A 72,089-nucleotide genomic window follows, 5' to 3' on the forward strand; every position below is an offset into this window, starting at 1 on the left:
AAAGGTCATGTCTCTTAAGGGTCACGTCTTTATATGCTGAGCCTCATTCATTAACACTACATTTTGTTTATGGTAATTGCCAAATAATTATTCAATTACTTGCTGTTTAGTACGAGTTACTTTGGACAAGAGAAAAAAAGGTTTATTTATTAAGAGAAAAATTACTTATTAGAACCTCATTTTTGTGGGATCATTACAAGGTATTATTGATGGACTGCCTTGGGGAACTTCTCTTGTGCAGGCCAGATCCTTGTTCAACCTAACCCCCAACATGCCAGTTATAGTTTCCTCTTCTATTGCTAACATGTACCCCTCAACCTAGATGACTTTACTTACTCACACCTGCATGAGGCACTTGCAAGTTTTCCCTACCTGTAAGAAATCATACATACGAACCCTGATGTTAAAGGATTTTTAAAGCTCCAGCTTATACTGAACCCCATAAGGTTTCCTGAACTCGTAGCCTACACAGGCCTAAAATTTGCCTAAAATTCTCTTCTGCCTTCTGTGTGCCTTATTATTCATTAAAACTGAGCTATGACAGGGCTTCCCTGGTGGCGCAGTGGTTGAGAGTCCGCCTGCCGATGCAGGGGACACAGGTTCGTGCCTCGGTCTGGCAAGATCCCACATGCCGCGGAGCGGCTGGGCCCGTGAGCCATGGCTGCTGAGCCTGCGCGTCCGGAGCCTGTGCTCCGCAACGGGAGAGGCCACAACAGTGAGAGGCCCACATAACGCAAAAAAAAAAAAAAAAAAAAAAAAAAAAAACTGAGCTATGACATCCTCTGGAAAGCCTCCCCTGAACCCTCTTACCCTGCCCTTAAGTAACCCTACACACTGCACATACTTGAAAACTCATTTGCAATATGTTTATCCTACAGAGCTCTGATCAATTTCAGCACAGGTGTTATCTTTAATCTTTGTACTTTCAGCACAGGGCCTGGCCTAGCAGGCCCTCATTTTACTGACTTTACTATTTGTTTTAACTTGGGAGGTTACAGATGTAATAAATATTCACTACTAAAGAAGTCACTGATCAAATGTAAATGTAAACTAACAGAGTTTGTACCTCCACACTTTTTCACTCTCCATTCTGGATCAGGTCCCTTCTTATCTAGGTTGGATGACAGATCAGATTAACTGAACCTGGAGCCAGTTAGACTCTGTTTAGCCCTGCCTCTAGTGAGGTATGGTAGGGTTCTCAGTCCTTGCTGCAGCAACTTACTCCTTATTCTTTTCTATGGATTTAGAGCCCATGTGGTACCTGTGGAATGGCTTAACTACATCGTTTTGCAGCTTCACTAGCTGAGGAAGTTTCCTATCTCTAGTTTCTGGGTTCAGATTCAATACACTGATTTTACTTTTTTCCCCCCATCACAGACATGAGACCTTTCCCTCACTCCAACCTCAGGAATAATTTTTGGTACTGTCCTCTGTGCCAAATTGTTGGCCTGAATATGCACTACTGAGAGATTATCTGAGCTATTATCTGGGCAGTCTTACAAGCATCCATCCACCAGACTTCAAATGCAGGCACCAAAAATCTGATGGGAACCTGATGTCTTGTAATAGTAACTTCCAATACCAAACCTTGGACCCTGACTTGTTTCAAAGCTCTTGTCCCAATTTATTTCCTGTTGCAGGTACAGATTTGCTTCTGATTCTTGACTCATGTCTAACAAAAAGGATAACATACTCTTCACCACAAACTCCATCGTTTCAGAGAAAAGCTCTAATTTCTACCAAAGGCTTTGCCTAAAGGCTCTTCCTTTAAAATAACTGATTCATATTACTGTTGACAAAATCAAGAAAGAAAAAGACATTTTTTTATGTTTGTAAACACACAAAGTACAGAATGCCGGCAGAGTAACGGAAGAAATTACTACACTTTTAGGGGATAAAAAAGTTTGTCCTTCTAAAACTCTCCATGTTTTACTAAAGTTTTCCCATTTTCTCAGTAGAAGTCTCTATTTGTATTGCATTGATAAATCTGCACTTCTTTCAGTGTGATTCAGGATTCAATGTATTTTATCCTGGATAAATACTACAATCATCTTTACAAAAACAGGAAAAATATTTTCTTAAAAGTATTTTGCAAGACTGAAAAATCATCCAGGTAATAGTGCAAAGATCAAATACCACAACCCAACTTTTACTTAAGTTTCCAAAGGTCTGGTCCTTAAGACTTAGAAGAGGAATCAGCAAACTACTGTCCCTAGATAGCTAGTTTTATTGAAACACAGAACACATCCAATCATTTACATATTGTCTATGGTTGCTTTCATGCTATAATGGCAGATTTGACTAGCTGCAACAGATTATATGGCCTAAATATTTACCATATGCCCTTTATAGAAAGTCTGCCAACACCCAATTTTTAAAAAATCTCCCAGAAGGAAATTACAGACATCTTAATAGGTGGCATGAAGCCTCTATGCCTCTCTTTGGGCATAAAGATGGTCCCTATATGCCTTACTTCTCAGTACCCAAGTTTTATCCATTCTGCCACATGACTCACTCTACAACTCACTTCACCAAAATAATAAATGCTAAACATTGTCAGGACAGTAAGTTCAAATTTGAGGGGAAATACTAACTCCAAATAAAATACTTTTTCATCTCACCAAATTAACTTCTTATAAAGCAACTACTACTATTACAGTATCCAGACTAACCAAAGAAAAATACCAGTTAATTGCTAGTTTGCCCATTTCTCCAGTCTTTTAAGAAAACCACATTAAAGATGCATTAAGGCTGAATTTGACAACAAATTCCTTACTAAAAGGACACTCTCATATCTAAAATGTCATTACAAGGGAACCCTCCTACACTGCTGGTGGGAATGTCAATCGGTACAACCACTATGGAGGACAGTACGGAGGTTCCTTAAAAAACCAGAGTTACCATATGATCCAGGAATCCCACTCCTGGGCATATATCCAAAGAAAACTATAGTTCAAAAAGATACACATACCCCAATGTTCACTGCAGCACTATTTACAATAGTCAGGACACAGAAGCAACCGAAATGTCTATCGGCGAAGGAATGGATAAAGATGTGGTAGGGACTTCCCTGGTGGTGCAGTGAATAAGAATCCGCCTGCCAATGCAGGGAACACGGGTTCGAAACCTGGTGCGGGAAGATCCCACATGCCGCAGAGCAACTAAGCCCGTGCGCCACAACTACTGAGCCCGAGCACCACAACTACTGAAGCCCACAAGCCTAGAGCCTGTACTCCGCAACAAGAGAAGCCACTGCATGGAGAAGTCCGCGCACTGCAATGAAAAGTAGCCCCTGCTCGCCGCAACTAGAGAAAGCCCGCATGCAGCAACTAAGACCCAACACAGCCAAAAATAAATAAAAAATTAAATCTTAAAGAAAAAAAAGATGTTGTATATATATACAATGGAATTATTACTCAGCCATAAAAAGGATGAAATAATGCCATCTGCAGTGACATGGATGGACCTAGAGATTGTCATACTGAGTTAAGTAAAAGACAAATATGATACTGCTTACATGTGGAATCTAAAAAAATGGTGCAAATGAACCTATTTTCAAAACAGAAATAGAGTCACAGATGTAGAAAACAAACTTATGGTTACCAAGGAGGAAGGGGGGGTGCTGCTGGGAGGGATAAATGGGGAGATTGGGATTGACATATATACACTATATATAAAATAGATAATAAAAACCTACTGTATATGTATAGCACAGGGAACTCTACTCAATACTCTGTAATAACCTATATGGAAATAGAATCTAAAGAACAGTAGATATATGTATTAACTGATTCACTTTGCTATACAGCAGAAACACATTGTTAATCAACAATACTCCAATAAAAATTTTTTAAAATGTCATTACAGAATCACAAACCTAACACAAAAGTTGATACCTAAATCTAATTTTCTCAAGTCATCAATGTCACCCAGACCTAATGAGCTTATTCCATGATCTAGTGTGCATTTAAGAAGGGTAAACAGCTTTTTAAGTCATATTCCTCTCATCACGATCTCCAGCCCATTATCTGTTCATCTTTAGCATCCCAGAAAAAGGAAGAAACCTTGAGAGAAATGGAGTTAGCAAGTCAAACTCCAGCTTTGAATTGTTATTTCCACAAATCACATGAAATGATGTCATTGTTGGAGGCAAATCTATTTTTAAAAGTTTGAAAGCACTGAAGCCCATCTTTGTAATTAGTTCACAAGAGTATGATTTACCACTAAAGTTTGATGATTGCATTTCAGAAAACTGATTTTACTTTATCTTTAAGGTGAGGTTTACCAAATTATCAAGCTTAGTTCATAACTGAGCATAATGACAAATAAATGAAGTGGAGATGAAACAGTTCAGTTTTAGTTCACTGTGAGAACTCAACCAGACCATACACAACCATTTAGAACAGTTTCTGCCTGTTTAATCTAACATAATTTTTTAAAATATGTACTACATGCTACTGGGAGTTCCTGTTGAATAACATGGTGTTAACAGTAGTGATTAAACAGCTAAAATTTATGGAAGACCTACTATGTACTCAGGATTTACACCAAGTGTTAGTGATTCTCTTCATCCTTACAGTAACTCTACGGAATAAACATCTCAAGAAACTGACTATCTGGATTAAGATCACAGCTCACATAAAAGGCAAAACCAGAATTCAAATCCAGGTGTAACTTCCACCATACTGCATGTCAATACATTAGAATCGGGCTTCCCTGCTGGCACAGTGGCTGAGAATCCTCCTGCCAATGCAGGGGACACGGGTTCGAGCCCTGGTCCGGGAAGATCCCACATGCCGCGGAGCAACTAAGCCCGTGCGCCACAACTACTGAGCCTGTGCTCTAGAGCCCATGAGCCACGACTACTGAGCCTGCGTACTGCAACTACTGAAGCCTGTGCGCCAAGAGCCCATGCTCCGCAACGATAAGTCACAGCAATGAGAAGCCTACGCACCACAATGAAGAGTAGCCCCCTCTCTCCACAACTAGAGAAAGCCCACGCGCAGCAACGAAGACCCAACACGGCCAAAAATAAATAAATTTATAAAAAAAATACATTAGAATCACCATTTTTTTAAGCTCTCTAATGACATCAATGTGCAAATTTGGAAACTACTACAACATGGGGTCTTATGTATACCAAGAGTTAGGACATTGCTGCATTAAACATGCTACAGTAATGTCCTAACACACCTAATGATTTGACACATAAATTTCAATCACTGTTTCAGATTAGGTTTCTACAAAACAAATATTACAAATGGATAAGGTAGAGTGAAACGTACAGGATAAGTTAAATGTCAGCAAATGATTAACTGCACAAGTTATGCCTCACAAGTATACAAGAGAACTTCAATTACAAAACCTTTTAAAGTAGGTGATGACTGAATTACACATATTCTCAAGCCCTTAACTACTAACTTTTCAGGTCCATGTGTTACATAGCACCCAGAATTATATATTAAAATAATCAAAGCTCTCTTGGGAGCTCCATCATTTTTCTAAATTCTAGCATTCAGCCCTAAGGCAAGGAAATTAACATTAAATAACAAAGTAGGATCAAAACTTCTCTGCGGCACTTGGAGGTTTTAGGGATTTTACTATTGCTTGAAATGCCCTGCTCACTCGTTCCTCAACAGCGAAGTAAGGATTATAACCTCCAGAAACACGACTGTGCAAAAAAAGTCACAATATCCACCTCTCACAATTGGTGATACGCTATTATTTAAAAGCCTAACAATATATCCCTAAGTTTAAAAGCCAAAATAAAAATCTCACTTTGAAGAAAAATTTCACAAGTGCCTTTTCTAATCCAAGTATCTGAATTCTAATAAAAGCACATTTTAATAAAACATCTTTCACAAACTTTTTGAGTAAAAGATTATGGATCATCCCAGTAGAATCTGATGTCAGGTTAAGGTTAATTATATTTGGGGGGGTCAATAAGTTAAGACATTATTATTATTTAAACTTATTCCTAAATAAGTTTAAAATGTTTATATAATCATATTCTAACATCATTACATATAAACACTAGCAAAAGGAACTAAAAATGTTTAGATACCAAGCCCTTCAACATACTGAACTGTAATTAAGGTAAACCTAATATTATCAAATCGATCTGATTATTTTTAGATTAACACTTCTACATTTCAACTTTAATAAAAATATATTTATGGAAATAAGTTATTCTAACCCTTAATATAAAACAAGATATAATTTTGGAAATGCTATTTTAAACCCACTACCATAAGAATTTTGCTCATTTCATTAAAAAAAAAAGGCTGGGAAGACAGGAGAGTAATAAAAAGGAAGGATCACAAAGGAGGAAACACTAAAAAGCTCTTCAGTGTGACATATATTCACTACCCTTAATTGCAGCAATGGTTTCACAAGTCAAAGGTTATCAAATTATATGCTTTAAATATGTAGTTTATGCCAATTTATACCACAATAAAGTGGTTGTAAAAAAGAATTTGCTGCAGAGAAACTGAGTTTGAAGCAATCAAAAGTAGTAAATTTTTTTTTCAGGCCTCCATGTCCTGGGTTTGGCAATTTCACACTAGATGTACAATGTAACTAGTTCCTACTTGTGGGCTCCCTTTCAAACAATAGAGTTCAAACTCTACCAGCTGCCCTTATTTCAACAGCAACTTAAAATTATGCTAAGCTTTAACCATTCTATCAAAATACATTTGTATGGCTCCACCCACTCAGTAGCCAAACTGGTTAAGGCTATAATGTAACACATAATCACACTGTTGTATCTTGCCACACTAAACACATTCAATATGACAATGTGTGAATACACAATAAACAAGTAATAACTGCTGATAAAGAGTTAAGGCAAAAAAAAAATTATCTGAATAGAAAGCAGAAAATGCCAAAAAATCAAAAATTCCAGAATCTTTTCTGAAAGCTATTTAGAAAACACATTAAATTAGATTTCAAATGTAAACCACATTTCTCAGATCCCTTCTAGCTTGTGTTAGCAAATACAATTTGCATCTGATAGATTTTATTAACCCATAAACGAAAGTGAAATCTAAGAATCCCAAAAACATTCAATATATGATACTGACAGAGCTTTGTGAAAGCATACTTTCAGGTTCTCTTGTGGCTAATGCTACATTTTACTTTAAGTGATTGGACTGACTTGTGGCATATTATATAATAAAAGCTGATTTTAAATGATAACTTTAAGATATATTTAATACTTTGTTACCACTCTAGGCCACCCTCCATAAATTTTGTGGGGTTGAAATTGTGTTTTGTTTAAATTTCCCCAACACCACCAGTCTCAGTGTAAACCAAAAAAATCTGGCTTCTGGTGGAAGCTGGAGAACTTGGGTAGGATTACTGAAATGGAAACAGCAAAAACACTGAAGCCTTCTGAGAAAACACAATTTAAAAATCTTGAGGATTACCTCAATCAGACATAAAACCTAAAACATTTTTGCTCTAAGATTATGCTCTTTACAATCAGAATACATTTAAACATGGGAGTGGGATGGAGGAAGCTAAAGCAAATGTGAAAATCAGAAAAATCAAAAATACAAAAAAAAAAATTACTCTTCCAATGAGCAGTAAACAGAAATGATTCTAAAATTAACGTGCAAATGAAAAATAAAGTGGTTAACATTCATTTAATAAACTTGTTAAGCAGTTGATAATAAAAAAGCTGTTTTCCATAGCTTGCTTTCTCTAAACTCAAAAGGTAATCACCATCTTTAATAAAGTTTAACTTTGTTTTAATAAGTGAATAAAGCACATTATGTTTACAGACCAATACCTTTAACACTACAGAGAACGACAATATTCTGAAAATCCAGTTTATTTTTCATGTTGTGGACAGATCCAGTCAGTGTGATCAGTTTTTCTGCATGTGTAATAATTTATCAAAATAAGTTTTCCCACAAGACTCTTTTCCATCAACTCTGAAAATCCTGGTCTGACAACATACCCAAATAAAGCTCTTGAAAATCACCTCTTAAAATTTGGAAGAAAATGTGGCAAGTCTTTGCTGTAACATTTACTGAACTACAAATGGCTAAAGAGCAATTTATGTTTTAAAAGGTGACTAGTACAATAGTTGAGTTCAGGAAATTAATGTTTTAGTGCACTTTGCTCCAGTTTTAGCCAACATGCTACATTGTCCTTTTTTTGCAGGGGGGAGGGGGGAGGGGAGCCGCACAAAGTGGACTTGAGGATTTCCACTGTACGAAAAAGATATGACTCTGCAAGCAAAACAGTGTAAGCTGCCTTTTTTCTTAAGACCTGGACATTTTAAGACAGAAGCTTTGCAAAACATTACACAATTTTTTTATTATTAAATGAGAAAATCTCATTTGTTACATCGTCACATTGCTAGTCAGAGAAATGCTGCAGTGATGAAGAAAGTCAATGTTGGATCAACCAAAGTCCTCATTTCTACAACATTCATTTAACAAAGAAATAATGTTCAACACAGCCCAACACAACATTCTTGGTTTTCTTCATATTGAAGTTCCCCAAAAAAATCATCTTCTAATGGGGTATTTTACTACATAAATTATAGTTCTTCATTTTTACAATTCACCCCAAACTGTATGAGAGATGTATCACACTAAAATTTCTAAAGCTGTTAGGAAATCCTTCACACATCGTCGTCATCTGATGTGTCACTGCTACTTGTCTCTGTGTCATCATTCTCAATAGTGGGTTTGAAAGTGCTGTTTTTCCAGGGTCCAAACTTGAAGTCACAGATCAGGCCATTTTTCAAAATACCATTTTTCCTCAGACCGTTCTTCTGTAACTAAAATATCAACAAAAATAAATTGAATAAACAAACTATCCTCCAAGAGTCACTACAAATTAAGAATGCTCTAATAATCAAATGTACCCATGAATGCAATGAAGGTAATAAAACTCCATAGATTATGATATCATTTTTGAAAAACTAGTTAGATATAGGTAATTGATCCAACCAATATAACAAAGTATTTCCTATGAATAAATCACTACCTTTGGGAGAACTGCATTTATCACTTACCAAACCACTATTAAAAAATATATATATATGTGTATATATATATATATATACACACATATATATATATATGGTGTATAGTACTAGTCTAGTGAAAAGATTTTGGATCCAGACAGGGTAGGTGTGAATTCTAAGTCTGTCACTTGTTAAGGAATTAACCTTCCCAAATTTTCATTTCCTTAATGAAAACTGTAATAAATATCTTCAGGTGCTGCCTACAATATAATGAGCAACCACTAAGCTACAGCTGTTATTTTTATTATTCTGACCTAACTAGGCTATTAACATACCCCACAATCCACTGTATTCATACTCTGCAGAATAACCAGAATACAAAGTACTCCAGTAAGTAAGGAGTATTCAAATAAGGTTAGTACAAGGTAACAAAATCAAACAGAGGCCTTTGCTTAACCACAGAGATTAAGATATTGAAAAAAATAATAAGTTATTTCTGAAAATCAGAACTGAAGGGTTAGTATGGTAAGTATGGTATAAGTAAGAAAAATGTCTGAGACTCTGGAAATTTTTATCAAAATGAGAAATACAAATTTCTGTAAGACCAAATCCAGTTATATAATAAGTTAGTATTTGGAACTATCTATAGGTGTCATAGTCTAGAGGGCTTTTTTAAGTCATAAGGATTAGGATAAGATCCAAACCCAAAGGGCAACTTACATCATAGCTAATTTTGCTACAGACCTTGATAACTAGAAATAACAAGTCTTATTAGCTCTTAGTTTTCCTTTTTCCCTCCGTATTTAGCTACCTCCCTTTACTTTGAACAAATGACCTCACCACCAACTTTACTAAGAAAAACAAAAGCCATGTGGCTCAGTGTTCTCAGTCTCTGGCGTTCTCAGCCACTGTGATGGTTACAAATACGCCTCATCTCTCTTTTAAAGGTACACCTTTCTAATCCCTCAAAGTTCTATCCTTGCTTCACATGATTTATCACCCAGTGCCACCTAATCTTTCCACAGCTTAAAATCAACTGTGGACAATTATGATAAAAACCAAATCTGATCTTTATCTCTGATTTCTCTAAATGCCTGCACCCTCCCCCCACCCCGGGGGTGGGGGGTGGGGGGGCGTGGGGGGAAATACACACACACACACACACACACACACACACACACTTGTCTATTTTACATATACATGTATTTATGTAAAATGCATAGAATTACACACATACATACATGTGTGTCTATATATATACACAGTCTCCTAAAATCAGCTCCTCCTCCTCCATTCCTGTCTATAATAATGATATAATTATCAGTTCATAGGTTGAAATTTCAAAATCCTGCTGATTCTATTTCAGATCTCAGTCTCATCAAGACCACGTTTTACTGTCATTTCTCTACTTCAGGCCCTCATTTACCCCTTCCCTAATTATTACAATATATTCCCAACTAACCATCCTGTTCCCAGTCTTCACAATTACACTTCCAATATACACCTTACACTATACCTGTACTTCCACACATACAAATGGTTTCACATACCTAAAAATACCTCAAAAGGTTTCCTATAATAAAACACAATCTATACTCCTGACATGGCATACAAAAACCTTAATATGACCACAATGTGTTTTTTCAACCTTATATCACAGTTATAGGCACAGGCTATGAAGTCAGCCAGACTTGGGCTCAACTTCCAACTCCACTAATGATACACTGTACAGACCTAGAGAAAGTTACCCAACCACTATGAGCCTAATTAAGTTTTGTCATCTACACAGCAGGACTAATGATATTACCTACTTCATACAAATACTACAAAAATGCACTTAGCACAATTACCTAGAGGGCATTAAGAGCTCACATGACGTTACTCACAATTAGGGAGGCCACGTTAATTTATCATTCAAACTAGGGCACTTTTGAGAATGAGTAAACGTGCCATTAATAAATACAGTGGGATTAACATGCATAAACTGGGACTCTCCAAGGCAAACTAGGACTTAGACTCACCCTACTTATTACTGTTATCAAGATCTTTCATTAAAATCTTTCTACCCCATGCTCCAGCCACTCTGAACCCCAGCATACCCTGAACTCTTATTACTTTTGCCTTTGTTCACTCCCTACACCAGGAATGTCATTCCCTCATCTTACCTGACAAAAGCCAATTCAAACTCAACTCAATTATGCTTTTCCAGATCACTGCAACTGGTGTTGACCTCTAGATTAATTAATTAATGTAAATTCTACATGGGCAAAAATTTTTGTGTTTTCCCAGCACTCTAGAATAGGACCTCAAGAAACATTTGATGAATTTGCATGACACTCTCTCTCTCTCCTGTCCTCACCTTAAATATTCTGAAAACTGCTACCACATTCTGCTTTATATGGGAATCTACCTATCTTCATTAAACTGCAGCACTATGAAGGAGCTCATCTCCATAAACTCTAAAATCTTGGGCATAGTGAACACTTGATAAATGTTTGCAGAATTTGAAGAGAAGGAGTTTAAACTCAGATTCTCGACTGTTACCAGATACAATATGAATACTTTTATAAACAGCATCAGGCCCTAATGGTTTTTTAGGCATCTAAATGTCAAATGACATGTCATCGTTAACATAAATATACTCATGTCTTTATCTTTAGTTTTTTAAAAAATGGACATTATATTTACAGGCCATTGCTCTCCAACCCACAGTATGCACAAATTTTTTATATCAGTTAATTATTTTATTATCAATAGGGTTTTATCTACCTGCCCCAGTCATAACAGGATTTTAAAGCCAATTATCTTGGTCAGGCAATATTATGTTTTCCTTGACTACTACCTTATGGTAATGATACTAAGTGGTTTTTCTTGATGCCTTTCTTCAGATTCAAAACAAATCCTTCAAAGAGATACACAAAATGGCAAACCCACACAATGGACTACTACTCACCAAACATGGGTGAGTTTCAAAAGCATGAAAGCAACCAGATCCAGGACTATAACAATATATGGTTCAATCAGTAAAACACTGTGTAACTTGGGAGATTGGGATTGACATATACACACTACTATATATAAAATAAATAACTAATAATGACCTACTGTATAGCACAGGGAATTCTTCTCAATATTCTGTAATGACCTATATGGGAAAAGAATCTAAAAAAGAGTGGATATATGTGTATGTATAGCTGATTCACTTTGCTGTACAGCAGAAACTAACACAACATTGTAAATCAACTATACTCAAATAAAAATTAATGTAAAAAAATGGTATTCAGGAAAAAAAAATTGTGGAAAGGCAAAACTATAGGGACAGAAAGCAAATAATCAGTGTCTGCCAGGGGCAGCTGGGAGTAAAAGAACTAAATGCAAAGAGGGACAATGAGGAACTTTTGGGGATCATAGTCATACAGCTATATACATTTGTCAAAACTCACCCAACTGTACACCTAACATGAATTTTTGTTTGTAAATTGGACAATAAACAAAAAAAATCCTTCAGAAGTATTACCCATAATCAGCTTGTGAAAAATAACATGGTTCACTAACTTCCGAATTAAAAATTTACACTAACTGGGAAGGAAGAAATATGAAAGTGGAAAAGAAGTAAAATTATCTGTTTACAGACAACATGATCTTATATGTAAAAAGTCTAAAAATTCTATTTAAAAACCTGTGAGAACTAACACACGTAGCAAAGTTGCAGGACATAAAACCAATACATAAAAATCAGCTGCAGGGCTTCCCTGGTGGCGCAGTGGTTGAGAGTCTGCCTGCTAATGCAGGGGACACGGGTTCAAGCCCTGGTCTGGGAAGATCCCACATGCCACGGTGCAACTAGGCCCGTGAGCCACAACTACTGAGCCTGCGCGTCTGGAGCCTGTGCTCCACAACAAGAGAGGCCGCGATAGTGAGAGGCCCGCGCACCGCGATGAGGAGTGGCCCCCACTCGCCACAACTAGAGAAAGCCCTTGCACAGAAACGAAGACCCAACACAGCCAAGAATAAATAAATAAATAAATAAATAAATAAATAAATAAATAAATAAATAAATAAATAAATCAGCTGCATTTCTGTAACAATGAACAATCCAAAAAGTAAATTAAGAAAACAATTCTTAAAAAAAAAAACAATTCTATTTATAATAGCATTAAAAAGAAAAAATACTTATTCTTAATTATAAGGAATGAACTTAACCAAGGAGGCAAAAGACTTCTACACTGACAACAAAACACTGCTGAAAGAAATTTTTAAAAACATTAACGGGGGAGCCGGAGGAAGATGGCGGAAGAGTAAGACGCGGAGATCACCTTCCTCCCCACAGATACATCAGAAATTCATCTACACGTGGAACAACTCCAACAGAACACCTACTGAACGCTGACAGAAGACCTCAGACCCCCCAAAAGGCAAGAAACTCCCCACATACCTGGGTAGGTCAAAAGAAAAAAAGAATAAACAGAGACAATAGGATATGGACGGGACCTGCACCAGTGGGAGGGAGCCGTGAAGGAGGGAAGGTTTCTACACACTACAAGCCCCTTCGAGGGCGGAGACTGCAGGTGGCGGAGGGGGAAAGCTTCGGAGTAGCGGAGGAGAGCACAGCAACAGGGGTGTGGAGGGCAAAGCAGAGAGATTTTGGCACAGAGGATCGGTGCCCTCAGGCACACATCAGCCCGAGAGACTTGTCTGCTCGGCCGCCAGGGCGGGCGGGGCTGGGAGCTGAGGCTCGGGTATCGGCTTTCAGTCGCTCGGAGCGCAGGGAGAGGTCTGGGGCTGGCCGCAGGAAGAGACCCTGAAGGGGTTAGTGCTAGCCCGGAGGGAGTCCGGGGAAAGGGTCTGGAGCTACCGGAGAGGCAAGAGACTTTTTTCCCTTTTGTTGCCTGGTGCGCGAGGAGAGGGCATTCCCCTCCCTCCCCTCTGCCTGAGTGAGCCAGAGCCCCCGAATCAGCGGCTCCTTTAAACCCGTCCTGTCTGAGCGAAGAATGGACGCCCTCCGGCGACCTACACGCAGAGGCGGGGCCAGGTCCAAGGCTGAGACCCGGGAGCTGTGAGAGCAGAGACAGGGAAATCTCTCTGTGCAGCCTCCGAGGCAGCGGATTAAAGCTCCACGGTCCATTTGATGTGCCCTGCGTCTGTGGAGTGCATGAATGGACAGCGAATCATCCCAAATTGAGGAAGTGGACCTTGAGGACAAGATTTAAGACTTTCCCCCCTTTTTTATTCCTCTTTTTACAACGAATTATCTCAAATTAAGGAGGAGGACTTAGCAAGATTTCAGACTTTTCGCCCTTTTCCTCTTTTTACAACGAATTATCCCAAATCGAGGAGGTGGACTTGGAGAGCAAGATTTTTGATTTTTCCCCCTGCTCTCTTTTTGTGAATGTGTATGTGTAATCTTCTGTGTAAGATTCTCTCTGTATAGCTTTGCTTCCACCATATGTCCCAGGGTTCTTTCGGTCCGTGTTTTTTTTCAATAATTACTTTTTAATTTTAATAACGCTACTATATTTCATACTTTATTCTATTTTACTTTACCTGCTCTTTCTTTTTTTCCTCCCTTCCCTTCCTCCCTCCCTCCCTCCGCTCCTTTCCTTCTTTCTTTTTCTTTCCTCCATCCCTCCCTCCCTCCCACCCTTCTTCTTTCCACTTTCTTTTTCTTTCCTTCCTCCCTCCCTCCCTCCTGTCTTTCTTTCTTTCTTTCCTTCCTCCCTCCCTCCCTCTCTTCTTCCATTCACTCTTCCTTTTGCTTTCATTCCTCCCTCCCTCCCTTTCTTTCCTTTCTTTCCATCCTTCCTCCCTCCCTCCTTTCTTTCTTAGTTCCTTCCTTCCTTCCTTACTTCCCTTCTTCCTTTCTTTCAATCTCTCTTTCTTTCTTCTACTAATTATTTCTTTCTACTTTTTCTCACTGTTATTCTGAGCCGGGTGGATGAAAGGCTCTTGGTGCTGCAGCCAGGAGTTAGTGCTGTGCCTCTGAAGTGGGAGAGCCAACTTCAGGACACGGGTCCACAAGAGACCTCCCAGCTCCACATAATATCAAGCAGCGAAAATCTCCCAGGGATCTCCATCTCAACACCAGCACCCAGCTTCAGTCAACGACCAGCAAGCTACAGTGCTGGTCACCCTATGCCAAGCAACTAGCAAGGCAGGAACACAACCCCACCCATTAGCAGAGAGGATACCTAAAAACATAATAAGGCCACAGGCACCCCAAAACACACCACCAGACGTGGACCTGTCCACCAGAAAGACAAGATCGAGCTTCAACCACCAGAACACAGGCATTAGTCCCCCCCACCAGGAAGCCTACACAACCTACTGAAACAACCTTAGCCACGGGGGACAGACACCAAAAAAAACAGGAACTACGAATCTGCAGCCTGCAAAAAGGAGACCCCAAACACAGTAACATAAGCAAAATGAGAAAGCAGAAAAACACACAGCAGGTGAAGGAGCAAGATAAAAACGTACCAGACCTAACAAATGAAGAGGTAATAGGCAGTCTACCTGAAAAAGAATTCAGAATAATGATAGTAAAGCTGATCCAAGATTCTATTTCCCAGATCCAAAATCTTGGAAATAGAATAGACAATATGCAAGAAACAGTTAACAAGGACCTAGAAGAACTAAAGATGAATCAAGCATCGATTAAAAACACAATAAATGAAATGAAAAATACTCTAGATGGGATCAATAGCAGAATAACTGAGGCAGAAGAACGGATAAGTGAGGTGGAAGATAAAATAGTGGAAATAACTGATGCAGAGAAAAATAAAGAAAAAAGAATGAAAAGAACAGAGGACAGTCTCAGAGACCTCTGGGACAACATTAAACGCACCAACATTCGAATTATAGGGGTTCCAGAAGAAGAAGAGAAAAAGAAAGGGACTGAGAAAATATTTGAAGAGATTATAGTTGAAAACTTCCCTAATATGGGAAAGGAAATAGTTAATCAAGTCCAGGAGGCACAGAGAGTCCCACACAGAATAAATCCAAGAAGAAATACGCCAAGACACATATTAATCAAACTGTCAAAAATTAAACACAAAGAAATCATATTAAAAGCAGCAAGGGAAAAACAACAAATAACACACAAGGGAATCCCCATCAGGTTAACAGCTGATCTCTCAGCAGAAACTCTACAAGCCAGAAGGGAGTGGCAGGACATAATTAAAGTGATGAAGGAGAGAAACCTGCAACCAAGATTACTCTACCCAGCAAGGATCTCATTCAGATTTGATGGAGAAATTAAAACGTTTACAGACAAGCAAAAGCTGAGAGAGTTCAGCACCACCAAACCAGCTTTACAACAAATGCTAAAGGAACTTCTCTAGGCAAGAAACACAACAGAAGGACTATACCTACAATAACGAACCCAAAGCCATTAAGGAAATGGGAATAGGAACATACATATCAATAATTACCTTAAATGTAAATGGACTAAATGCTACCACCAAAAGACACAGAGTGGCTGAATGGATACAAAAACAAGACCCATATATATGCTGTCTACAAGAGACCCACTTCAGACCTAGAGACACATACAGATTGAAAGTAAGGGGATGGAAAAAGATATTCCATGCAAATGGAAATCAAAAGAAAGCTGGAGTAGCAATTCTTATATCAGACAAAATAGACTTTAAAATAAAGACTATTAGAAGAGACAAAGAAGGACACTACATAACGATAAAGGGATCGATCCAAGAAGAAGATATAACAATTGTAAATATTTATGCACCCAACATAGGAGCACCTCAATACATAAGGCAAATACTAACAGCCATAAAAGGGGAAATCAACAGTAACACAATCATAGTAGGGGACTTTAACACCCCACTTTCACCAATGGACAGATCATCCAAAATGAAAATAAATAAGGAAACACAAGCTTTAAATGATACATTAAACAAGATGGACTTAATTGATATTTATAGGACATTCCACCCAAAAACAACAGAATACACATTTTTCTCAAGTGCTCATGGAACATTCTCCAGGATAGATCATATCTTGGGTCACAAATCAAGCCTTGGTAAATTTAAGAAAATTGAAATTGTATCAAGTATCTTTTCCGACCACAATGCTATGAGACTAGACATCAATTACAGGAAAAGATCTGTAAAAAATACAAACACATGGAGGCTAAACAATACACTACTCAATAATGAAGTGATCACTGAAGAAATCAAAGAGGAAATTAAGAAATACTTAGAAACAAATGACAATGGAGACACGACGACCCAAAACCTATGGGACGCAGCAAAAGCAGTTCTAAGGGGGAAGTTTATAGCAATACAATCCCACCTTAAGAAACAGGAAACATTTCGAGTAAACAACCTGACCCTGCACCTAAAGCAATTAGAGAAAGAAGAACAAAAAACCCCAAAGTTAGCAGAAGGAAAGAAATCATAAAGATCAGATCAGAAATAAATGAAAAAGAAATGAAGGAAACGATAGCAAAGATCAACCAAACTAAAAGCTGGTTCTTTGAGAAGATAAACAAAATTGACAAACCATTAGCCAGACTCATCAAGAAAAGAAGGGAGAAGACTCAAATCAGTAGAATTAGAAATGAAAAAGGAGAAGTAACAACTGACACTGCAGAAATACAAAAGATCATGAGAGATTACTATAAGCAACTCTATGCCAATAAAATGGACAACCTGGAAGAAATGGACAAATTCTTAGAAAAGCACAACCTTCAGAGACTGAACCAGGAAGAAATAGAAAATATAAACAGACCAATCACAAGCACTGAAATTGAAACTGTGATTAAAAATCTTCCATCAAACAAAAGCCCAGGACCAGATGGCTTCACAGGCGAATTCTATCAAACATTTAGAGAAGAGCTAACACCCATCCTTCTCAAACTCTTCCAAACAATTTCAGAGGAAGGAACACTCCCAAACTCATTCTACGAGGCCACCATCACCTTGATACCAAAACCAGGCAAGGATGTCACAAAGAAAGAAAACTACAGGCCAATATCACTGATGAACATAGATGCAAAAATCCTCAACAAAATACTAGCAAACAGAACCCAACAGCACATTAAAAGGATCATACACCATGATCAAGTGGGGTTTATTCCAGGAATGCAAGGATTCTTCAATATACGCAAATCAATCAATGTGATACACCATATTAACAAGTTGAAGGAGAAAAACCATATGATCATCTCAATAGATGCAGAGAAAGCTTTCGACAAAATTCAACACCCATTTATGATAAAAACCCTGCAGAAAGTAGGCATAGAGGGAACTTTCCTCAACATAATAAAGGCCATATATGACAAACCCACAGCCAACATTGTCCTCAATGGTGAAAAACTGAAACCATTTCCACTAAGATCAGGAACAAGACAAGGCTGCCCACTCTCACCACTCTTATTCAACATAGTTTTGGAAGTTTTAGCCACAGCAATCAGAGAAGAAAAGGAAATAAAAGGAATCCAAATTGGAAAAGAAGAAGTAAAGCTGTCACTGTTTGCAGATGACATGATACTATACATAGAGAATCCTAAAGATGCTACCGAAAAACTACTAGAGCTAATCAATGAATTTGGTAAAGTAGCAGGATACAAAATTAATGCACAGAAATCTCTGGCATTCCTGTACACTAATGATGAAAAATCTGAAAATGAAATCAAGAAAACACTCCCATTTACCATTGCAACAAAAAGAATAAAATATCTAGGAATAAACCTACCTAAGGAGACAAAAGACCTGTATGCAGAAAATTATAAGACACTGATGAAAGAAATTAAAGATGATACAAATAGATGGAGAGATATACCATGCTCCTGGATTGGAAGAATCAATATTGTGAAAATGACTCTACTACCCAAAGCAATCTATCTACAGATTCAATGCAATCCCTATCAAACTACCACTGGCATCTTTCACAGAAGTAGAACAAAAAATTTCAAAATTTGTTTGGAAAAACAAAAGACCCCGAATAGCCAAAGCAATCTTAAGAACGAAAAATGGAGCTGGAGGAATCAGGCTCCCTGACTTCAGACTATACTACAAAGCTACAGTAATTAAGACAGTGTGGTACTGGCATAAAAACAGAAAGATAGATCAGTGGATCAGGATAGAAAGCCCAGAGATAAACCCACGCACATATGGCCAACTTATCTTTGATAAAGGAGGCAGGAATGTACAGTGGAGAAAGGACAGCCTCTTCAATAAGTGGTGCTGGGAAAACTGGACAGGGACATGTAAAAGTATGAGATTAGATCATTCCCTAACACCATACACAAAAATAAGCTCAAAATGGATTAAAGACCTAAATGTAAGGCCAGAAACTATCAAACTCTTAGAGGAAAACATAGGTAGAACACTCTATGACATAAATCACAGCAAGATCCTTTTGGACCCACCTCCTAGAGAAATGGAAATAAAAACAAAGATAAACAAATGGGACCTAATGAAACTTCAAAGCTTTTGCACAGCAAAGGAAACCATAAACAAGACCAAAAGACAACCCTCAGAATGGGAGAAAATATTTGCAAATCAAGCAACTGACAAAGGATTAATCTCCAAAATTTATAAACAGCTCATGCAGCTCAATAGCAAAAAAACAAACAACCCAATCCAAAAATGGGCAGAAGACTTAAATAGGCATTTCTCCAAAGAAGATATACAGACTGCCAACAAACACATGAAAGAATGCTCAACATCATTAATCATTAGAGAAATGCAAATCAAAACTACAATGAGATATCACCTCACACCAGTCAGAATGGCCATCATCAAGAAATCTAGAAACAATAAATGCTGGAGAGGGTGTGGAGAAAAGGGAACACTCTTGCACTGCTGGTGGGAATGTGAATTGGTACAGCCACTATGGAGAACAGTATGGAGGTTCCTTAAAAAACTAAAAATAGAACTACCATATGACCTAGCAATCCCACTACTAGGCATATACCCTGAGAAGACCATAATTCAAAAAGAGACATGTACCAAAATGTTCATTGCAGCTCTATTCACAATAGCCCGGAGCTGGAAACAACCTAAGTGTCCATCATCGGATGAATGGATAAAGAAGATGTGGCACATATATACAATGGAATATTACTCAGCCATAAAAAGAAACGAAACTGAGCTATTTGTAATGAGGTGGATAGACCTAGAGTCTGTCATACAGAGTGAAGTAAGTCAGAAAGAGAAAGACAAATACCGTATGCTAACACATATATATGGAATTTAAAAAAAAAAAAAAATGTCATGAAGAACCTAGGGGTAAAACGGGAATAAAGACACAGACCTACTTGAGAATGGACTTGAGGATATGGGGAAGGGGAAGGGTAAGCTGTGACAAAGGGAAAGAGAGGCATGGACATATATACACTACCAAACGTAAGGTAGATAGATAGTGGGAAGCAGCCGCAGAGCACAGGGAGATCAGCTCGGTGCTTTGTGACCGCCTGGAGGGGTGGGATAGGGAGGGTGGGAGGGAGGGAGACGCATGAGGGAGGGGATGTGGGAACAGATGTATATGTATGACTGATTCACTTTGTTATAAAGCAGAAACTAATAAAAAAAAAAAATGTAAAAAAAAAAAAAAAAACAAAAAACATTAACATCCCATACTCACGGATTAGAAGACTTAGCATTGTTAAGATGCAAATATTACCACAAACAATCTACAGATTCAATGTAATTCCTATCAAATCTCACGGGTATTTTTTGCGGGAACAGAAAAACCCATCCTAAAACTCTTATAAAAGCTCAAGGGATTCCAGAATAGCCAAAACAGTCTTTTGAAAAGAAGAGCAAAGTTGGAAGTTTCATACTTGCTGATTTCAAAACATATTATACAGAACTTCCCTGGTGGCACAGTGGTTAAGAATCCGCCTGCCAATGCAGGGGACACAGGTTCGAGCCCTGGTCTGAGAAGATCCCACATGCCGCAGAGCAACTAAGCCCGTGCGCCACAACTACTGAGCTTGCGCTCTAGAGCCAGTGAGCCACAACTACTGAGCCCACGTGCTGCAACTACTGAAGCCCGCACGCCTAGAACCCATGCTCCATAAGAGAAGCCATCGCAATGAGAAGCCCGTGCACCGCAACGAAGAGTAGCCCCGCTCACCGCAACTAGAGAAAGCCCGTGCGCAGCAACGAAGACCCAACACAGCCAAAATTAAAAATAAATAAATAAATTTATAGGAAAAAAAACTCCCACAAAAACAGAATTGAAGACCAATGAATAGCAAGCCCAGAAACAAACCCTTGCATATACAAATGATTTTTAACAAGGGTGCCAAGACCATTCAATACAGAAAGTACAGTCTTTTTCAACAAATGGTGTTGGGAGAAAAATACGAGAAATGAGAGGGAAGAGAGCACCACTGGTGGGAATGTAAAATGGTGTGGCTACTACAGAAAAACAGTAGGACAGCTTCTCAAAAAGTTAATAATAGATAACCATATGATGCAGCAATTCTACTTCTGGGTAAATACCTGAAAGAATTAAAAACAGGGACTCTACAGATATCGATAGAGTCTACAGTTATCTATAGACTATCTATCTACCTATAGATATAAATGCTGCTGTGGACATGGGTGTACAGGTATCTATCTATAGATAGATAGATATAGATACAGATAACTATACACCCATGTTCACAGCAGCATTATTTACAATAGCCAAAGGTGGAAGCAATCCAAGTGTCCATCAATGAATGAATGGATAAACAAAATGTGGTACATACACATATAATTGATTATTGTGTCTTTAAAAAAGGATATTCTGATTGACCCATGCTTCAACATGAATGAATCTCAAAGACATTCTGCTAAGTGAAATAAGCCAGTCACAAAAGGACAAATACTGCATGATTCCACTTATTATGAGGTACCCAAATTCAGAGACAGAAAGTAGAGTGGTGGTTTCCCAGGGTTGGGGGAGCAGAGAATGAAGTTATGGTTTAACGAGTACAGAGTTTCAGTTTTACAAAATGAAAAGAGCTCTGGAGGTGAGCGGTGGTAATGGCTGCATAACAATGTCAATGTACCTAATGCCACAAAACTGTACACTTAAAAACGGTTGAAATCGTAAATTTTATGTTATGTGTATTTTGCCACAAATTTTTAATTAGGACGATGAAGTCTATTTTATTATGAAGTAAACGTAACTAATTTCCTCAAAGATTTCATTCAAAACATTTAAGAAGTGTTTTGAAGATTGTAGTATAAATTATAATATCTCCATATAGAAAATCACTTCTGCATGACCAGAACTATTTTAAAAAACTATAATGGATTTGAAAAAGAAAAATCTCAACTCCCTGACACTCTACTGTACATTTTCTAAGGAATACTCTTTCAAAACGGCAACTATCAAGACATTTAAAAAAAGATGTTCTAGAATATAAAATATTCCTGTGCCAAGAAAAGGATAAAAAAATGAAGCTACATTTGGCAAAGCTACTATTGTTCTCTACTTCTTATCCCCAAGTCATTTTTTAAATACCTGAAAAGTGACAAATCAGACATATTCTTTACACTAATTCCTAAGCACTGCAGATCCATGGATTTAAAGAAGTCAGCATTGCAGACCTATTTAAAAAAAAGGCAAATCTGACCTACAGTGTGATGTTTAACAAATTCCTAAATAAAACTGTAAAACTTTCTTTCTCCCCACCCCCTAAAAATGCTTAGTTATATGTTGTTCTGATTAAGGAAGGGCAATTTTTAAAGTGAACTTATATGATTCAGCGCTTACCTGTTCACTAATAACCTGGAATTCTCTCATTTCATCCTCAGTTAAGGGAGCACATGTTTCATCATTTTCACTGTCTTCTTGCCAGCCCATCTCCTTTAACAATCTGGAAAGGGGGGAAAGAATAAATTTAATTTAGAACTTAACCCAAGTAAGATAATTCCTTTTACACTGTGAGCAAGAAAACATGATCTATTTTATTGGGTTAGCCAAAAGGTTCGTTCGTTTTTCTGTAAGATGGCTCTAGTAGCGCTTAGTTGTCTTTAACTTCTTTTGAAACAATTTTGTTAGACTGTATTGTAACAGCTGTCATATTCAGCATGCATTTTTAAAAAAGCTTATCAAAATTGGTGAATTTTTGTGTAGCCATTTTAACAGTGAAGATGGAACAAAGAACATGTTTGGCATATTATGCTGTATTATTTCAAGAAAGATAAAAACGCAACTGAAAAGCACAAAAAGATTTGTCCAGTGTATGGAGAAGGTGCTGTGACTGATCGAACGTGTCAAAAGAGGTTTGCGAAGTGTTGTGCTGGAGATTTCTCGCTGGACGATGCTCCATGGTGAGGTAGACCAGTTGAAGTCAATAGCGATCAAATCGAGACATTAATTGAGAACAATCAACGTTATGCCATGCGGGAGATAGCCAACGTACTCAAAATATCTAAATCAAGCACTGGAAATCATTTGCACCAGTGTGGTTATGTTACGCACTTTGATGTTTGGGTTCACATAAGTTAAGCAGGATAAAAAAAACCCTCTTGACCATATTTCCGCATGCGATTCTCTACTCAATTAACATAACGAAAACATTCCGTTTTTAAAACAAATTGTGACGGGTGATGAAAAGTGGATACTGTACAGCAATGTGTAATGGAAGAGATCGGACAAGCAAAATGAAACACCACCAACCACACCAAACGCCAGTCTTCATCCAAAGAAGGTGATGTGTATTTGGTGGGATTGGAAGGGCGTCCTCTATTATGAGCTCCTTCCGAAAAACCAAACGATTAATTCCAACAAGTACTGCTCCCAATTAGACCAAGTGAAAACGGCACTCGACGAAAAGCATCCAGAATAGTCAACAGAAAATGCATAATCTTCCATCAGGATAACGTAAGACCAAGTGTTTCTTTGCTGACCAGGCAAAAACTGTTACAGCTTGGCTGGGAAGTTATGATTCATCAGCCGTATTCGCCAGACATTGCAGCTTCAGATTTCCATTTATTTTGGTCTTTACAAAATTCTCTTAATGGAAAAAATTTCAACTCCCTGGAAGACTATAAAAGGTACCTGGAACAGTTCTTTGCTCAAAAGATTAAAAGCTTTGCGAAGACGGACTTCCCTGGTGGCGCAGTGGTTAAGAATCCGCCTGCCAATGCAGGGGACACGGGTTTGAGCCCTGGTCCGGGGAGATCCCACATACCGTGGAGCAACTAAGCCGGTGCACCACAACTACTGAGCCCATGTGCCGCAACTACTGAAGCCCGTGCGCCTAGAGCCCGTGCTAAGCAACAAGAGAAGCCACCGCAATAAGAAGCCCACGCACCGCAATGAAGAGTAGCTCCCACTCGCCACAACTAGAGAAAAGTCCGTGTGCAGCAACAAAGACCCAATGCAGGCAAAAATTAATTAATTAAAAAAAAAAAGAACAGATAAACAACAAGGTCCTACTGTATAGCACAGGGAACTATATTATTCAGTATCCTGTAATAAACTGTAATGAAAAAGAATCTGCATCAGTTTGCTGTACAGCAAAAACACATTGTAAATCAACTATACTTCAGTTAAAAAAAAAAAAAAAAGATTAACAGGGAATCAACCACTTTCTCTAGTTGGGCAAACAAGAATACTATAGGGCTTCCCTGGTGGCACAGTGGTTGAGAGTCCGCCTGCCGATGCAGGGGACACGGGTTTGTGCCCTGGTGCGGGAAGATCCCACATGCCGCAGAGCGGCTAGGCCCGTGAGCCATGGCCGGTGAGCCTGCGCTCCGCAACGGGAGAGGCCACAACAGTGAGAGGCCCGCGTACCGCCAAAAAAAAAAAAAAAAAAAAAAAAAAAAACGAATACTGTAGCCATGACTGCTGCATTTGACTTAGAGCCTTCAAAGCTTCTGTTTCTTATATGGCCACATATCTTGTCTGATTATAGTGTTGTTTTTTTTAAAAAACATCTTTAGGGGGGCTTCCCTGGTGGCGCAGTGGTTGAGAGTCCGCCTGCCGATGCAGGGGACACGGGTTCGTGCCCCGATCTGGGAGGATCCCACATGCCGCAGAGCGGCTGGGCCCGTGAGCCATGGCCACTGAGCCTGTGCTCCGGAGCCTGTGCTCCGCAAGGGGAGAGGCCACAACAGTGAGAGGCCCGCCTTCCGCAAAAAAAAAAAATAAAAATAAAAATAAAAATAAATAAAAAAATAAAAAACATCTTTATTGGAGTATAATTGCTTTACATTGTTGTGTTAGCTTCTGCTGTATAACAAAGTGAATCAGCTGTATGTATACATATATCTCCAAATCCCCTCCCTCTTGCGTCTCCCTCCCACCCTCCCCATCCCACCCCTCTAGGTGGTCACAAAGCACTGAGCTGATCTGCCTGTGCTATGCAGCTGCTTCCCACTAGCTATCTATTTCACATTTGGTAGTGAATATATATCAGTGCCACTCTCTCACTTCATCCCAGCTTACCCTTCTCCCTCCCTGTGTCCTCAGATCCATCCTCTACGTCTTCGTCTTTATTCCTGTCCTGCCCCTAGGTTCTTCAGAAGCATTTTTTTTTTAAGATTCCATAATTACATCCCTTAAACATACTCCTTTTTACACCTAACTCATCTTTCAAATTGAACCTGTCACATATTGGCTACTTTGTAGCCTTTACACATTTTCAAACAATCTCATAAAATAACAGTGCTCAGAGACTGGAAATAAAATGTAACACTATACCCATATTTTACAGATGAAGAACCAGGATCTCTTAAGTAAAAACAATTTGCCTACTTGACAGCAAACAAAGGAGCAGAATTCTGGTTTTTTGCCTCGTAAGTTAGTATACATTGCACCAAACTCTGCTGCCTCTGGACTAAAATGCCGCAGTCACCATCACTGTTAATTACTATTTCTCACATTTCTTTTAATCAGTTAATGCTTTGTCTTCACTGTAACCTAGATGGCCTCCCTGTGGAATGGCACTTCCATTCTCAATGCCACCCAGTCCAGAGTCTACAGATCTAGACTGGTAAAAACAATCTCACACCTTTCACTAGATCCTTACTTTTACTTGTTTCACTTTTAAAAACTGAATCATAACTAAATAATAATGCAGATGGAACAAATTATTTCAAATGTTATGAAAAACAAGTATTCCTAACTGTCCATTCTCTCCTCTTTCCACTTCCAAGGGCTGTAACTGTTAACTGTTTCTAGAATAGCTTTCAAAACAAAAACTCTGTATTTCCCTATTCCCCACAACTAGGAATACACCACAACAGTGATCTGCACTTTGCCTTTTCATTAGCATTTCTTCCCATTCTCTTTCAAATTATTACCAAATCACCCTGATACCATTTTCACAATTACCACCCTCCACTAAATATTTTCAATGGCTTCCCACTTCCTAAAGAACAAACTCCTTAACCTTAACACCATGACCACAAATTCAAATTCCTTACATTAGAAAAAGCACAGGACTAGAAGTGGAAGACCTGGGTCACAAATCCTACTCTCCACAGACCAGGTATAAGACACAGGCTAATTTGTTCACTTCCCTGAGCTATTTCTTCATCTGAAGCATTGAAAGAGCTTGAATAGATCTCTATGGCCCTGCCTTTTCAATTTATCTCTAATTCCATTAAGGACTCCACACTCCTGTCAAGATATTCTATTCACTAACCCTAAAACAAACTAGGTATGTATTCAACTCTAAATATCCTTTCATGCCCCTTTTTATTCCAAAATGACTACCCAGTACCCTTGCCCGTACTGTCTCACCCTTTAAGATTTAATTTAGGTCTCAATTAAAACTCTGACTGGTACTCAAGCCATAATGCTATCTACCCCCAAACTCCCTTGAATTTCTCTGGCACTCATTTCTATTAATTCTTTTGGTGCTTAGACAAGGTAACAACTATCCCTCTGATGTTGAAGCTATCCTCAATACCTTCACGACATACTGAAACTTGATAATAATAGTAATATATGTGCCTATTTCATATTTTATATTTTTTAACAAAAAAATTGTCATCCTTGAGAATTGTATCACTGTTGCCTAAGTTGTTAAATCAAGCAATATGAGTAACTTATATGTGTATGTAACTTAAGAATCAGAAAGTTTACAGGGAGTTCCCTGGTGGCCTAATGGTTAGGATTCAGGCTTTCACTACTGTGGCTCAGGTTCGATCCCTGGTTTGGGAACTGAGATCCCACAACCAAAAAAAAAAAAAAAAAAAATTACAGAAAATTTGAAGCCCTGGAAAAGAAATATCACTCAATTTTCAGAGAAGCACATGCTACACCACAGATGAACCTTGATAAAGTATTACTGAAAGCAGACTGGTGGTTACCTAAGGACAGAGAGTAACAATGAGGAGTAACTGTAAATGAGCACAGTGTTTCTTTTTGGAGTGAAAGAAACGTTCTAAAATTAGACTGTGGTGACAGTTACACAACTTCAAATACATCAAAAATTAGTGAACTGAGTAAAAAATTTATAGTATATAAATTATATCTCAATGAAGCTGTTAAAAAATCAATTTTCTATAATAAAATCAAAATTCTGGGTAGAGACAGAAGTAAAAATACTAACCTGTGTTCTGCTTCAAGTGAACTAGAAAGAACATCAGTTTGTGGGAAGGTTGAAGACCGAATGATCTGTTGGGAAATTACCGAGGCATTGCCATTCTCTTGTGGAATTTCATTTTCATCAAAGTTTCGGTTTATATCCCTTTCTTGGTGAGTACTATTGCTGTTATGCAAATTAAATGAGTCGTCATCCTGATTTTTGAAGAGTTAAAAAAAATGAGTTAGAGAATAGAATTGTTTAAAAAAAAACTTTAATAGATCCTGGTTAGATTTTCATTGATAAAACAACTGTAATGCTTATATAATCATTTAGGAGACAGTTTCATAAGATGTGAAACTAAGTTGTGAAGGGTACCAACAGCTTTCTGACTCTATGTATTCACATCTATTCAATAAAGACAAAACTAAAAGGATAAATAAACGTAGGCAAGATGGGGAAAACCAAAAACACAAACGTGAACAGGAATTTTTTAAAATTTTTGCACAGGAACTACAGAGTAAGAAAATCTATTTTAGAAATGAATTCCTTATTTATGCAAATAGCTACCTAGTCTTGCTTTCAGAAATATGAAAATATTCAAAGGTCCTAAATAAATAATATTGGCCCACCTATTCCAATGACATGCTAATGTCAAACCAAGAATTACACTGCAAGTTCAATTACCTTTTCTGAGCCCGCATGGCTTTCATCTTCATGTTCCTCTTCTACTCTGTCCCTTTTCAATGCTTTCAAAAATTCACTCTTCTTATCAGTGCGCATACGTGTCAGTTTGGTTAGACGAGGCTGCTGATTAAGTTTGTCAACAGGTGAAGAGGAATTTGAGCGATTACACTAAGAAAAAAAATCAGAAATGTTGATAAATGTAGACAGAGAATATCAATATAAAGTTTACAACTACCATGACTTTCTATTTCACCTTCTTCCCAATACAAAATTGATTTTAAATTCTATTTTAAACTCTGTTTTCCACTATGACTGTCATTTTTATCTATCGCACTTAATGAGTAAACATAAAAATTTTATCCCAAAAACAATTAAGGTCTGATAATACCAAGAACTATGATTCTAAATTAGGGCTTTAAATACTATTTTATAAAATGAATCCTGAAATTGCTTAAACATTTCTATAATTCAAAAAAAAGCAGTTTTTAAAATTGTGTTCCACAGAGTTCTAAGGTTCTAGTAACAGCTTCCCATACGAACTATTATAATTCTTTACACACAGGTACACATTGAGTTTATCAGATAGGGTTTTAAGAGGGAAAATTTTTGTGGAAGAGCAGGAGGGGACAGTAACAGAACATGTACTGGAGTCCTTTTTTTGATATTTTGACAGTGGAGTACAAAAGAAAAGAGAATGTTAGAATTCTGTGTCACAGGTATTTTAAGCCATGGGACTAAACCAAAATGCTTAACTGCTGGCAATAACGTCTGCAGAATTTAAGCCACAGACGACCAGCTGAGAATGCTTGTCCTTCCATCACAGCTCTAAAATTCTATGACTGAGAACTAGTATATGAGGGGTTATAATGTTCCACTGTAGTACCCAGACCAATCTCAGTTATAACAATACAGTCACAAGTGTCTTTTGACCCTGAACTGGTCAGGGAAGTCCCTGATCTAGAAGTTTCAGAAAGCTGGCCAAATGAGAAAGAAATACGTAAGCTACTTCAAGGTCAGTAAAATAATAATATGCACCTTTCCCTTTTCTTCCTCCTCTCTGCCCTCTCTTAGTGTCCATCATCCCCAAAAGAAGATTATACAATAAAAATCCTTATTTTTAGTCAAGGTTCAATCAGACAGCATAGCATAAGTCTGTGGCAAAAGTCAAAATACCCGTTTTCATTACTCTTCTCTTAAAAATTACTCTTTCTGGTTGATAAGTATATGGGTGCTTCACTGTATGATTTTCTCTACATTTTAGGATATTTGGAAATTTTGTTAGAAACTTTAAAAATTATCCTTACTTAAACTGCAAAAAAAGTTAGCAAACAGAGGGAAGTATCTGAATCAAGTTTTCTGAAAGAACTAAAATATCTCATTTTAATGCATTCATTTAATGCATCTATGCCTTTTGTTCACTGTTAATTAAATTACCATGATTAAGATACATTTTGCTTCTTAGGAGTAATATATATATATATATATATTTTTTTTTTTTTTTGCGGTACGCGGGCCTCTCACTGTTGCGGCCTCTCCCGTTGCAGAGCACAGGCTCCGGACGCACAGGCGCAGTGGCCATGGCTCATGGGCCCAGCCGCTCCGCGGCATGTGGGATCTTCCCGGACCGGGGCACGAACCCGTGTCCCCTGCATTGGCAGTCAGACTCCCAACTGCTGCACCACCAGGGAAGCCCTATATATATATATTTTTTTTTTTTGCGGTACACGGGCCTCTCACTGTTGTGGCCTCTCCCGTTGCAGAGCACAGGCTCCGGACGCGCAGGCTCAGCGGCCATGGCTCACGGGCCCAGCCGCTCTGCGGCATGCGGGATCTTCCCGAACTGGGGCACAAACCCGCGTCCCCTGCATCGGCAGGCGGACTCTCAACCACTGTGCCACCAGGGAAGCCCGACTCAGGAGTAATTTTAAATGCCATACCTCTTTCACTGAAGTTGTTGATGGACTAAAATTCTTGGCAGTTGATTTAAAAGTATTAAAGTTTCCGACACCATATGTAGACTCATGAGGGAAAGAAGTCCCAACTTTATTTTCTTTAGTTTGGCTTTTCCACTGTGTAGGCTAAAGAAAAACACACAAACATTAATGTGTATCTAAAACAGAGTATATAGAAGAGAGAGAAAACAAATTGAACACATAAAGATAACTAAATGTGGCTCATAAAAACAATTATTTTTGTATTATACCTTAATCATTTCTACATGGTTCTCTTCCATCTTTTTTTTACAAACAAAATCAAAACCTGGTATTCAGATAAAACATCTAACTACACTGCTGTTTTTTCAAAGTTTTATAAACCTTAAGTTAGGTTTCTTTTGCCTAAAACCAAGAAAACACAAGTGACCAAGTTTCAAAAACCTTAAACTGAACACGAAGGACAGAGCATTTTATACATTATTATTAAGCAAATATATCACAGATACATCTTGCAAAACAAGTATTTATAGATTTCATTTACTACTGACTACTAAAATAAGAAAACATACATGAACACACAAGCCACTTACAAGACAATTAAAATCAAGGACACACAGTGGGCCAACAATGCTTTCCACTTAGAAATCAGCAGCCCACCAATACCGCCACACTTCAACGTGAAATTTTTAACATTTTTTTGGTCAAAGTAATTCAATTGATATCAACTTAAAACTTGCATGTTTAACTTAGAACTTACTTTTGTAGGTGGAGCAGCAGGTTTAGGGACTAAGCCTTTATAAACACTTGGACCAGTCCCATTCTTAACTGGTTGTGACTGAAGATTTCCTACTACTGGGAATCCAGATAGCTGTAAGTCTTTTGTATTACCTTTCTTAATGACCAGCATCCTTTGAGTTCTAGATTTAGGATTCGGGGGATATTCTGCATAAATAAAGCACGAGCAATAGTTATACAGTTTAAATTTTAGCATAAAATTAAACCACCAAAAGAATCATATATTCCAAACTTGATTATATTTAAAAATAACAGCTGCTTCCTGAGTAAAATAATTAAGCTAAGTATGAACTATATTCCTGCTTGAGAAGTAAAGCTAAAACAGTCAAACAAATCATAGCAAGAATTGAGCAATGTCAAGTAACAAAGATGAATTCAGCTAGATAAGTCTCCTAGAATGGTTAACTATGACCCAGCCAAAATTAACTACATTCTAGCATACTTTTCATTAATTTTTTTAATTACAAATTTCATCCTAATGGCTCTTAAGACTTGAAATATAAAATATATTATATTTTCCTCTTCTCCATTTTGAAAAGAGAATTTTCCTAATTCCTTCATTCTTTTTATCTCACTCATAAAGTTATTACTAATTAGAAAGAAACTACAGTCCCTCTATTTCTAAATTCCTACTTAAGTTATGACTAATGAGGAAGGGAATTGTTTTCATAATACCAATTCATTCAAATATTTACTGGCCATCCAAACTACACTGAAGACATTGTGCAAGTCGTAGGGGATCCAACTCAATCCTGGCTTCTGAAGATAGTACTAGAAATAATATTTGCTAACTGAAAGCTGTTCTCAGTACACCCACAGTTGCTAAAATATGAAAAATTACTCCTAGAGTTTAATCAGTCAATGTGTAATCAAACAGATGTTACAGTGAGCATATTCACAATTATGGCAGTGACGTATGTCTTTCTTCCCTTAGAAAAACTATGAAAGCATCAGTTTCACAGTTGGAGAGTTTAGAAGAAAAGAATTAACTCAAAGAAATCGCAGAAAAACTAAATTAAAATTAGCTTAAGATATGACTCTGTGAGATGGTGAGTAGCACAGATGTATATGATGATGCCCTGCATCAAACAAACCAAACTTCCTACTGGATTATCTCAAAAACTAAACTAAACAATGACTCCTAGGGACATGGGACTCTCGAAGTCCATCTGAAACTTCGAACTCTTCAAACTATAGACCTGATATGGTATGTCATTTACTGTAATGCTAAAGGATTAAAGAACAAGGACCTGGCAATTCCTTGGCAGTCCAGTGGTTAGGACTCAGCGCTTTCACTGCCAGGACCCAGGTTCAATCCCTGGTCAGGGAACTAAGATACCGCATGCTGTGTGTTGCGGCAAAAAAAAAAAAAAAACAACAACAAACCAACACAACAAGAACCTAAAGCAAAGTGAGAAAAGATTCATCTTTCTGAAAGTTAAACACTGAAAGTTTACCTACTAGGGCAAACATTCCAACTGCTCAGCTGCCTACAAAGGCCCAAGATATTAAGGCTAAGAAAGATATTTTCAGGCACATAAGCACACAAATTACATCACCAATATATAGTTTTTCTGAAAAACTAACAAAATGAAGTCAAAACGAAAATGAAGAATAATGATCTCAAACAGAGGCCAATGAAGAACGCTAGAAAGTGCTAAACAATTTAAGTTACAATTACTTCTGGTAAACAGATGGTTACAGCATAACTAAAATTCTTGTAATTAGCAATTCTTTAAATTAAAATATAAGATAAAATCTTAACAGTCTGGTACTCAAAATCTCAATTAAATGAAGCTCAGGAATCTGAAGAATGATTGACTGATGCTGGGAAATGCAAAAGGTAGTAAGGGTTTGCAAGGTCTGATCTCAGAGGAATTCAGGTGTTAAAGCAGGGGGTATTTCTATCAGTACAGCACAATTAAGTAAGTTCAAACATGACAGATGAAGACTTCTATTCCAATATTACGAACTAAGCAAACAAGTTTATCTTCTTTCTCTTCTAGATCCTTATGTTAGAATTACTATAAGGGAGGAAAACAAATACAACAGTAAAGAAGAGGAGAAGAGGACTTCCCTGGTGGCGCAGTGGTTAAGAAGCCACTTGCCAATGCAGGGGACCCAGGTTCGATCCCTGTTCCGGGAAGATCCCACATGCCTCGGAGCGACTAAGCCCATGCGCCACAACTACTGAAGCCCACACGCCTAGAGCCCATGCTCTGCAACAAGAGAAGCCACCACAATGAGAAGCCCATGCACCGCAACAAAGAGTAGCCCCCGCTCGCCGCAACTAGAGAAAGCCCGTGCACAGCAACGAAGACCCAACGCAACCAAAAATAAATAAATAAATTTATTTAAAAAAGAAGAAAGAACAGGAGAAGGTTCATCAGCAATGGATGACCTCAACACATATTTCTAGAGAGTGAAGTAAAGGAAAAAACTTCAGCTTAGAGTGTGTGCACAAAGGAACCCAACAGCTGAGGAAGGGGCTAATCTGCCCTTTAGAATCCTAGATTGTAGAACTGGGACTTGGAAGTGCCACATAAGGCAGAAGACAGAAATGAAATCTTTTCAGACAAAAATCAATCACCAAGAAAAGATCTTTACTAAAGTAAATCCTAAACAACATATTGATACTTTAGGCAGAAGTAAAATGATCCCACATTGAAAGCTGAAGGTACAAGAAGAAAAAGAAAATATTTTTATATGTAAATCATCATTGATCAAAACTAGAAGACAGAAGAGGAGAACAGATAAGCAAGCAGGCATTGTTTAAGCCTCAATATAATTCCTGACTACAAAGTTCACGTTTCCTAAAACAGGATTTCTAGACACCTAAGAGCAAGAAATATTCTGACAGTTTCCTCAAAGAGGTCTTCAGTGCAAAGAATGAGAATTTCCTATAAAGAAGAAGGGTGAAGCCAAAGAAATCAGTCATAGAAGAGAGGTAGTAAAGTAAAAGATGATAAAGGTACCTAAAAGATGATGACAGGGATTGGGAGGAAAGAGAAGCAGACATAGTGCTGGATGTACTTACGAAGTATTCACAGTCAAATAGTACAGAGGTTAAGACCATGTGTTTTTGTGCCAGATTTACAGAATTTTAATACTTGCTCTAACCTCACTAGTTAATCTCTCATCTGTAAAATGAAAAACAGTTCCTGTCTCAGAGTTGCAGTGAAATGTTTTCTTTAAACCAAATACTAGAAAAAATGTCCAGAAGTCATATACAATCTCCACTATAATAGGTTTCCAATTGTATTTCAAATAAAAGGTATCCTTTTTCAAGAATTTTAAACCTAAAATTTAAACCTAAAATCCACGAGTATGGAAGATGAGAAAAATTATAAAATAAACATCTTTATTATAAAGACTAACCTATACCTTATATAACTATGCTGAACATACTACATAAACCTGCCTGTTTAAGAACAAGAAAAGTGTTCTTAGTCTAATGGGCCAGAATGGTGGCCACCAGCAGTGGTGTTCACGTGGTAGAGTGTTCCCAAGTGTGTGTGCCACCAGTGTCTATGTCCCCAGGGTGAGCTGCAGCCTCTCCAGAGAGACTCTCCAAGACCAGCAGCTGCTGGTTACTGAACTGCTGGTATCATGAGACTGAGGACTTGGACTCCAGAGACCCTGCTTTTGATCGGGAGACACCCTATCTGAGAGCTTGAATTAATAAGAATGTGTTAGGGCTTCTCTGGTGGTGCAGTGGTTGAGAGTCCGCCTGCCGACGCAGGGGACACGGGCTCGTGCCCCGGTCCGGGAAGATCCCACATGCCGCGGAGCGGCTGGGCCCGTGAGCCATGGCCGCTGGGCCTGCGCGTCCGGAGCCTGTGCTCCGCAACGGGAGAGGCCACAACAGTGAGAGGCCCACGTACCGCAAGAAAAAAAAGAATGTGTTAAATAACAATACAAGAACAAACAAGCCAAAAAGAATGAATGGGGGCAGGGGGAGTATTGGAGGGAGGGGTGAGGGAGGGGGAGGAGGGGAGGAAGGAGGGGAGATGGGGAGGAAGGAGGGGAGGGAGGGGAAGTTAGTTCTTGATGGTAATTATCACATATAAGTAATGGAAAAGGTGATGGCAGCACTAGTAACTTAATTTTGCCTCACTTATATTACTTATAAACTGGCTCATCTATTCATAGATTATCTCTACAAATTCTCCTCACACAAACCTTCTGAGTTAAAGTGTTGAATCTGTTGGATTCAAACAGTATCCAATGACGACTCCTACACTTTCTCCATTTACTTTATCAACTGGTAAACTACATGAAAAAGACCCAAATTGTTCAGTTTTTTAAAGAGAAAATTTATGTACTGATGAAAGACTTTAACACTTATAAACAAGAATTAGAAAGTAAGTGACTTTGGTGACTTCCTTCTATAAGTCATATGTGCTTATTATCAAGCTCATATAAACAGTTACTCTTATTCAAATTGCCTTCAAAATACCTAAAGGCAAATGTTTTGGATTTTCATATCATTATTTCCCTCTATCCTCACAGACAACTGTGATCTGATAACAAGTGACTTTAAATATCCTTTTATTATCTTATTATTTCATGCTCTCCCAGTATCTTTGAATGTTATAATTAGTTTTGTTCCTTTAAATCCAAAGCCAATGGTGGAGGGGAAAGGCTCAAGCCTTTGAAGAAAGATTAGAATTAAAATACTGCCATGTATAATATTGATACAAAGTAAGCTGGCCAGACATAAGTCAGAGCTGACATCTCAATTCCTCATTTTCTTTTCTGTCTTTAACTATATTCTCCATATAGTTGCCTTATACATACATATATACATTCTGATTCAATCAGTTTTTACTTTTATTTTTTCAATCTATCACTTAGAACACTCTTTTTTGCCTTTTATTAAATGTACCAGAATCTCCCTCACTTATTGGATTTCAACATAATTAGCTAACATGTATTAAACACCTGTGACATGACCAAGGATATGACACAGTAGACAATTTAATATTAACAGTGCTTTTTCCATTAGTGTTAGTATAGTGATCCTCATTTCACAGACAAGAAAATTCACTCAGAGATTAAGTAATCTTCCCAAAGTCTAAATAATTAATAAGTAAAAGACCTAACATTAGGGCCCAGACCTATCTGATTCTAAAACCAATGCACTTAACCACTATATTATACTACTGGAGAAAATGGAAATTAAAGTATTGCTAGGTCAGATACTTCAAAATGTATACTATCTCCAACTAAAATACTAATAACAAGTCTGTACTGAATGGTCAAAATTAAGAGGCTTGTAAGTGTTCATTACTAAGTCAGGGGTCCGCCCTTTCCCTCACCATCACAGTGATGCCAGTTAATAATTTAATTTGCTCATCTTGACATAAGAGGCAACTTTAATGTGTGAATAAAAGCATACGGCCAAGGGAAGGATAAACAGTATTTTAATTAAGTTTTCACACTAATTTGAAGAGGAAACTTAACCACATAAAATACAATAATATACAAATATCAAAAGCAAACAATCAGTACCACAGCAATTAAATCCAGTTGAACACTAATTTTAAAACAGAAGAATATTTTAAGTTTTTATACAGATTGAGGTTGTTTGAATTTTGCTGGTTTTGAATTTTTTATTTAATGTACAAATCTTTTGTTTTATAGTAGTATGAGAGTTTTAATCAAATGAGTTTCACTAACATAATTTATGTCAAAGCAGGAGTATGCTATTCTTTCCTTTAACAAGATCCCCATGTTACTCATAAGAAAAAAGAGTGGGCTTAAGTAAATATATTTCTAAAACAAAAACAACTTAAATGATGAACGCTACGTGTAACTCTGACCAAATAAAATTTACTTGTGTCAAGTTGTCTAATCAAACTATTAATTTTTCCTTCTCAACCTTGAACATGTGTTGCATTACCTTTTTCTTCTTGTTATGTTAACAAATGTTTTCATATAAGAAAGACATTGAAGGAAAGTGTAGTCATATCAATATATAAACAATCTACCAACAGAATGCTTTTATACAAAGAAATTTGATAAAGATTATTCCCTTCTCTTAATCCTTTTACAAAGTCACTTTAAAAACTTCACTTGTTTTCATGACCTAAACGAATTTAGTGCAATCATGTCACTCAACCTGTATGCTAGTGGTTAATACCATTAGAATTCTCGAAAACAACCCACCTTTAAGAACTGGTCACCAGGGACTTCCCTGGTAGCACAGTGGTTAAGAATCCGCCTGCCAATGCAGGGGACACGAGTTTGATCCATGGTCAGGGAAGATCCCACATGCCACAGAGCAACTAAGCCCGTGCACCACAACTACTGAGCCTGCGCTTTAGACCCCACGAGCCACAACTACTGAGCCTGTGCACCACAACTACTGGAGCTAGTGCGCCTAGAGCCCGTACAAGAGAAGCCACCGCAATGAGAAGCCCACACACCACAATGAAGAATAGCTCCCGCTTGACGCAACTAGAGAAAACTAGTGTGCAGCAACGAAGACCCAACACAGCCAAAAAAAAAAAAAAAAAAGAGCTGGTCACCAATTTGCTTTGATTTAGAAAGCTAAAAAAAAGAATACAGTTCTTAAAGATGAGCCTTGATGCTCTTAAGTACTGTATCAAATATGAGAAAAACTCAGGAATAAATTCATCAAATTCTCAAGGAATAAACACAAATATATATGCTGAGCTGAAACAAGACTATGCTTAAGTTAATTACTAGTGACTGAAGTTTTTCATTATTTAGTATCTTAAGCACAAAATGTTAGGCTCTGCTAGTGATATGTTCCTGACATTATGCCAACACAAATAGCCAGCAGGACTTCTAAAAACACACAAATCAATTTGATAGTCACTAATGTCTCCAATTGCATACAAACACACAAACACATCATTTTCTCTCTCTCTTTCTCACTACCCACATCAGTCACCCAGGTAAATTATTTTAAAATTCTCACAGGCACACTGAAGTGCCTTAAATTTTTGTTTAGTTTTAAATTATTAGGTATATGAGATGAATTAATTAGTAAATATTAATCTTATGCATCAAGCAACAGTGATCCTGGTTAAGATCAAAACACTACAGAAGTTACAGATATAAACTGTAGGGTGTTTCCAATAAAGCTAATTAAGATCTAAGTAGAATTAAACTTATATTTAACTATAGTTTAAATAGCTTGACTACTTTCACTCAAAGTATTTTTTATTTGGGATATTATGATTAGACTCTTGCAATTTTTGACCTACAAAAGGACAGTTTCAGGGACAAACTGGTGGTGTTTGCTTTTTAATACATATTACATTTCTGTTATTAAATTTTGACTTACCTGGAAGGAAGTAGCACTAGAAAAGTTCTACTGAAGTCCTTCCTAAAATTCTCTCATGTCTTCCTCAGGAACATAGCTATTTTAAATGTTGCAATGGGGAAAACAATATTTGGGAACCCAGGGGGGTAAAGTAAGAAAGGAATAGTGAAGTGTGATACAATGAAAGTTTCATTGTATTCCTATGGGAAGTACTGGGAATTTAACAATTAATCAAGCCACAATTAACCATTTTCTAATGCAGACACACTTTTTAGTTTACCTAAAACACAGTAAAGAGTACATCTTCCTTTTAAACATCTTTGCAACTAGTGCCCAAAATCCTTAGACCAACCCTGAAACAGGAGAACCAAAATCTTTATATTAATACATTTTATTCTCAATATTTTCAAAGATGTATTTGCCTTTAAATCATTTCTAAAATTATTATATTAACCAAGGATCAGTACCAATAGTATCTATAGGTAGTTTTATATGACAAATGCTCACTAGCATTCTTGATTTTTTATTTACTTTCATTTTAATCAAATCCAAATTATTCCTAATTTCTTAGAGATTTTATTTAACACCTTCCAGGTGGTTCTATATTCTTATGCAATCAGCTGTTCCCAGAAAAACTGAATAATAAGGAAACATACCTAAGAGAGGAGCTTGGGAGATTTTTTTGGTTGGGTATGTGTGTGTCTGGGCGTGTAGGCCTGGGGAGAGTGGCAGAAATACTAATTTGCAATACAGAAAAAACAATGCCATTCACATGGTTCTAACAAAAGTGTCTGACCACCCCCACCCCCACCCACAAGAAGCCCTTAAATTGGGAGATCAAAAGAAACAAAATAATTCCCCCAGCGTATCACCCCATAAATACAATAAAGAACAGCACAGGAAGTGGCAAAGTTTAAAATAATGCCTTTACTGTTAGGACTAGTATGCTGTCATAAGCCACAATCCTTTTGTTTTGATAAGTTGTTGATTTTCAATAGAAAACACAAATGAACATGTGTACAAGTTCCAAAGTGGATACATCACCTCTGAATTTGGTATCAAATAATTAAATTTATTTTTCAGATATCAAATCTTCATATTTTAAGTTTTTTCCATTATTTTAAACTTCACTTGAATCTCTAAAAAGCTAACTAAGTTGTACTATATGAGTGCAGTTTAATCTTCTGTAAGATGCTATCAAATTAAACTCTCAGCAGTTTTAAAGAAAAGGGAGTTATTACCAGAAAAACTCATTAAGATCTGACAATCAAAAAGGCAAATAATTTCAAACAGACTAGTTCGGTAGGCAAAATTTATACAATTATTTTTTAATACTGTCTATGTATAACCATTTTCATAAGTAAAAAAAATTAATTTTTATATCACACTGTGATTGATTAAAAGTACTTATCTTTCCAGTTAAGTTTTCAACTTTGAAAAACTAAAAATTAAGTTAAAGTAAATTTTTTGTTTCGTTAGATTATCAGGCTGCTCTCAAAATGACTTTAATTCATTACATTAACTTACGACCATTTTTTCAAAATGCATATTTGAGTGTACTTAATGGTACTAACGTGTAAATCAACTATCCAAATCAAGATCTTCTGCTATCTGCAATATCTTGGTTTTTAAAAGGTAAGTGCTACCTTTTTTGTAGCTTAGCACATCAAAAACAGGTATTTAAGAGAAAGTTTAATTCTAGCCTATTTATTTTAAACAACACAAATGTGAAACCTAAAAATAACATTTTATATCCCTCAAAGATAGATCAAGAATTACTTACCCCATACACCTGCAGCTAAAGACTTATTCTGATTTGGTTCTCTCTCATACTCAGGATTTAAAGATGGCTGAAAAAAAGTTGGAATAAAAATAATACAATAAATGTTTAAACTGCTCACATTTAAGAAAAAAATCCTTTTAAAAGTAATCTCAGGGGGCCTCCCTGGTGGCGCAGTGGTTGAGAGTCCGCCTGCCGATGCAGGGGATACGGGTTCGTGCCCCGGTCTGGGAGGATCCCATATGCCGCGGAGCGGCTGGGCCCGTGAGCCATGGCTGCTGAGCCTGCGCGTCCGGAGCCTGTGCTCCGCAACGGGAGAGGCCACAACAGTGAGAGGCCCGCGTACCACAAAAAAAAAAAAAAAAAAAAAAAAAAAAAAAAAAAAAAAAAAAAGTAATCTCAGGGACTTCCCTGGTGGTCCAGTGGCTAAGACTCCATGCTCCCAATGCAGGGGCCCAGGGTTTGATCTCTGGTCAGGGAACTAGATCCCACATGCTGCAACTAAAGATCCCATGTGCCGCAACTAAGACACGGCGCAGCCAAATAAATAAATATTTTAAAACTAAAAAAATAAAGGTAATCTCAAAACTATACAGAAAAATCTGACAGACATAATATAATGAATTCTTAACTACTAAACACTAATTATTCATAAATATTACTTTCTGCTTATTCTGCTAACAATTAAAATGGTTACTATCTACACTCACTCCAAGTCGAAGAAAACAAAAGAAGGGTCTTTAAATATTCTCCTCATCCCCAACTACGTGAGGAAAAAGTATGAATTTTTTAAAAAAGGCAAACGTTAAGAGAATGTAGTCTTTGCATCAATATGAGAAATCATCCTTTCTTAGCATAAGGTCAAGAGCAGGGAAGAGGAAAATCAGGCAATTCCTCAACTCTACTGTTAGGTTTGCATCACTGAATGTTTAGTTAAACATGCTCATTTTCAAAGCAAAGTACAAATTTATATTTCAAAAAGTGATGCTCAGGGTATTAAAAAGAAAACTGAGGTGAGCACTGAATGTGTACTCTAAAGCTAATCTTATTAGAGGTTTACTCTCTAGAAAAGAGAATTTGTTTAAATTGCTATGAAGAAAAAAATGACATAAATTTATCCAAAGTTTTAAAAAACCACACAGTGAGACACAGGAATATAAGTAGGAGGGAAGGAGGAAGAAGACTGGGGAAGGGAAGAGTTATGTACAAAAAGCCTCACAAAATGTAAGGATTAAAAATAATTGAGGAGGGCTTCCCTGGTGGCGCAGTGGTTGAGAGTCCGCCTGCCAATGCAGGGGACATGGGTTCGTGCCCCGGTCTAGGAAGATCCCACATGCTGCGGAGCAGCTAGGCCCGTGAGCCATGGCCGCTGAGCCTGCACATCCGGAGCCTGTGCTCCGCAACGGGAGAGGCCACAACAGTGAGAGGCCCGCATACCGCAAAAAAAATAAAAATAAAAAAAATAATTGAGGGACTTCCCTAGCGGTCCAGTGATTGGGACTCCGAGCTCCCAATGCAGGGGGCCTGGGTTCGATCCCTGGTCAGGGAACTAGAGCCTGCATGCCGCAACTAAAGATCCCACGTGCTGCAATTTAGACCCGGTGCAGCCAAATAAATAAATAAATATTTTATAAATAAATAAATAATTGAACCTGTCAAGTGTGATCTCTGTAGAAAATGAGCTGTGCTGATAAAATCTGAGAGAGACTTGATGCTTACACAGCACTTACAGAAACCTCATTTGTATTAAAATTATAAGAAACTTACAAAATCCTCAGCCTCAAACTGTTTGCGTTCTCTCTTGTCTTCTTTCCTCCCCGTTTCACTGTCAGGTATGCTGTTTTCATGTAGGCCCTGGCTTTTTCCAGAATGGAAAATACTGCTACGAGAACGGGAACTTCCACCATGGTATCCCCCTCGATGATTTATGTTTTCAGTACCATTTCTTCCATGTGTACGCCATCCATTCTTTTCTTTCCTTCCAAAGTTACCTTTATTTAATAATGGTAAAGTAGTATAAATTCAAAGAAGATGGTTATGCTTAAAGATTTAATCACAATCAAAACATTCTTATAAGAATGTGAAGAAAATTATTCTTAAACTCTACTGTTCCTTAGCAAATTTTACCTCCATTAGGACGTCCAATTCCAGAATCAAAGCCATCTGAAGAGTTGTGTCGTCGACGATTCACATCATAACGATTTTCTGTCCATGAAAAGTTTTCAGAATGCTTTTCAAAATTCAGTGACGACTGAAACAGATTATAAGCATACAGGTAAACATACATATACAACTTAACTATAACTTGAAAAACTAGTAATACTCTGGCTTAATTTATTTCCAAGAATTTTAAATGGTTAAGAAGAACATTTTATAGTTATTTTCAATGTGTTTGGTAACTGGTAACTTATAAGATGAGTTCCATTGTTCATCTATTTTTTTCTACCTAACAGGAACAAGAGCACCATTCTGAGCTCAACAACTATATTTATCCAAAAACTTTAAAGGTAAAAGACCGCTGTAAGGAAATCAAAGCAAATATAGTACCCTTATTTTATAACAAAATGTAATATTGTGTATCACATACTATTTGATTTAAATAGCTCAAGGTTTTCTTCAACATCAGAAAATTATGGCAAATGAAGCTAGTTCTGTTTTAAGTTCTGTGGATTTATTTCCAAACTCCTCTTCTCCAAAGCAAATGTTTTAAAAGAAAATTTATCAAAGGAAGAATGTGTAAAAATGATTTTAAAGAATTAGAAATGTATAAAAACTCACAATGATTCATAAAGGTTGCTGTTTTTCCCCAATATTAATCCATTAGTCTGATAAAATCACAATCAGAACTCCAGAACTTTTTTGTTTTAATGCCCTGACCATTCCTCTGGATTGTACTAATATTACAATTCTCTCCAGGACAAAGAGTAGAGTTCCTCAGTTACAATACAAACCCACTGCGCATACCCATTTCATCCAACTGGGCCCCTCCACATGGCTGCTGTGGGACTTAACTGGTGCAAGTTCCCCTACTGCCCCTGGCTTCATCCTCATGCTGCTTCTGTGCATGAAAGGTAAAGCCTTTGATTATCTGTCTTCTGCCAGCATCCATGAAACAACGGTAACAGGCTAGCTTGCTAAGCTTTTAAGTAGAGTAAAAACCCAAGCCCTTCACAGACCCTAACAGTTTTGGTGATGAGGATGTCACGCTCTCAGAGTTAAAACCTTCTGGAAAAAGAAAAACAAGGGTATGGTCTCTTGGGCCAGACTGGGGCATAGGAGAAGACTCTCCAGGATCTGGCAGCAATTGCTCTCACCCAAGTGATGGGTGGAAGTAAGGGTCCCTCACTGTTTAGCGACAAGTGGCAAGGGGCAGGACTGAAACAAGGTGTCCATACAGTGCTCTGATTGTTGCAAATCTCCTCTGAGTCGAAGGAAGGGATGTACTGCCATGAGATGGGGTCCCACCTGAAAGGCAATATGGCTGTGGCTGCCAAAGTCAAGAGGTCTCCAAAGCGGAAGAGCAATGAATATAGAGAGTTTTGGAAAGACTGAAAACATTAGAAGTAAGTTTATTAAGCTGAACTGCTGCTAGTACTGGAAACAAAGAAAAGGCAGAGAGAAACAAAGAAAAAGCACAGAGTATTCTGTGCTCTTCGTACTCCCTGATCCCTTCCTTCCCCACATCAAACTCAGCTGCTTCAACAAGAAAGTCAACTGTGCGAGAACTTAAGAAAGAGACAACCTCTTTTAGTTCTGTTGCACACAGGTACCCAAGACACCATCCTAACCACTCCCATGGAGGAGAGACAGTACTAAGCATAAGAGTGGCTGAAAGTTTTCAGTATGGGGCAAAGCCATGGCAGTACGGTACATGGGGGCATGAAAGGCCCCAGCCTGAGTGTTTGCTGGGGCCAGGAGGTACACAAGAGAGAAGGCAACACCAATCCTGGCTTCAGAAGCCAGAACAGCAAAAGCCTCCAAGCCACCATGCAATCCCCAAAGGAGCAGTCTTTCTCTCCACCCTGTACTTTCCCACATTCCAAGCTAAAGAAATCATGTAATCTCCTGAAAGCTTAGACTGTAACTCTGATATGCATGTACTAATAAACTCCTTAGTCTGTGTCCCCATAGTGGGAAAAGGCACCCCAGTGCCCCAAGGTGGCCAATAGTCTGGAAAAAAACTCAGCGGGAGAGAGAAATTAAAAGCAATCTTGCAGGTGGGGCTATTAGGCCAACTCAATGAACTGTTGTGTTTTACAGTTAGTGCTAATGTTACATGCTTGTACTGAAAATGCTTAAGATTCTCCCATTCAGGAAATGTCACAGGTTGACAGGTGATTCCCATCCCCTTCCAAGTGGTCTAATAAAAAGCACAGCTCCCAGAAGGAAAGAAAAGAAAATCAGATTATGTGGCTGAAGACTTGATGGCTCTGGAGTATTCAAAGAGGCTATTTCCCAGTAAGGCAGTGCCATCTGCCTGACACACGCACCAAGTACACTCCTTTTTAAAATGGAATGCGGGGAGTTCCCTGGTGGCCTAGCGGTTAGGATTCCAGGCTTTCACTGCCGTGGCCCAGGTTCAATGTTCAATCCCTGGTCGGAGAGCTAAGATCCCAGAAGCTGCACAGCCAAAAGAAAAAAAAAGAAGAAAAAGTGGCTCTTGTCCTAATGCTGAGCTCTTATTGAAAGCAAACAACTCAAACTAAGGACTCACCAATAAAGTGGTACACCAATCAAGAGCCCAAGAGGGCTCTTGACCAAATGGAAATCGTGTGTTCAACAGCACAGCTGGCCTAGCCCTAGAAGTGGCAACTACGCTTTGGAGTAAACTTTATTCCCCCGCCTGTCACCTGTAACAAGCCACTATAAGCCACTATTTCAATAAGCCTCTCAAATCAGAAAAGTTCCCTTAAACGCCTGCGCCTGGCTCACTGATGCTTCAACTAAGTTAAAAGATGATGGTGCACACAGCAGCCATCCAGCCCCAACTCTGGAAAACCAAATGGGTTAAGTGCTAATCAGCTAAACAGAACAACATAAAAGCTATGACCCTCGCCTTAGATAATATTCTTTAGGACAAGACATTCTATATTTTTCTAACTCTTGGTCTGTTGCCAATGGCCTAGTCTTCTCGTCTGTCACCTGAAAAACTACAGACTAGCAGATTAAAAACATCTCTTTGGGGTCACACACTGTGGGAAGCTGCAGCTGTTGCTGAGGCAATCTGAGTCACTAATGTTGATTCAGTAAGGCTTGCTGTCTGATGAGAGTGAATGGCACTGAGAACGACTGAAATTACAATGCTGATCAAGTCTTTGGCACACCACCTAGATCCACCATCACACCAGACATGGAACACACCCACTATCATAGACTGGCTACAAAATAAAGGACTTTATCTTTCTGATGCAGAAGCCACCACTGCATGCCAACTTGTGACTCCTGCCAAAAGTTGGTCCATTTGTCTCACTGTGAAGAAGACCATATCACACGAGAACTACATCGAACCTTTGAGTACTTCATGGAGCTCTCAATGGAGTCTCACTACCACTGAAACTTTTTCAGGCTACACTGTTACTGCTGCAGTCTGATGGGCTAACTCTGGTCACACTATTGTGGCTCTTGAAATTAATTCATGTAATGTTTTTGGCATATTCCAGACCACTAACATTCCACTAACAGTACATCTTTTGTCAAAAAGGTCATCCCTGCAATGAGCCAATATTCAAAGTACTCAATGAACATTCCATATTCCCTATCCACAAGTACTGACAAGCATTTTAACACATCCCTCATTTCTTCTCACATCTTAGTAAGACAGTCTGGTCAATGAATGCAGCATAGCCAAGAAAGGATCATCTCCTCTTAGCCACTTCCTGGGTAATCATTAGGATGAAATAAGTGGAGAGTTATGAGATTATACAGACCTACATCAAAAATTCAAGATTCTGCCCTGATTATCTTGACATGATGTTTCTTTCTTTCCCCTAAGAACAACTGCAGGCCAGGCCACCCCTCAGGCTGATGGCCAACCAAAAAGGAATTCAAACAATCTGGTTTGGCCACCTGGATTCTCTTGTTGAACTGGCATGGTCCTACACATATAGACAATGACCATTTGCTTGTGTACACTTCTCACCAAGTCCCCACCATAGTGTCCAATGTAGACCAAGGTGAGGGTGAGACACCTTTATAATGGGTCTCTGAAAATCATTTTAAAATGCCCCTCTCCCAGTCACGTCCAGTTCCTCTAGATAAAAAAATCTGGGTGCGGGCTGCCCTGGTGGTGCAGTGGTTGAGAGTCCGCCTGCCGATGCAGGGGATGCGGGTTCGTGCCCTGGTCCGGGAAGATCCCACATGCTGCGGAGTGGCTGGGCCTGTGAGCCATGGCTGAGCCTGCACGTCCAGAGCCTGTGCTCTGCAGCGGGAGAGGCCACAACAGTGAGAGGCCCGCGTACCGCAAAAAAAAAAAAAAAAAAAAAAAAAAAAGGTAACCTTGCCATGGGCCAATATTCAAAGTACTCAATGGACATTCCATATTCCCTACCTGTACAACCTATTTCATTCTGACTAATAAAAATTCATATGATTCTCTTAACACTTAAGTGGTCTTAGGTTATGCCATGTATGGCAACTGAGGTTGCAACTAATGATGACACTGTCCATGTTTCTTAACCAAACCAGTGTAATAGTAATCCAAATCAAGTTTAACAACAAATTGGAGTGATCTGTGTCTCTTTGGACAAACTGGAGTGATCTGTGTCCCTCTGGGTGGTATGTTTGTAAAAGGGACGGGGGGTGGGGGAAGATAAGCCACAGAATGTCTTCTATTGAGGATAAATGTTGCTTTGGGGCCCATCTTATTGCCCCTATAACTGTAGGTAATAACACCAAACCTCAAGTCAGTTTCCCTTGAGTGGATTTGGGGGGTGGGGGGTGCATGCTGCGCAGCATGTGAGATCTTAGTTCCCTGACTGGGGATGGAACCTGCACCCCTGCAGTGGAAGCGTGGAGTCTTACCTTAACCACTGGACTGCCAGGGAAGTCCCTCCCTTGAATGGATTTTAATGGATATAACAGAGTGGTCTTAGACCATATACTGGTTGGCTGAAATAAATCATTTACTGGTCCCCCCACAAGTTATTCACAATTGGCTAAATCCTGGTCTCACTCACTGTGCTGCTTGGGACACTGGTAGTAGCCTTCATTAAATGCTGTGTAAGACAAATTAAATGGATTTGGTTCTAGCCTCTGTTTGTCAGGTTAATCAGAGTAGCTGAGTGAGTGGTACAACCATGTGAAAATTCAAATTTGGCCAAAAACATGTATGGCTGATGGGTGGACTATTGGGACAAGCAACCAATCATGGGCCCTGAGCATCCCTGCATGTTCTTATTGTATGCCAAGAATGCAAGGCCTTGACAGCTCTTTGTATGGCTCATTTCTCAGGGTTATGTTCTCAGAGAACATTGAGGAACAGGTAACGTCCTACTCTGAGACAAAGAGCAGACTTCTTATAAATGTGGTAGACTTCCCTCTCGGTGCAAGAACAGCATCCACCTGGGCCCCCTCCATGTCAACTCCCAGAGGTTTTAAGGGACATGAAGAACCAGTGCCACAATCATGCTGTACTGCTTGTTGTGCTAAAAGTAATAAAGCTCTCTGGGACTTCCCTGGTGGCGCAGTGGTTAAGAATACGCCTATCAGGCTTCCCTGGTGGCGCAGTGGTTGAGAGTCCGCCCGCCAATGCAGGGGACACGGGTTCGTGCCCCGGTCCGGGAGGATCCCACATGCCGTGGAGCGGCTGGGCCCATGAGCCATGGCCGCTGAGCCTGTGCTCCGCAACGGGAGAGGCCACAGCAGTGAGAGGCCCGTGTACTGCAAAAAAAAAAAAGAATACGCCTACCAATGCAGGGGACGTGGGTTTGAGCCCTGGTCCAGGAAGACCCCACATGCCGCGGAGCAACTAAGCCCGTGCACCACAACTACTGAGCCTGCACTCTAGAGTCCGCGAGCCATAACTACTGAGCCTGCACTCTAGAGCCCACGAGCCACAACTAGTGAGCCTGTGTGCCACAACTACTGAAGTTGTGGCACTATACGCACCTAGAACCCATACTCCGCAACAAGAGAAGCCACTGCAACAAGAAGCCTACACACCACAACAAAGAGTAGGCCCCACTTGCCACAACTACAGAAAGCCCACGCGCAGCAACGAAGACCCAATGCAACCAAAAATAAATAAATAAAAATAAATAAATAAAAAAATAAAGCTCTTTGTCTCTGACCCGGAAGTCTCAGGAAGTCTCACGTCTTTTGCCAGCATCCATGAAACAGTAACAGGCTACCTTGTTATAGTTACCTTGAAAGTAGGATAAAATTTCAGAGCCTTCACAGACTCTGACATATAGCCAGCACAATAAAATATGAATAAGAAACACAAGTAAGATGACTGAAAATGCAGAGAGAAAACTGATATTATTTGTGAATGAACGTTTTTCCACATTAAAAAATCCAAAAGACATTAGAGTAAAAACTACTGAAGGTTGCTAGAAACAATACTAACACAAAAGACAATATATCTGCAACAAAGACTTAATATGAAAGCTTTTTAAAACAGCATTTAAGATAGCAACAAGTACTACAGAGTACTTGAACATGTATCTAGTGAAATACATGGGAGACAAAAAAAGAACTATGTGGGGCTTCCCTGGTGGCGCAGTGGTTGAGAGTCCGCCTGCCGATGCAGGGGACACGGGTTCGTGCCCCGGTCCGGGAAGATCCCACATGCCGCGGAGTGGCTGGGCCCGTGAGCCATGGCCGCTGAGCCTGCGCGTCCGGAGCCTGTGCTCCTCAACGGGAGAGGCCACAGCAGTGAGAGGCCCGCGTACCCCCCAAAAAAAGAACTATGTGACTTTACTTAAAATATTAAAGATCTCTCTCTCACACACACACACACACACACACACACACACACACACTCCAAAACCAATCCTCCCCCAAAAGGCAACCCAAAAGAAATAACAAAGGATGTGAACAAGCAATTCAAAGAAATATAAGCCAATGTCCAAGAAACAGTGAAAATACATTTCACAACAAAGATTGGCAAAAATGTTAACTGATAATCTGACAAAGTTTTGGCAAGAGTACAAAGTAAAGACAATAGTTACGCACAGCATACAGGGGTATAAATCCGCATACCACATGGAAGAGGAATTTAGCAATATAGAACTAAATTCCGGCAATTTTTCTTTTAACTACAGGTTAGAGCCTTGCTATTCAAAGTGTGGTCCACAGACAAGCAGAATCAACAGCATTTTGAAGACTGTTAGGACTAGGACCCCATTAGAGACCTACTGAAATTAGAATCTGCATTTTAACAAAATTCCCAGGTTATTTTCATAGCCATTAATGTTTGAGAAGCAGAGGCCAAAAGAATTCTTATCCAGGACTTCCCTGGTGGCACAGTGGTTAAGAATCCACCTGCCAATGCAGGGGACACGGGTTCAAGCCCTGGTCCAGGAAGATCCCACGTGCTGCGGAGCAACTAAGCCCGTGCACCGCAACTACTGAGCCTGCAAGTCACAACTACTGAAGCCCGCGCGCCTAGAGCCCATAATCCGCAACAAGAGAAACCACCAGGGGCTTCCCTGGTGGCACAGTGGTTGAGAGTCCGCCTGCCGATGCAGGGGACATGGGTTCGTGCCCTGGTCCGGGAAGATCCCACATGCCGCAGAGCGGCTGGGCCCGTGAGCCGTGGCCGCTGAGCCTGCGCGTCCAGAGCCTGTGCTCCGCAACAGGAGAGGCCACAACAGTGAGAGGCCCGTGCACTGCAACAGAGTAGCCCCCACTCGACGCAACTAGGGAAAGCCCGTGCGCAGCAACAAAGAGCCAATGCAACAAACAAATAAACAAACAAAGAATTCTCATCCATATATACAAGGAGACAGTACATGAATAGTCATTACAGTTCTCTCTGGAGTAGCCTAAAGATATAAACAATCTCAAATTAATGAGACAAATGAAATGTGATACAGAGGCACAAAAAAGATTACTGTACAGAGCTTTAAGATAATTACAGCATATCTGCAGGTATCAACAGGGGAAAAAAATCTCGAAGATATAATGAATATAAAAACAGGGTGCAGGGCTTCTCTGGTGGCACAGTGGTTGAGAGTCCGCCTGCCGATGCAGGGGACACGGGTTCGTGCCCCGGTCCGGGAAGATCCCACATGCCGCGGAGCGGCTGGCCCCGTGAGCCACGGCCGCTGGGCCTGTGCGTCCGGAGCCTGTGCTCCACAACGGGAGAGGCCACCACAGTGAGAGGCCCGCGTACAAAAAAAAAAAAAAAAAAAAAAAAAAAAAAAAAAAAAAAAAACAGGGTGCAGACATGAATGATAATCGTTTATATAAATGTTTTTAAACATACAGAACAATACTATTTATTTTATTTATTTATTTATTTATTTATTTATTTATTTATTTTTGCTGTACGCGGGCCTCTCACTGTTGTGGCCTCTCCCGCTGCGGAGCACAGGCTCCAGATGCAAAGGCTTAGCAGCCATGGCTCACGGGCCTAGCCGCTCCGCAGCATGTGGGATCTTCCCGGACCGGGGCATGAACCCGTGTCCCTTGCAACGGCAGGCGGACTCTCAACTACTGCGCCACCAGGGAAGCCCTAAACATACAGAACAATACTATTTATTGATACTCACATACTTAGTAATAATATAAGAACATGCATCGAGAATACCTCTGGGGAAAAAATGAAGACAGAAAACAGACTGTGATGAAGTATACAGCAGACTTCAATTGTTTATTTCTAGAAGAGATACAGAACTAACATGACAAAATGTTAAGATGTGACTCTTGGATGGTTAAGTGTTCGTTTAATTATTCTTTATGCTTCTTTGTATGTTTAAATATTTTATTAGAACCATCCACATGGTTCTTTTAGAATTATCAAGACAAACACACTGGAGGGAAATATCTGCAGAATATACAGCAAACAAACCCCTCAATATGAAAAGAGGTATTACAAATAAATCACTAAGAAATAAATTACATGAATAAGCAAGTTCTTAGAAACAGTTCCTAACACAAAAATATGCTCAACCATAATAATGCAAATCAAAACAATGAAGTGCCATTTTTCATCCAATTTCACGAAGATGAAAAAAATGGGAAAACATCCAGTGTTGCCAAAACTGAAAAAACTGGTCCCCCCTTATAAAATTTTTATAGGATTATAAGTTGGTATAACCTTTTTGGAGAGCAATTAGGCACTATCTACCAAAATGTATAAATCTTCCAATTCGCTGATTCTGCTGCTAGGAATTTCCCCTACAAATATATAATCAAGAGATGCCCAGGCATTCCTGTGGCTTAATCCATTAATAAGTAACCAATTAATCTCTGTAAATTCACCCAATAGAAGATTACAGTTGACAGTTGAACAATGCAGGGGGTTGGGGTACCGACCCTCTGCGCAGTCAAAAATCCATGTATAACATTACAGTCGGCCCTCTGTATCCACAGGTCACACAGTACTACAGTACATATTTATTGGAAAAAAATCCAAGTACATGAACACAAATAAGTCAAACCCATATTGTTCAAGGGTCAACTGTACAAAGCCACTGAAGAGTTAGATACCCATGTACTAAGTATAGAAATATATTGGAGATGCTATCCTTGAAGGGAAGAAAAAAAAAAAGCAATTTCATTTGTTTATCCAAACCAGGATAAAAATATATTCTGGTGTATGCATAAAAATGTCCTGGTATTTCACTTCTAAAAATTGGTCTACTTAATAATCAAGAAAAGAAAGTTATTAAGCTGATTAATCTTCAAAGTCAGGCACACATGGGCTCCTATCCTAATTGTAGCATTTTGGGTCAGGTTACTTATCTCACTCAACCTCAGTTTCCTCATATGTAAGTGGGGAGAAGAAAACAGTACTTTACCTCTTATGATTTTTGTTAGCCTTCTTATAAAGTGTTTTACACAGTGACTGGTATGCAGTAATGACTCAAGAAACACTAGTTATTACATTTTAAATCTTTTTCTGAATTCTTTTTCAAAATATAGCACAATTTTCTGATTCCCAGGATACCTAAATCAAAAGTTAACAGAAACTACGTAGTAAACAAGAAGTTTCAATGAACTCAACTACAAGTCAGACTACATTTTCTCATCCTCTCTTAGCCTAAAGCACACATTTTCAAGGCAAACCGACACTGCTTACATTATTGAAGGAAAGTAATTACAATGTTACTTTTCAAACTGCAGGTCAGGGCCCATTATAAAGGACATGAGATTAGTAGCAATTTGCATTTTTTATTGGAATAAAAAAAACCAAAAGAGAAAGAACAACACAGGTAAATGACTTCTGTTTTAGTTATATCAATGTGCATTTAAAAACATTATGTAAAATTTCTTACTGGGTCCCAATCAATAGTTCAAAAGCCAATGCCCCACTTCATAGACATAAACAACCACATGCAGTTTAAAATTTCACCACATGATGGGGCTAAACTTCTGAACACCTCAGAAAACTGCTCAGGTGCAGTGCTGAAAATACTGCTACCCTTAACTCAAGTGCTCCTATCATCCCTTCAAATAACAAAGAAAAGACTTAACACTGAATTGAGGCAGGGTGGTGACGGGATGAACTGGGAGATTGGGATTGACATATATACACTAATATGTATAAAATAGGTAAGTAATAAGAACCTGCTGTATAAAAAAATAAAATAAAATTCAGAAAAAAAACCCGCTAAGTTGAAATAGAGAACCCAACAGTAATTTAAGTCTATCCTATTTATTCAGGGTAAGATTAAAGGGCTCTGGCAGAAAACAAGAGATTAATTATAACTGAGAATCCATGAACCGTGATTTTGAGAGATAAAAGCAGTATAAGAAGTCATTACTAAAAGTGTATACTTGTTTGTGTTCGTCAAAACCACTTTGGGTAAGGTCTAAGGAGATAGTTTAAAATACTGCTAGTTAAGAGTTCAAACTGATACTACTTTCTGCAGGTAATTTAAAATAAAATAGAATAACTGATCATTTAGAACAGGCAATCCCAAGTCTCAAAATCATCATCTTCATTCATGATCTATATAACCAGATCAAGAGTCTGGTTCTAGAAAGCAGTAAGGATTCAAGAGTCTGATTCTAGGGCTTCTCTGGTGGCACAATGGTTAAGAATCCACCTGCCAATGCAGGGGACACGGGTTCGAGCCCTGGTCCGGGAAGATCCCACATGCCGCAGAGCAACTAAGCCCAGGCACCACAACTACTGAGCCTGCACTCTGGAGCCCCTGAGCCACAACTACTGAGCCCACGTGCCACAACCACTGAGCCCGCGCGCCTGGAGCCCCTGCTCTGAAACAAGAGAAGCCACCACAATGAGAAGCCCACGTACCACAATGAAAAGTAGCTCCCGCTCGCCACAACTAGAGAAAGCCCGTGTGCAGCAACTAAGACCCAACACAGAAATAAATAAATAAATAAATAAATAAATAAATAAATAAATAAATAAATAAATAAATAAATAAATAAATAAACGGGCAAAGTGCATAAATAGACATTAAAAAAAAATGAAAACAAGTCTTATACTCATTTCAGAGAAAATGAACTAAAGAGAAAAGGGAAACAAAGGGAGGAGCAAGAAACTCATGCGTATCCAGGCTCTAAAGTAGGCCTGGAAAAAAATGAACCCAGGGAAAGCATAACTGAGAGCAGCCTGGGGGGTGGGGACATTAAAAAAAAAAAGAAAACAAGTCTTATACTAATTTCAGAGAAAATGAACTAAAGAGAAAAAGGAAACAAAGGGAGGAGCAAGAAACTCATATGTATCCAGGCTCTGAAGTAGGCCTGGAAAAAAATGAACCCAGGAAAAGCATAACTGAGAGCAGCCTGGGGGGTGGGGGGTGGGGGGTGGACACAAACAACAGCAGCAACAGCGAAGCAAATTTCAGAGACCTAAAAAGAAGAGGAAAGGGGGCAGAGTCTGTAACTAAGAAGTGATCTCAGTTACATCTCAGTAATAGTCTACATTTCCTAACAACTATGATCCATTTTATGTCTATGAAATGAAATGTTCAATCATTTTACGAAATTCCAAAATGAGTCCTATGGAAATATTACAGAATAGAAAATGCATCCTAGATTCTAGTCTAGGCTCACACTAATTACATGAAAACAGGCCAATTAACCTTCCAGAGAACCATCTGTATAAAATAAAGTCAGTTCACAAGATCATTAAGAGCCATCTTCAAACTTTAAAAATCCCCTGTCTAGGAAAATTCTCTCTCTCCAATGCAGCTTTTTCAATATATTATGATCTGACAAGTCCTTAATGGGGAACAACCTTCCAAATTGTAAAACTGTTCCTATAAGAGCTGTTTTAGTAAACTCTTCTATAAGAACTGCCTGTACCCCCAAAAGGTCCTAGATGAATGCCTTAGCATGGCAGAGCTTGATTAACAGGCAAGCAGATGATCAAGACCCCCTCTTGATTCCTTTGCACTATGGAAAAAACAAAGTGGAAGACAGCTATTGAGCCAGACAGATTGATTCTAATCAATTTCAAGGTCCCTCTTAGCATGCCTTATATAAGTGGATGACAATTTCAATGTCAAGCAAGTCTTATAACAAACTATGTCCTGTTTTGGTTATGTAAAATGAACATTTTTAAATTAGTGAGTCACTTGATACGTAACAACACTGCAAAGTTCTCAGAACTCCTAAAATTTGAGTAATATGCCATTCACAGTCTCATTTATTTGAAAAAGAAGTCTTCTGGTTATAAGAAAAGACTTCAAAAACTTCCGATTTTTTTAAAAAACATTATCTATAGGAAAGTAAGTAAAGCAAGTTATCAGAAGAATAGTATAGGAAAAGGTAAGATGCAAAAGTAATGTGCAATGTACTTACCTGGTTTGAATTTTAAAATGCAGAACTTTCAAAAAACAACTTTTGAAGTAAATGGTTTAGTATGTTGATGGTATATTGAAAATTGACTTCTTAAATAATAAAAACCAACAGATTAAATATAAAATAACTTAGAAAATAATATAAAAAGTATTTTACGACAAAAACATTAAGCTTTAGTTTAACTACATCTGTGTAGAACATGAACTAAACAGAGGCAGACAGAAAGACAAAAAGAAAAGAGAGATGCAAGAAAAAATACCTTTGTTGATGATGGTGGGGTAGGAAAATTAAGCCAGGCTGGAGCAAAGTCATGCTGCGCCATTTAGGTCCAGTCTCTCCAACTCAGCGAAACAAGGCTTCAACACCTCATGGCAAGTCCCTGTCGTATAAAAATAGAAGGTATTAGATCTATACAGCTCCTGGCCAAAATTATCTTCTTATACCTCCTTTAAATTACAATGATCTGACTACTACAAGATTTCAATTATAATGAAATTCTAGAAAAGGCAAAAATATAGTGACAGAAACTACATCAGCAGAGTGCAGGTGAAGAGCCTGGGGAGGACGGAAATGACTACAAAGTGAAGGAAGAAATTTTCAAGGGTAACTGAGTATTTATCCTAATTGTGGTGATGATTATACAAACTATACACTTGCTAAAACTCATCAAATTGTGCACTTAAAACTGGATAATTTTATTATAAACTATCTCAATGACACTTATTTTTTTAAATTACAATAGTCTTATCACAAAGATGAGTTATCAAGTGTCTCCTGACATGACACAATAGGATGTATGCAGCACTATCTATGTACACAGCACAAGTTATTCTTGCCGCCAACCCTTACAGAATCTGAAATCTGATTTAACTAACAATTTGCAGGAAATTCAACATAGAGAAACAAATTAAAGGACAAATGAAGGAAGTAATCCACCAAATGCAGATCACACGATGAGTTAAATGATCTGGTTTCTTCAACAAATAAATAGCTTTCATAGGCAGAGCAATCAAATACAACATGTGGCCCTTACATAAATCCTTACTCAACCAAGTTTAAAAAGTGAAAATTATGAAACAGTCAAAAATTTGAACATGAGCTGAATATTAAATGACTTTAAGAAATTACTAATCACTTTAGATGTGATGACTGTTAGTGCAATGCTGGTACAGTGGACCCTTAAAGAACAAGGTTTAGAACTGTGAGGGTCCACTTATACATGGATTTTTTTTTTTTCCACTAAATACATACTATAGCACTTCACGACCTGAGGTTGGTTGGATCCAAGGATGTGGAGCATCGGGTGTGGAGGGCCAACCGTAAAGATTTTCTGTATGGATGGACAGCACCCCAACCCCCACCCTGCTCAAGGGTCATCTGTAATAAAAGGACATATACAGAAGTCTTCGCAATTAAATCAATACATCTGGAATTTGCTTTAAAAAGAAAAAGGGAACGCTGAACACGGGTGTCACTGAAACAAGGTTGTCCATATGTTTATAAATGTTAGTAGAAGTCTCTCTACTTATACATATGTTTGAAAATTTCCATAATTAAAAGGTTTTTTAAAATTACAATCACCACAATGGGTATCCACTGCTCTTGCATTCTAAACTTAACTTTTTGGAAGCCTCTCTCAATTGCATCAATAAAAATTTCAAGTTGCCAGCCCAATCTAAACACAGTAAACTCATAGTTTTTTAAAATGAGGGAGAAGCCAACTGGGCAACTGTACTCATTTCAATATACAGCTTACATATTAGTCAATGAAGAAATCAAATTTTCTGAACATTAATGTCTAAGTTTACCAATAAATGTTTCATATTTACAACTACATAATAATCTCAAAAGTGGAACTTGAAAAAGCAAAATGATCAATACCATTGTTAGTCTTCCTTTTTCAAAATTCTTTCAAATATAAGTGCGTGCCATGGCAGAATTTGTCATACCAATTTCCTAAAATACTTTAAAAATTGTCAAGATACTACAGAAACATTCTACTTCTATCCCAAACTGTACTGGTTCATTACAAAAAAGGTTAAGGAAAAAAACCAAAAAAACAAAAAAAAAACCCTGATACAATTTACCAATACCAATAAAACACTTATGAAACAAATGCAATATTTTAAGACTGTACCTAAATCAAAATGAACTACACAAAAATTTGGACATTTTGACCTCTAATTCTACCACCACCATACATTATATTTTAAAGTCTTCTGAAATAAAAATGAAAACTCAAGTGTTTTAGGATGTATAAAAATTTTTATTATCTATTTTGACATGAAGCTAAATACTGTTTTGAGGTGTCTGTGATAGGATGTTACTTTTCCAACAACTTTTTAGAAACTTTTTGTTGGAAACTCTTAAAATTATAGGTCCAATAATTCAATGAGAATGAAAAATTATTTTTATAGCTTGTTCCAAATAAAAATTCACAAAAACTCCAAAGGACCTAAATAAAATAACGAATAATTTAAAGCTTTTTCATTTTATACAGCGTCTCATCCCAAATGATGGTTAAATGAGAAGTTATATTCTAAAACTTATACCTAGGAGGCAAACCACTACTACTGTCTCTGTTTCTGCAATGTCTTTATGAATTCTAATTTAAATCAAGTTCTTACAGAATAAAGCATGGATAGCTAATGGCATAGGTTTTCCTGTTCTGAAAAAAGGTAAAGAGCAATACTAGCTAATATTAGGACATTTATACAAGTATGTGAAAGGATCAGGATATGCTATCCCCAAAATATGCCAATTTGACATAAGAAAAATTTTGAGCTGAAGGCATGTGAGTTCCTGAAATCCCTTACCTACCTCAAAGCAGTGCCTCTCAAAAGAATTTATTAATCCCGTCCCCTGGAGCAACTCTAATCTTCTCCTTTTGGGAAACAAACAAACAAAAAATCCAGCACCACCACACCCAGACATTGCCACAAACTCCTAAGGACCCAGTTATCTATCTTTTCTCAAAAGTCATTTGCTTTTTCTATTAAGTATCCTTTTTCCCTGTGAAGATATAGAGATCCCAAATTCTACTCATCTCTTTGAGTTACTCATCTCTAAGTACTGCTAGGTGTGAGGACACACTAATAAACTTGTTTGTTTTCTCTTGTTAATCTGTCTTTCCTCAGTCTAATTTACAGGGCCCCAGCCAGAGAACCTAGAAAAGAAATTTTACCCCCTACACATATAAAAGCAAATTAAAGTTTAAAAGCTCCACCCTATCCACCTTTTTTTTTTCCTTTGAATTTTTGAATTTTATTTTTTATACAGCAGGTTCTTATTAGTTATCTATTTATACACATTAGTGTATATATGTCAATCCCAATCTGCCAATTCATCCCACCACCACCATCCCCGCCTCTCTCCCCCTCCATTTTCTTTTAACTGTGCTTTATGCCATCTGATTTCATTCCATCTTCCTTTCCCTATATGTTATAGGCTGAACTGTGTCCATTCCCCAGCCCCCCTGCCCAGAATTTCATCATGCTGAAACCTAACATACCTCAGAATGTAGAAAGAAAGAAGGAAAGAGAGAGAAAGAGGGAGGGAGGGAAAAATGCTGCCAGTATGAAAATCCTAATTTCTCATCTCACCCAATTTACTACTTGTTCACCACTGACAATAGAAATCCACCAGGGGAACACTGGTTCTGAAATAACCCAAATCTAAACTCTATACGTTCTAAGTGTACATGCTTGACTTTAAAAAAAAAAAAAAAAAAGACCACTAACTACTTAGAAGTCCCAAATATAGTTCTTTGAATTGAAAACTAATATACTTTGGCAAGAAATACACAAATAGATGGGACTTCCCGATTTCTGGTAATGTTTTACTTCTGAATCCACAAAATTTGTGCCAAAGAATGAGCATCAAACTTACATCTTTATAATGGTTTATATTTCAGATAAATAAGCTTTAAAAGTCATGAAGCCTATCAAAAACACCCCAAATCAACCAATGGCTAAAGCATTCTAACTAGAGGTAGAATATAGATTGCTGTTAAAAAAAGAACATGGGAGGACTTCCCTGGTGGTCCAGTGGTTAAGAATCTGCCTTCCAATGCAGGGGACTCAGGTTTGATCCCTGGTCGTGGAACTAAGATCCCACATGCTGCGGGGCAACTAAGCCCGCACACCGCAACTACTGAGCCTGTACCAGAACTAGAGAGCCCGCATGCCGCAACAAAAGATCCCACATGCCGCAACTAAGACCCGACGCAGCCAAAAATAAATAAATAAATAAATAAATTTTTAATAAAGAAAAAGAGAACATGGGCTTCAGAGTCCAACAGGCCTGGACTCAAATCAGCTCAACCAGTTACTAGGCTGAGTCTCAGCTTCCTCTCTTCATTAAAATTAAGATAACTACTACTTACTTACCTTATAAAATTCATCCTGAAAACGTTAAAGTTATTTTTTTTAAAAAAAGAAAAAAACTAGTACCCTTCCCCACCATAATGGTTTTATAGCAACCCTTGAATAAGGTTAAGTTTTTCCAACATTAAACAGCTAACATTCCTTCATTAGGAAGGCAAGAACCAGAAGACCACTATTCATAGTCATCTTTAGTTCTCTTATTGGTAAACCTGTGGAATACTCCTTTAGTAAGCTTAGTTTAATACATTAACAGATTTCCTTTAAAAAGTAGTCTTCTTCCCAATTCAGGCCTAAAGCCATTATACAGGGCAGAGCAAAGGAGCCAAGGGTCTAAAACTAAGTGTTAGAGCCAGAGTAGGGATGACAGGGTATTAACACATGGAACTGGCCCAGCACAGTATGTCAGCATCAAAGCAGAGCAACAAAGGACATCCATGAAGAAGGGACAACCAAGGATGGGGCAGTGAGCCCAAAGAGAGTGAGGAAGGCATCCATGCAGTAGAAAGGAAGCAGCTAGAATAAGGAGTTATAAGACTAAGCAGGGAGAGAAGGGTATCCACATGGAAGTGGCAGCTGGGGCTACAATAAAAAATTGGTTATATACAAGGAAAATGATCAAATAAATATATTCAGAATGATGAAAGCTAATAAGTTTCATACTGTTAAAGATGGTAATTAATAATGGAAAGGATGAAAACTAGAGTGAATGATGTGTTGTTGTATGATTAACACAAGTCACGTATTAATAAAATACTAATATTCATATATATCATAAAGATAAATATTTCTGGTTTTGTGTGTGTGTGTGTGTGTGTGTGTGTGTGTGTATCCCTCCTCTCCCCCAGCTCTGCACACTGAACGGGCCAGGCCTAAGCATAGTGACACTCCAATAGCAACAAGCATACTTAACATCCAGGTCTTGTCTTCTAAAAACCATTTTCCGATAAAAGAAACCAGGGCTTTTTTGAGAAATGAACAGCTGACTCCGGGGCTAGGAAAAGATGACAAAGCAAGTCTGGAATATTTTTTTGTGGCAAAAACCAAGGAAGTGTCCAAATAATGACTAGGAAATATCAAAAGGACACAGAAACCAGCTTGAGTGAGCTCCCATTGGTCAAATCAGAGACAATTTGAGCATTAAAAATGAGAAAATATATGGGAAGGACATCAACACAAATGGTGAAATACAGAACTCCAAGAGCCTACCCCTCCACACAAACACCAAAAACTCAAGCAAGATCTGTCAGAACCAACTTTATCAGAACTCTGAACAAGTCTAAGGTTTACAACAATTAGGGCAGCACTGAATCAAGAAAATGGAAACTTTAAAATGATAGTAAAGCTTTATGGCATTTTCACTTGCCCTTGACCCACATCTTCTCCGGGGCACAATGGAGGTTTTGAAGACCCAGTGTAGGACTCTGGTCTCTGGTTCCAGAGTGAGCAGAGCAGACCTTATTCTCACAGAATTATGTTTGTCTGTGTAAACCTGTCTGGGGGCTACGTGAGGACCGAGGACAGGCACTTGCCTTTGTTTTGCCTAACAGGAAAGGAAAATGTGTCAAGCAGAGAGCAATCCTCCAAAACACTGTAAGGCAAATGCAGAGCCCCCTGCCAAGGACAGAGGTTTACAATTCAGTGAACAATAGCACACCCAAAGCCTGGGAGAAGAGGCTGAGAGGGAATTGGGTGGAGGGTGGGGGAGAGTTATGGCATTGCAACAAACTCCCTCATGCCCTATAAGGGAAATGAGAAAACCACACCAACACTCAGGGCAAGACTCATGCTCAGAAAAAAAACCTGAGAAGGTCCTAAGCTTTCATCCCTGGCTGATCATTAGGTTCAGCAAAACCAGTACATGAAGGCTAAGACAGTTATAAACAGTGTGTAAAGAAATGCCCTAACACAGATCCAGTAAGAAAAAAGTGGGAGAGTTCTTATTTTTTTCCTTTCCCTTTATTTTTATTCCCTTTTGGCTCCAGGCATGCATCTGCAACAAAACACTAGCTGACAAGGTAAAGATGGCTCTTGTTTGAAGAGCTCGGAGAACAGCAGTATCCATGGACAGCTGAACTAAAACTGCTATTGTATTGCACTGAAACTACTTTTTGTAACCACTGAACCTTTAGTAAAGCCTTACTAAAGGCTGCAACCTGTCTCAGATGTGCTGTGAGCACCAAGATGGTTTCTGGCTTGGCCCATGTGTGAAGGATTTGCAACCTTTAGACAAAATAATATATTGACCCTGATAACTTTTATATTTTGTTCATCATGGATTTTTTTGCATTAATTTAAATTTCATTAAAATGTTATTTACCTCAAACAACAACAAAACACTAGGTGATCGCAATCTAAGGGACAGAGACTTCAGAAACTAACCACCACAAAGAATAAAGACTTTCAGAAATAGTTTAGATAAGTCACTAAATGAACACAAAACCACAATCCACAGCAAGCAACCCTCAAGCATGGGGAGAAAAAAACATTTGATTCCTAAAGTCTCCAAATTACAATATTCAAAATGTTCGATTTTCTAACAAAAATTACAAAGCGTGCAAAGAAACAATAAAGTATGGCCCACTGTGGGGGGGGGGGAACGTGGAGGGGAGGTTGTGATATTAGCAGACACTGTCCCCGATGATGAAGAGACATTAACGGTCTTAAATACAAAGAGCTAAAGGATAAAGGAAACCAGGAGAACAATGTCTCAACAAATAGAATATCAATAAAGAGACTGGAATTACAGCAAAGAACCAAACAAATTCTGGAGCCAAAAAGTATAATAACTGAAATGAAAATTTCACTAGACAGTTTCCACAGCAGATCTGAGCCGGCAAAAAGAAGAATCAGAGAACTTGAAGAGGTCAATTAAAATTATCAGTCTAAGGAGCTGGAAGAAAAAAAAGAAAACTGAACAAAGCCAAAAAGACCTGTGGGACACCATCAAGCATACCAACATACAGATAATGAAAGTTTCAGAAGCAGAGAAAAGGAGGGGGGTAGAAAAAGTCCCTGAAGAAATAATGCCTAAACACTTATCAAATTAACTAAAGACACAGAATATACATATCCAAGAAGCTAACCAAACTCCAAGAAAGATAAACACAAAAAGATTCACACCAAGACACATAACCAAGCTGTCAAAAGCAGAGAATCTGCAAAGCAGGGAGCCAAAGGCAACTGGTGGCATAAAAGGGATCCTCAATCAATAATAGGCCACATTGTAATGAACAAAGACCTACTATATATAGCACAGGGAACTATACTCAATATTTTGTAATAACCTAAAAGGGAAAGAAACTGAAAAGGGATATGTATATGTATGTATACTGAATCACTATGCTGTACACCTGAAACTAACGTGACATTGTATACCAACTGTACTTCAATTTTTTTAAATTTTTAAATAATAATAATGCCACATTAACAAAATGAAGGAAAAATACCATATGATCATCTCAGCTGCTGCAGACAGGCACTGGACAGAATCTAACACCCTTTCATGATAAAAACACTCAACCTGATAAAGAACATCTATGAAAAAAACACAGCTAGGGCTTCCCTGGTGGCGCAGTGGTTGAGAGTCCGCCTGCCGATGCAGGGGACACGGGTTCGTGCCCCGGTCCGGGAAGATCCCACATGCCGCGGAGTGGCTGGGCCCGTGAGCCATGGCCGCTGAGCCTGTGCGTCCGGAGCCTGTGCTCCGCAACGGAAGAGGCCACAACGGTGAGAGGCCCGCATACCGCAAAAAAAAAAAAAAAAAAAACACAGCTAACATCATACTCAACACAACTTGTGTATGTATTCAATGGAAAAAGACACGTTCTGTTAGGATTAACCATGAAAACATGTTAAGAAAAAGAAGCCAGACACATCCAGAAGCCAGATCACATGTTGCAAAATCCCAGTTTTTATGAAATATCCAGGACAGACAAATCCATAGAGACAAGAAGCAGAGACAACCAGGGACTGTTGGGAGGGAGGAACGAATGGGTACTGGTTGCTAAATGGATACAGATCTTTCTTTTGGGGTGATGAAAATGTTCTGGAACTTGGTAAAGCTGGTGGTTTCACATCATTGTGAATGTACTAAATGTCAGTGAATTATACGTTTTAAAATGGTCAATTTCATGTAATGTGACTTTTGCCTCAAAAATAAATCAAAGTGCCGTATTACAACCCCTTGAATAAAACATATGAATCCAGAGAGATGAATACATACACTGAAAAATTTTAGGAGGAAGAGGTTATTTATACAATTTCTAAGAACCTCAAAAAAAGAAAAGTTACTACAGTTTTGCAGTGAAATGGCCTGGCAAATAGCCTGGGAAATCCTTAATCAACATATCAAAGTGAATCATCAGTAACAGAACAAACTGAAATTGCGTGCCAATGAGCAAAACAGAGCACCACTTCACTTTTATAATATCCTAACCAAAGATAAAGAAGCACAACCTGTCTCAACAGGACAAAAGCTAACTTGAGAGACATTACATGTACTAAAACAACTGGCCCATAATCTTCAAGAATCAGGTTATGCAAGTCAAGAAAAATCATTTTTTAAAAATGATGACGCTGTGACATGTTTATTCTATAATTTTATGAGTCATGTTTTTAACTTTTGAAAAGTATACTTTGACATTTCATTCCATTCAGTTTTGTTTGCTTCACTACTGCAATACCATTAATAAAGTTTTATTAATATTTAGTAAGCACTAGGTAATTTCCAGACTTCCCTAATAAAAAGTAAGAGGCCCCTCCCCTATGGAGTCTGATTCAACAGGTCTTAAGCAAGGCCTAGAATTCTGTTCTTAAACAAGCACTTAAAGTAATGATCATCAGGAAAAGATGGTAAATACTGTAATAATTATTTACCAAGAAGAAAAAAAATCCTTGCCTATGGAACATGACCTCTAAAGGAAGCAAAATAATCTATTACTTTACTATTTTTTGCAGTTTTGGTCATGACACAGTGTCCAATATCTTCTGTTATCAAACTCAAAATTACAGATTAGACTCTCTCAAATATAAAACAGCATTAGCAAATTTCACAAGAAATCTAGACTATTAGAAATTTCCATCCTTTAAGAAGTTTCGTATTATTAATGCTTGCTTTAACCTGGAATTTTGTTAGACCCCCTTATCCCCCTCAGCTTACCTCATCAAGTTGTTCGGAACATTTCTGTTTTACTTACATGAAAAAAAAATCATAAAAAAAACAGAAGAGGAATGTTATGAGAATTGTTATTATTTGTTAAATTGCTACATATGAAAATTGCTACTTTCACCCCCACAAAAAAGAATTTTAAGGAGAAAAACACATTACTGGAAACAGCATGCTTTCAATTCTCAAGTTTTTAGGTATAATACACAAAATGTAACTGAAGTACTCCAAAACTTATAATGAGCTGACTTAATTTTCATATAAAATGCACCACTACAAAAAAATAAGCCTTACTCTATAAACAAATTTTTACTCATTGAGCTTCTCTTTCCCTCACAAAACTAAACGGTTTAAGTCATCCCTGAATGAGATTTTTTTTTAAAGGTTGGTAAAGGTAAACTTTAATTCAGAATTATACTGCAAACACTATGGACTAAATGGCATAAAATTTAATTCAAATCAACTCATTTACTAAACAGCCAATGTAAGCAAAAACAAGTACTAAACACTGAATATACAAGGGCAGTTTTCCTTCTAACAGCTAACAAGCTAACAACTGGAAAACAAGGTTGCTGCTTCAAATCCTTTATCAGAAAAGGTATAAGCAAATTATTTATCTGAAGTATTTAACAGTAAGAAAAGTGCCAACATCATCAGGGTTCAAAGAGAGTAAACATATACACTTAAAAAAATATATATGCTGGGATCAGCTTAGATATGTTCTCTGAAAAGTGGGCAGAATCAGAAGAGATAAATAATTTACAGTAATTCAGTAATATGAACTCAGATTCTTCTGCCTCAAAAGCCATGTTCTTTGTTCACTACCAGTATATTTCTCAAACTTTCCCACAGAAGTTACTTAAAGCTAATAACAAGTCCATTCTCCTGCCCCACCAAAATGTATTTTCAGAAAGTAATCAAAATAACTCATCCTCAAGTCCTATTTTTTTACAAACTTATAAAATTTCTGCATTATACTATAATATATCCATGTATGTTTTAATACAAAAATTTTTAAGTTATTACCATCAAGTAAAATAACCTTGCAGCAAGAGATGACTGGTTTACCCTATGTGTTTCTTAAACCATGTGTTTGAGAAAACACTGCTATAACAATGTAAAATTCCAGCGATGACTTAGTTCAGCTGGAATATCAACATGAACAAAAAAGAACGTAAGTATATATGACTACTGTTAAAAAAAAAAAAATCTTGGATACAACTGATAATGTCTCATATAATGTAGAATTGGATTTTTTTAAAACCAGGATATTATATACTACAATCAAGAAACTTCTAAATTACCGTCCCTTAAGATTCAAAGATAGTCTTTCTTATTTAATATGTTCAAACTTATTTTATTTAGCCCAAGACACAAAACCATAATGCTTAATGTTTTATTTCAATTAAGCAGAAAACAAAATTACCCTCTCCGGCACTGATGCAGGAAGGAAATGGAATTTATCACTGTTTCTCCCCACCTGCCCCCACACCTTGGCCAGTAACATAATTCTAAAAAATAAAAAATCTGAAGCAATCAGTCACTCTGTGTGAAGAATTTAGAGTAAGCATGGAATATCTCTGAACAGGTCTCTTAAAACTATTGGGGGCTTCCTTTCTAAATGGTACTAAACCATTCTGCTACAAATATATCTGAACTAATGAATCTAGTCACTATACTCTCAACACATCAAGCCAGTAATGAACAGGTCAACCAAACACCACTTAATATGCCAGGTATATCTAAAGCCGAGTAGAGAAAATACTCTGGGGAAAGTAAGCAGCGTGCTTTGAACAGCACACAGGAATAAGAAATCTGAACTACATTCAGCAGGCAAGGGAAGTACTCAGAAGTTTTAAAGTTGCAATTACATGTCTGGAAATGTGCTTTCAGAAAATAAATCTGGTAGCTTGTTGTAAAATAAAGGGGGTGGGGAGGATTGAGTAAATCACCTGGAGAGGAAAATATTAAAATCTAGAACTTTAGTTCCCATTACCACCATTCATAACAAATGTTTTCAAAAGTTTCGTTAATTTTTTAAAGGACTATTTATGAGTTCAATTCCAATGGAAAAGAGCTTCCCTCAACTTTCTAAAAACGACAATATAAAAGCCAAACTCAAAGCTCTCTTATAAAAAATGGAAGTAAAGAGAGCAAGAGTAAGGGAGTAGTACAGGCAATTCAGTAAAGTTGGAACACTCCTTCACACCATACACAAAGATAAACTCAAAATGGCTTATAGACTTAAATGTAAGACATAAAACTCCTAGAAAAGAACATAGGCAAAACATTCTGACATAAATTGTACCAATATTTTCTTAGATCAGTCTCCAAGGCAATAGAAATAAAAGCAAAAATAAACAAATGGGACCTAATCAAACTTATAAGCTTCTGCATAGCAAAGGAAACCCTAAAGGCAACCTACGGACTGGGAGAAAATATTTGCAAACAATGTGACCAACAAGAGCTTAATTTCCAAAATATACAAATAGCTCACACAACTCAATAACAAAAAAAACCAAACAACCCAAACAAAAAATGGGCAGAAGACCTAAATAGGTTTTTCTCCAAAGAAGATATACGAACAGCCAACAGGCACATGAAAAGATGCTCAATATCATTAAGTGTTAGGAGAAATGCAAATGAAAACTACAATGAGGTATCACCTCATCTGATCAGAATGGCCATCATCAGAGTGTCTACAAATAATAAATGCTGGAGAGGGTATGGAGAAAAGTGAACCCTCCTACACTGATGCTGGGAATGTAAATTGGTGCAGCCACTGTGGAAACAGGATGGAGGTTCCTTTAAAAACTAAAAAGAGTTACCATATGATCCAGCAATCCTTCTCCTGGGCATATATCCAGAAAACACGAACACTCTAATTCGAAAAGGTACATGCACCCCAATGTTCATAGGAGCACTATTTACAATAGTCAGGACATGGAAGCAACCTAAACGTCCATCAACAGATGAAAGGATAAAGGAGATGCGCGCACGCGCGCACACACATACACAATGGAATATTACTCAGCCATAAGAAAGAATGAAATAATGCCATTTGCAGCAACGTGGTTGGACCTGGAGATTATCATACTAAGTGATGTAAGTCAGAGAATGACAAATATTATATCACTTATATGTAGAATCTAAAAAAACAGTACAAATGAACTTATTACATAACAGAAACAGACTCACATAGAAAACAAACTTACGGTTACCAAAGGCAGGTGGGGAGGGATAAATTGGGAGTATGGGATTAACAGATGCACAACACCATATATAAAACAGATAAACAACAAGGATGTAAACAACTACACTTCAATTAAAGAAAAATTCAAAAAAATAAAAATATAAATAAGGGGGTAGTAACAATGGATATGGAGTGGGGAAAAAACGGCAGAGAGAGGAAGACTGCAGAAATCTACAGGTGGGTGATGGTAGATGACTGGATGTGGAGAGCTAAGGAGGCTGAGAAACCAAAGATGAAAAACATTTCAAAGTTAGGAAATGAGGGGGACACAAAGAAGATTTGGGGATGCTAGTAAATGGTGTTAACACTGTGTGTTCATTTTGTGAGAATTTATCAAGCTGTATACTTAAAATTTGTGCACATTAGTGCATGTGTGTTACAATTAATAAAACATTCAAATGCAAACGTTTTTTGAACAGAAAACCAGGAACAAAGTTCCCAAGAACTATTTGGTAACTTGGAGTGAATCACTGAAGGTCAGTGATTTAACCATTCGTGCCTAGGTACTAGAACCTCTGTAAAAACCCTAAAGGAAGGGGTACAGAGAGCTTCCGGGTTGTGGTACACCCCAAACTCCACAGGGACCCTTCCAGACCTCACCCTATGTACCTCTTCATTTGGCTGTTCAGTCGTGCCCTCTAGCATATCCTTTAGAATAAACCAGTAACAGTGGTGTTTCCTTGCATTCTGTAAACCACTACAGCAAAATATGGAACCTAAGGATGGAAGAGGGTTTTGCGGGCATGGGAATCTCCAATTTGCAGCCAGATCAGACAGAAGTGTGGGTAACCTGGGAATCTTCTACTTGAGGTTGGTATCTGAATTGAGGGCAGAAGGGCAGTCCTATGGGACTGAGCCCTTAACCTGCAGGGTCTATACTAAAGGGTCTATAGTAACTCCAGGTAATTCGTGTCAGAAAATCCTAACTGAATTCAACTGTAGAACACCCAGTTAAGTGTGTCCACAAAAAACTGGAGAACTGCTTGCTGCCTGGTATATGAATGCACACAAGAGTATCTAACTATCATTCAAAAAAAAAAAAAAAAAAAAAAGGAGTCGGGGTAGATTCTCCAAATAAAGAGCTAACATGAGCGCTGACACCACAAAGATATTTGGCTTTTCAAAGTCTTTCAACATAACATTCAATAAACACTGCTCACATACACCAAAGTCCCAAACAGTTTTTTATCACCTCATTCTTGAATATGAAATAATAATCAAACATTTTAAGGAAATGGCAATAGGAAAGAGACCACTAAAAACCACGAACACAAAGGAAACAAATAATTCAAGAAATAACTAGCAAAATGGAATTTTCAGAACCCCAAAGATAAAGAGCAACTTTGGGAGAGATAAAAAGAGAACACTCCTGTAAAGGAAGGAAAAAATCAGAATGCATCAAAATTCTTAAAGATCTCCTGCTATAACACAACAAAATAGCAATCAAAGTGCTGAGGGAAAAAGTATTTTGAATCATGAAAGCTATACCCAAAATATCAAGTGTGAGGCAGATAAATACATTCTCAAACAGTTCCTAACAGCCAGGAGGAAAGAGAAAGACCAGTGGGACTTCCTGGCGACCTAGCCATTAAGACTCTGCGCTTCCACTGCAGGGACTGTAGGTTCAACCCCTGGTCAGGGCACTAAGATCCCACATGCTGCATGGTGCGGCCAAAAGAAAAAAGAAAGAAAAAGACCAGTGACCAACATTTTCTAGTCAGTCCATAAAAAAATTAACTATTAAACAGGAAAAGATGCCCTGCTATTCTCGTAACAAGAGAAGTACAAATTAAAATACTGGAACTACTCACCTACCAAACTTGCAAAAATCTTTGTTAGGGTGGGTCCAGAAAAGCTTGTAGTCTAGAGTTAATTTTTGTCCCCCTAATTGGAGCTAATCCTTTTGAAGACTTTGCCTATACTCCATTTACTGCCTGTGCTCCATCTATTAGGTGGTCTTTCCACTGAGGCTGATGGAAACAAAGACTTTTCCTGGTCCTATGTAAATCTTTGGAATTGTTTCACCTACTCCTTTCTGGTGGTTCTATTCCCTGGCTTCAGTCACTTCCAAACGCGCATGTGCAAGTCAGTCCTAAGTCAAAGCCTTGAGTGGACCCTTTTGAGTTCTCTCTCCTACCAAGTTACCTATTATAATACTTTGCCCCACAAATTCTACCTACTTTGACCTTTTCAAATTTTCAGTTGTCTCCTTAACTTTTAGTTAAGACCACCAGACTATGTTTGAATTCACCCTCCCTGTGCTGAAACCTATTAATTTTCTTCAAGCAATGAGTTGGGGCATTTATAACATTGACCACCTCCCGTCAACCAATATCTAAAAGCCTGTTTCATACACTTTGCCTGGCTTTTTAGATTTCTCAGATGAGTGGGTAAAGCTGGTTATCTGGTTGCCTGTTAGTCCATCACAGCCAGAAGTAAAAGTCTGCATGCCAATTCAATTTTTTTTTAATTTTTCACCAGAAACGTGTCTATTTTATTTTATTTTTAATATTTATTTATTTATTTGGCTGCGCCGGGTCTTCATTGCGGCATGCGGGATCTAGTTCCCTGACCAGGGATCAAACCCGGGCCCCCTGCATTAGGAGCACGGAGTCTTAACCACTGGACCACCAGGGAAGTCCCTGCCAACTCAATTTTAACACTACAGGATTTTCACTAAATTGAATGTTTTACCTGTATAAATTTTCTCATGGAATTTTTCTTGAAAGGATTCAACTAATTCCAATTTAACTGTTTCCCAAAGCAAAGTCCAACAACAAAATCTAGCACTCAACAAAATGAAATTCGTAATTTTCAGCATTCAATCAAAAATGATCAGTCATGCAAAAAGGGGGGAGCTGCAGGAAAATGCTACCAATAACAAGAAAATAAATCTATCTTTATAGAAAGATATCCAGAAATGATGGATATGATGGAATTAGCAGACAAGGACATTAAACCAACTATATGTTTAAGGAAAGGGAAAATAGGAACACAAAGGAAAAACAGAAGCTATAGAAGATACTTCTAAAGATTAAAAAAAAAGTAATATCTGAAATGAAAAACATTGAATAGGATTAACGGCAGATTAGACAACGCAGAAGAAAATGATCAGTAAGTGTACTGCTACGGTAGCGTTCAAACTAAAAAGCATCAAAGGAGACAAAGACAGACACTTTATAACTGAAATGTACGTTTAGCAAGATAATTCTAATATTTGTGCACCCAATAACAATGAAACACTTTTATAAACCAGAAAATACAGGTGATACAAGAAAAACATAGAAGACTTGAACACACCTTGCTCAGTCCCATAAAAATCTTATGGATAAAAAATTAGTAAGAGTATAGAATATTTAAACCATACTCATTTAGGTGTTCACAGATTTTATATATCAAATACTAAACCCCCAAATACAGAAAGTATATCTTCTTCAAGCACCCATCTTAGGTCACCAAAAAATCTTTAATAAATTTCAAACATACCTACAAACAGCATTATCTGACCATAATTCAATGAAACTAAAAATAACAAGATCAAAACAACAAAAAGACTCTTCTACATGTAATTTTAAAACAAAGTAAGTGAAAAGAAGCAAATTCACAAAACCAATAGTTAACAAACTGGAAAAGCTGAAGAACTACAAATAAATCCCAAAACTGTTCCGGGTGGGGGGGCGGGGAGATCAATTGAGAAGCTACTAGAAGATAAAATCAAAAATGACAAAAAATCATAAGAAATCATCTGAACGACTCTATGTAAAGTTGAAAATATAGAAATGGACAATTTTTAGAAAAATACAATTTACTAAAAATATCCCCAGTAAAGAGAAAACCTAAACAAATTACCATGAAAGCGTTCCATTACAAAAAAAAAGTCCAAAAGTGTCCTTGAGAACCAAGATTCTAAGCACTGAAGGAAGGAAATACACGTGGTAAGACAGAAGGCAATAAATAAAAACCCTGTGGTCCTAAAATACAATTGGAAGTATCAGTATGAACTTGTGCAGTACTGTAGGGTAAATATACATTAAGACTGGCTTAGAATTTAAATTCTACTTTAAATATCAAGCATTCAAAATTTAATTCAATGCAATAAAGCAACTATCACTTTTAAAACTCTTCCATCCATGGATGAATGGATAAAGAAGCTGTGGTACACGCTAAAAAAAAAAAAGGAAACCCTGCCATTTGCGACAACACGGGTAGACTTTGAAGGCATTATGCTAAGTAAAATAAGTCAAAGAAAAACAAATACTGTATGATCTTACTTATATGTGGAATCCAAAAAAAAAAAAACCAAACTCAAAGAAAGAGATCAGATTTGTGGTTACAGAGGTGGACTGAGGAGGCCAATGGATAA

General features: G+C 38.0%; 1 protein-coding gene across 5 annotated transcripts; it reads right to left on the bottom strand.

The window, feature by feature from the left end:
* Positions 1-8,305: 8,305 nt before the first annotated feature.
* On the bottom strand, positions 8,306-55,287 carry GPBP1 (GC-rich promoter binding protein 1; the record flags this gene model as incomplete). 5 transcript variants are annotated; one of them, XM_079703795.1, is made up of 11 exons in its annotated part: positions 8,306-8,794; positions 22,721-22,823; positions 27,516-27,703; positions 28,176-28,343; positions 30,113-30,253; positions 30,867-31,051; positions 38,858-38,917; positions 39,985-40,051; positions 41,749-41,972; positions 42,109-42,232; positions 55,184-55,287. In XM_079703795.1, the coding sequence occupies 11 exons, from the start codon at positions 55,244-55,246 to the stop codon at positions 8,636-8,638; spliced, it is 1,482 nt and encodes a 493-aa protein (XP_079559921.1). In that variant the 3' UTR covers positions 8,306-8,635. The 5 variants fall into 5 exon arrangements, with proteins under 5 accessions (XP_079559921.1, XP_079559923.1, XP_079559922.1 ...); XM_079703797.1 differs by lacking the exon at positions 38,858-38,917 and having other exon boundaries at positions 28,176-28,298; XM_079703796.1 differs by lacking the exon at positions 38,858-38,917.
* Positions 55,288-72,089: the final 16,802 nt, after the last annotated feature.

Source organism: Hyperoodon ampullatus (genome assembly GCF_949752795.1).
Source record: "Hyperoodon ampullatus genome assembly, chromosome: 4".
Taxonomy (NCBI): Eukaryota; Metazoa; Chordata; class Mammalia; order Artiodactyla; family Ziphiidae; genus Hyperoodon; species Hyperoodon ampullatus.